The following is a 72,089-nucleotide window of genomic DNA, read 5'->3' as shown; positions in this document are numbered from 1 at the left end:
GTTAACCAGATCATATCTTCCTCCCAGTTAATCCCTTCAAATTTGGTAATCACTTCGGTAGTGTCTTTTAAATAAGCTCTGGTGGATTTTACCAGAGGTTGCAAGAAAAAATCTACATATTTTGAGAGCTTATCTGTGATAGACCCAATCCCGGAAATGATTGGTCTACCGGGAGGTTTTTTTTTATCCTTATGTACTTTCGGAAGATGGTATATGATCGGTATATTTGGTTGTGGAGTATATATATATTTATATTCATCATTGTTTAATATCCCTTCCAATTTTGCTTTATTTAGTAATTTATTTAACTCCTTATTATAATTTTCAGTTGGATCTGTTAATAAAATTTGATAAGTATCTTCGTCCCCTAATAATTTCATAGCCTCTTTTAGATAATCTTCTCTCTTTTGGATTACTATCCCCCCCGCCCTTATCGGCCGGGCGGATAATAATTTCTCTATTGTCACCCAATTTTTTCAGGGATTTCCTTTCCAAAATACTTAGATTATCATTGTGTTTATTAATAAATTTGTTTTCATCTTTGAATTGATCTTCTATCTCTTTGAATATTAATTTATTAAAAGCCGATATATATTCTCCTTGTGCTCCTACTGGGTTAAAAGTGGACTTTGCTTTAAAATTCGAATGCCGAATCGTCGGTTCATTCTCATGGGTGGATAAATTTAATATGTTTAAAAAATCATCGTTAAAATCTTCATTAGGTAAAATATGATCAATGTTTTCAAGATTTTTTAAAATATTTAAAGTCCCTAGATCCCCTGCCTCCATATATTCCTTATTTGGTCTATCTCTATATTCTGGATTTTTTAAAAAATATCTTTTTAAAGTTAATTTTCTGACGTATTTGTGAATATCAACAAACATTTCAAATTTATTTGGTTTTGATTTTGGGGCAAAATTTAGTCCTTTTTGTAGTAGAGATATATCATTGTGATCTAAATCTATTTGTGCTAGATTAAAAATATCTTTTTTAGCCTCCCCTATTCTTTCCTTATTTTTCCTGCTAGCCTGTATGAGTTTTCCTGCTCTATTTCCCTGTCTTCTTTTTCTAAAGACCTTTTTCTTTGTTTTGTTCTGTCTTGTTGTAGTGGATTGTGATTTTTTGCCTGATCTGGGCCTAAAAAATGTTTTTCCTCATATATATTTTTAGGTTTAGCCCCATTTATTTCCCAATTAAACATAGTTGTACTGTTCTCATTGTAAAAGGGGGAATCAGTTTTACTGTGATTCATCCCTAGTCTTGCATCATTCCTTTCCCAGTTTGATGTTGTCCTATAGCTATCTCTATGTGCAAGAGGGGCAAATCTATTAAAATTTGAACCTTGTCTATTGTAGTTATTTGCTGTATTGGCAGTATCTCTATGGCTATTTCTACGACTCCATTGTAAGGGCTGATTATTGTAATTGCTATTATGATTATGATGGTAGCCATAGGAATCATTTGAGCTATCATAATTCTTATTCTGGTAATGAAAACCTTCCTCAGTATTCAATTGTCTATGATGGCATGACTCAAATGGTACTTTCCTTTGTGTGTATTGCCTATTATAATTATTATTATTATATTGGTTTCTATTTATATGTTCCCTAGGATGAAATGTTGTATTTTTATGTTCATCTCTAGGTGGGGCCAATGATGTGGAGGACCTTGATTTAGAATTGTCTGCAGTATTTTCCATAAAGGTGGATGCTATAGTTTGAACCTTGTTTTCTTTCTTATATGTGTATACTTTGTTGTTTTTGAAATCTTCTAAATCTCTTTTGAGATTTTTCTGTTTGTTATTTTGTAGCTCCCTATCTAATTGGCTCACTCTATACTGGATACTTTTATTGCAAGTTATCCACTTGTCTATATTTTTAAATGGTTGAATTTGATTGACTACCTCCTCAATTTCTACCTTTAGTTTATTTAATCTTAATTCTCTATGTTTAATTAAAATGTTAATATACTTGTTGGGACATTCAAAACTTGCTGTCTCCCACTCAGTAGTGAACTCAACTTCATCCAAGTCAAATGCTGGCTGTTTAAAAACTCTTAGACCCCTCGGCACTACTTTATGTTTTATATAATTTTCTAAAAGTATTAGGTCTTGCCAGTCTTTTGCATCTTGACATAATAATTTTTCTAATGTTTGGAATAATTCCTCTGGGTCTTTTTCTATGTGTATAACATCCTCCTCAGTCTCTAGAAGATCAATTGCTCTATTTCTATTTGCCCTATGAGGATTATTTCCAAAGTCTTTAAGTGTAACATTAGACAAATTTTCTGGTCTCATTTCTATTGACATAGTGGCTTAATGGTTCAGACATTTCAGCAGCAAAAAAAGGGGAAATACTTGATTTGAACAAAACACTGGTTGTGATTTTATGCGCTCATGTACTGAAACAAATATTTTTATAAAATATTAAATAATTGTTGCCAACGTTATATTATTTGTTATCTATTGTCACCACTATGATGGTATATGAGTTACTTGTCCGAAAGTTAGAAAGACCTTAAAAGTATTTGAAAGCTATCTAGATAAAAATTAAAATACAATGAATAAAACTGAATGAAACATGAATAAAAGATAATATGTTAAAAAATGCAAATATTCCCTGATTCTAAAATAACTACTCAAATCCCCCTTATTCCTAAAAGAGATATGTGTTTAAACCATCTATGATTTGAATACACGCAAAAAGGTCCATATATATAATAATAGCAGCCAATGGATGTGAGATTTGATACTCTTGGATTGTACTGGGACTTGAGATAATTGGCCTTTTACAGTTCTATGTAACAGTACCTTGGGTGTTAATGGCAGAAGATATTTCTAGATTCCGTGAATATTCCTGAATTTATAGGAGATAATGTTCAATTGAACCGTAGAAGAACAAATGTATTTTGATTGCAGTGCCACTGTAGTGCCGCCTGGTCGCAGCCAGCAATCCCACTGGTCCGGCTCAGATATGGTTACATGAAATGATAGAAAAGACAGGTGCACAAGGCACAATTCAAGTGTAGGGTTTTATTATACTGGTGAAACACACGGTTAAAAACACTTACTAGATAAAAGTTAAAAGTCAGCATTGAGAGCATATGCTCATTAGGATTAACGCAGCTCCTGCAGCACCAGGGAGATAGTTGGTCCTTCTCCTCTCCGTTTACAACAAGACTAAGTGGGTGGCGGTGTTCCGGATCCTGTCACCCCAGTCCTAGTAACGCTAGTGCTGAACAGTACTCTTTAACTGCTTTCCTACAAAGTCTTTTGTTCGGATGCCTGACGCGTTTCCCCCGACTCCGGTCGGGCTTTATCAAAAGCTGAATGAATTAAACTTGGCGCCTGTTTGTTTTAAAGGTATGTCCGCCAATCAGATAAGAGGTGTGCGCTTTCTAGCCAATCATCACTAGAGGGTGTGAGCGCATATGTAAAGTCCCAGATTTAAGTTGGTAGCTTGTATCTATTCCTAAAATAGCGTACAATAACAGTGTTTTTTACACATAATTTCGTGCAGCGAGCACGTAAGGAAAACAAAATATATGTACAAAGATGCTTCTGAAAACAAGTGAAAATAATATGATACATAACGTTCTCTCTTATTACAAACAAAATATATGTAATCAATAGATAATTAACAAAGGATGCCCTGAAAACAAGGTTCTTTGGGGAACATAGTTTTGCCTTAAAAGTGCAATATTTTAAAATGCAATATTTAAAAAAAAACTAATTTAGTTAAATTGATTGGTGTATCTAAAACAGTACGATATATTTTCAAAAGATGCCATATATTTAAAAAAGGGGAGATTGTACACAGTAAAATTTATAACTATTTGGAATTCATTTTTTTTTAACTATTTGGAATTAAAAAATTAAATTGTTAAGACAATAGTTTAAAAATGAGGATTGGAAATGACCTAACTAAAATTTATGCAAGTACTATGGAAGTTCTAACCACACAGAGAAAATAAAAATGAGTATATTAATCTATCTAAATTAGTGTGTGATTTTATAAAAAGGCTGCCACATCTATATCAATGTTTAGTCCTAAGGGCTGTAATGTTTTTAGCTTGTAGATCCACTTTGTTTCTAATTTTCTTAGTTCAAGTAATCTATTGTCCGACATATATTGAGTCACAATTGCTTCTAAAATCTATACTGTAGGTTTCTGTGGATATGCTATTATGGAATGTGGGTGATTTGTTTATGTGTTTGCACATATTGCATCTTGTTTTACCACATTTCATAGTGCCTTTCCCTGAAAAAATTGGGTGACAATAGAGAAATTATTATCCGCCCGGCCGATAAGGGTGGGGGGATAGTAATCCAAAAGAGAGAAGATTATCTAAAAGAGGCTATGAAATTATTAGGGGACGAAGATACTTATCAAATTTTATTAACAGATCCAACTGAAAATTATAATAAGGAGTTAAATAAATTACAGTATAGATTTTAGAAGCAATTGTGACTGAATATATGTTGTATATTTATTAGAATGTGGATGCGGCCTATTATATGTGGGCCGCACGAAAAGAAAGATAAGACGTAGGACAAATGAGCATCTGTACAACATTAAAGAAAAAATGGAGAACCACAGTGTCCCAAAACATTTTTTAGATTGCCGTGGGAGCAATCCAAGTTCTTTAAAGATACAAGTAATTGATCGAGTGCCACACACAAAACCAAATAGATTACTTGAACTAAGAAAATTAGAAACAAAGTGGATCTACAAGCTAAAAACATTACAGCCCTTAGGACTAAACATTGATATAGATGTGGCAGCCTTTTTATAAAATCACACACTAATTTAGATAGATTAATATACTAATTTTTATTTTTTCTCTGTGTGGTTAGAACTTCCATAGTACTTGCATAAATTTTAGTTAGGTCATTTCCAATCCTCATTTTTAAACTATTGTCTTAACAATTTAATTTTTTAATTCCAAATAGTTAAAAAAAAATGAATTCCAAATAGTTATACATTTTACTGTGTACAATCTCCCCTTTTTTAAATATATGGCATCTTTTGAAAATATATCGTACTGTTTTAGATACACCAATCAATTTAACTAAATTAGTTTTTTTAAAATATTGCATTTTAAAATATTGCACTATGAAGGCAAAACTATGTCCCCCAAAGAACCTTGTTTTCAGGGCATCCTTTGTTAATTATCAAGATTATAAGGATACTCTCCCCAATAAAATCGTTATCTTTCAGAATATAAATACATAGCATAGTTCGACATCACAGCATTAATTTAAATTTTAACATATTTACACTATGCCTTTAAATCAAAATCAATAAGGATTGTTTTTAATAATAACGATTTTTTTATATCTTTAGAAAATGTTTTATTTAGTTAATAATTATTTATTTTATTTATTCAAACTATTAAATTTGCACCTTCTGATAAAAGCAAATCAAACAAATCAAATTTATAAACTTAAAAGTGAATATGGACAGAATCCTGTACTGCTATTATATAGCAATGTTTTCCTTAAAAATTTTTTTACAAGTGTTTTGTTTTAACGTAGAAAATTACATTAGGGCTATATTTTAGGTTTATCAATAATTAGAAACATTCAAAATTCTTATAACTATTAATATATAAACAAGGGCAAAACGTTTTTTTTCCAATCAACATGGGTCATATCAGAAATATACAATGTATATCTGCTGTCTATTGATTACATATATTTTGTTTGTAATAAGAGAGAACGTTATGTATCATATTATTTTCACTTGTTTTCAGAAGCATCTTTGTACATATATTTTGTTTTCCTTACGTGCTCGCTGCACGAAATTATGTGTAAAAAACACTGTTATTGTACGCTATTTTAGGAATAGATACAAGCTACCAACTTAAATCTGGGACTTTACATATGCGCTCACACCCTCTAGTGATGATTGGCTAGAAAGCGCACACCTCTTATCTGATTGGCGGACATACCTTTAAAACAAACAGGCGCCAAGTTTAATTCATTCAGCTTTTGATAAAGCCCGACCGGAGTCGGGGGAAACGCGTCAGGCATCCGAACAAAAGACTTTGCAGGAAAGCAGTTAAAGAGTACTGTTCAGCACTAGCGTTACTAGGACTGGGGTGACAGGATCCGGAACACCGCCACCCACTTAGTCTTGTTGTAAACGGAGAGGAGAAGGACCAACTATCTCCCTGGTGCTGCAGGAGCTGCGATAATCCTAATGAGCATATGCTCTCAATGCTGACTTTTAACTTTTATCTAGTAAGTGTTTTTAACCGTGTGTTTCACCAGTATAATAAAACGCTACACTTGAATTGTGCCTTGTGCGCCTGTCTTTTCTATCATTTCATGTAACCATATCTGAGCCGGACCAGTGGGATTGCTGGCTGCGACCAGGCGGCACTACAGTGGCACTGCAATCAAAATACATTTGCTCTTCTACGGTTCAATTGAACATTATCTCCTATAAATTCAGGAATATTCACGGAATCTAGAAATATCTTCTGCCATTAACACCCAAGGTACTGTTACATAGAACTGTAAAAGGCCAATTATCTCAAGTCCCAGTACAATCCAAGAGTATCAAATCTCACATCCATTGGCTGCTATTATTATATATATGGACCTTTTTGCGTGTATTCAAATCATAGATGGTTTAAACACATATCTCTTTTAGGAATAAGGGGGCTTTGAGTAGTTATTTTAGAATCAGGGAATATTTGCATTTTTTAACATATTATCTTTTATTCATGTTTCATTCAGTTTTATTCATTGTATTTTAATTTTTATCTAGATAGCTTTCAAATACTTTTAAGGTCTTTCTAACTTTCGGACAAGTAACTCATATACCATCATAGTGGTGACAATAGATAACAAATAATATAACGTTGGCAACAATTATTTAATTTTTTATAAAAATATTTGTTTCAGTACATGAGCGCATAAAATCACAACCAGTGTTTTGTTCAAACTGTTAGTTTTATTTTATTTGCAATCTTACTAAAGCTTAGTGCGCATACTGTAAAAATTTCGGAAAATTTGAAGCAATTTTAAGCCGTTTTGCAGTTTGTGTATGCCTTTTTTTCTCTTAAAGGCACAGTACCGTTTTTGAAAATTGTGTTTTTTGTTGGTTTTTTTTTATTAAATAAAGTGTTTTCCAAGCTTGCTTGTCTCATTACTAGCCTGTTCAACATGTCTGACATTGAGGAAACTCATTGCTCAATTTGTTTAGAAGCCATTGTGGAACCCCCTCTTAGAATGTGTCCCACTTGTACTGATATGTCTATAAATTGCAAACAGCATATTTTGACTTATAAAAGTTTGGCATTGGATGATTCTCAGACAGAAGGAAATCAGGTTTTGCCATCTAGTTCTCCCCAAGTGTCACAACCAGTAACGCCCGCACAAGCGACGCCAAGTACTTCTAGTGCGTCTAATTCTTTCACCTTGCAAGATATGGCCTCAGTTATGAATACTACCACAGAGGTTTTATCTAAACTGCCAGGGTAGCAAGGGAAGTGCAGTAGCTCTGGGTTAAGAACAAATGCCGAGACTTCGGACGCTTTAGTAGCTGTATCCGATATTCCCTCACAATGTTCTGCGGTAGGGATGAGGGATTTGCCATCTGAGGGAGAGATTTCTGATTCAGGAAGAATGTTCCCTTTAGACAGATTCAGATATGATGGCATTTAAACTTAAGCTAGAACACCTCTGCTTATTGCTCAGGGAGGTTTTAGCGACTCTGGATGATTGTGACCCTATTGTGGTTCCAGAGAAATTGTGTAAAATGGACAAATATTTAGAGGTTCCGGGTTACACTGATGTTTTTCCGGTCCCTAAGAGGATTTCGGACATTGTTACTAAGGAGTGGGATAGACCAGGTATTCCGTTCATTCTCCCTCCTGTTTTTAAGAAAATGTTTCCCATATCTGACACCATGAGGGACTCATGGCAGACGGTCCCTAAGGTGGAGGGAGCTATTTCTACTCTGGCTAAGCGTACAACTATACCTATTGAAGACAGTTGTGCTTTCATTGATCCTATGGATAAAAAATTAGAGGGTCTCCTAAAGAAATTTTTTGTTCATCAAGGTTTTCTTCTTCAACCTATAGCGTGCATTGTTCCTGTAACCACTGCAGCTGCCTTTTGGTTTGAGGCTCTAGAAGAGGCTCTTCAAGTGGAGACCTCACTAGAGGATATTCTGGATATAATTAAGGCTCTTAAGCTAGCTAATTCTTTTATTACAGAGGCCGCTTTTCATCTCGTTAAATTAGTGGCAAAGAATTCAGGTTTTGCCATTTTAGTGCGTAGAGCGTTATGGCTTAAGTCCTTGTCGGCTGATGTGTCATCTAAATCTAAGCTTTTGACCATCCCTTTCAAAGGTAAGACCCTATTCGGGCCTGCACTGAAAGAGATAATTTCAGACATTACTGTGGGGAAGGGTCATGCCCTCCCTCAAGATAAGTCAAATAAGTCAAGGACCAAACAAAATAATTTTCGGGGGAGCTATACCTTTCGAAACGTCAAGGGTGGGCCCGCTTCCTCTTCCCCTGCTGCAAAGCAAGGGGGGAACTTTGCTCAATCCAAGCCAACCTGGAGACCTAACCAGGCTTGGAACAAGGGTAAACAGGCCAAAAAGCCTGCTGCTGCCACTAAGACAGCATGAAGGGGTAGCCCCCGATCCGGGACCGGATCTAGTAGGGGGCAGACTCTCTTTGCTCAGGCCTGGGCAAGAGACGTTCAGGATTCCTGGGCCGTAGAAATTGTAACCCAGGGGTATCTCCTAGATTTCAAAGATTCTCCTCCAAGGGGGAGATTCCATTTTTCTCAATTGTCCATAAACCAGACAAAAAGAGACGCGTTCTTACACTGTGTAGAAGACCTTTTTACCATGGGAGTGATCTGCCCAGTTCGGAAAGCAGAACAGGGACAAGGTTTCTACTCCAATCTGTTTGTGGTTCCCAAGAAAGAGGGAACCTTCAGACCAATTCTAGATCTCAAGATCCTAAACCAATTCCTTAGAGTTCCATCCTTCAAGACGGAGACCATTCAGACTATTTTACCAATGATCCAGGAGGGTCAATATATGACCACCGTTGATTTAAAGGATGCGTATCTACACATTCCTATCCACAAAGATCATCACCAGTTCCTCAGGTTTGCCTTTCTGAACAAGCATTCCCAGTTTGTGGCTCTTCCCTTCGGGTTGGCCACGGCGCCAAGAATCTTCACAAAGGTGCTAGGGTCCCTTCTGGCGGTCCTAAGGCCGCGGGGCATAGCAGTGGCACCTTATCTAGACGACATCCTAATTCAAGCGTCGACTTTCCAACTAGCCAAGTCTCACACGGACTTAGTGTTGGCCTTTCTAAGATCTCATGGGTGGAAGGTGAACGTGAAAAAGAGTTCTCTTATTCCTCTCACAAGAGTTCCATTCCTGGGAACTCTGATGGATTCGGTGGACATGAACATTTTTCTGACGGAGGTCAGAAAATCAAAGATTTCAACCACCTGCCGAGCTCTTCATTCCATTCCTCGGCCGTCAGTGGCTCAGTGTATGGAGGTAATCGGACTTATGGTAGCGGCAATGGACATAGTTCCGTTTGCTCGCTTACATCTCAGACCACTGCAACTATGCATGCTCAAACAGTGGAATGGGGATTATGCAGATTTATCTCCTCAGATAAATCTGGATCAAGAGACCAGAGACTCTCTTCTTTGGTGGCTGTCACAAGATCACCTGTCCCGGGGAATGTGTTTCCGCAGGCCAGCGTGGGTTATAGTGACGACGGACGCCAGTCTACTGGGCTGGGGTGCAGTCTGGAATTCCCTGAAAGCAGAGAGTTTGTGGACTCAGGAGGAGGCCCTCCTTCCAATAAATATTCTGGAATTAAGAGCGATATTCAATGCTCTTCAGGCGTGGCCTCAGCTGGCTTTGGCCGGATTCATCAGATTTCAGTCGGACAACATCACGACTGTAGCTTATATCAATCATCAGGGGGGATCAAGGAGTTCCTTGGTGATGATGGCAGTTTCCAGGATAATCCGATGGGCAGAGACATACTCTTGCCATCTATCAGCAATCTATATCCCAGGGGTAGAGAACTGGGAGGCAGATTTTCTAAGTCGTCAGACTTTTCATCCGGGGGAGTGGGAGCTCCATCCGGAGGTGTTTGCTCAACTGGTTCAGCTATGGGGCACACCAGAATTGGATCTTATGGCGTCTCGTCAGAACGCCAAACTTCCTTGTTACGGATCCAGGTCCAGGGATCCTCAGGCAGTAGTGATAGATGCTCTAGCAGTACCCTGGTCGTTCAACCTGGCTTATGTGTTTCCACCTTTCCCTCTCCTTCCGCGTCTGATTGCTAGAATCAAACAGGAGAGAGCTTTGGTGATTTTGATAGCGCCTGCATGGCCACGCAGGACTTGGTATGCAGACCGGGTGGACATGTCATCTCTGCTACCATGGACTCTGCCACTGCGACAGGACCTTCTGATTCAAGGTCCGTTCAAGCATCCAAATTTAATTTCTCTGCAACTGACTGCTTGGAGATTGAACGCTTGATTTTATCAAAGCGGGGCTTCTCTGAGTCGGTCATAGATACCTTGATTCAGGCTCAAAAGCCTGTCACCAGGAAAATCTGTCATAAGATATGGCGTAAATATCTTTTTTGGTGCGAATCCAAAGGCTGCTCATGGAGTAAGATCAGTATTCTTAGGATTTTGTCCTTTCTTCAAGAAGGATTGGAGAAAGGATTGTCAGCTAGTTCCTTAAAAGGACAGATATCTGCTCTGTCTATTCTATTGCACAAGCGTCTGGCAGATGTCCCAGACGTTCGGGATTTTTGTCAGGCTTTAGTTAGAATCAAGCCTGTGTTTAAACCTGTTGCTCCGCCATGGAGTCTAAATTTAGTTCTTAATGTTCTTCAGGGGGTTCCGTTTGAACCCATGCATTCCATAGATATTAAAATTCTATCTTGGAAAGTTCTGTTTCTAGTTGCTATCTCTTCAGCTCAAAGGGTTTCTGAATTATTTGCATTACAATGTGACTCGCCTTATCTTGTTTTCCATGCTGATAAGGTGGTTTTGCGTACCAAACCTGGGTTCCTCCCTAAGTTGGTTACTAACAGGTATATCAATCAGGACATTGTTGTTCCTTCTCTGTGTCCTAATCCTTCTTCTAAGAAGGAACGTTTGTTGCACAACTTGGACGTGGTTCGTGCTTTGAAGTTCTATTTGCAGGCAACCAAAGATTTTCGTCAATCATCTTCTTTGTTTGTTGTCTATTCTGGAAAATGTAGAGGTCAAAAGGCTACGGCTACCTCTCTCCTTTTGGCTGAAAAGCATCTTCCATTTGGCTTATGAGACTGCTGGACAGCAGCCTCCTGAAAGAATTACTGCTCACTCTACTAGAGCGGTGGCTTCCGCATGGGCCTTTAAAAATGATGCTTCAGTTGAACAGATTTGTAAGGCCGCGACTTGGTCTTCGCTTCATACCTTTTCCAAATTTTCCAAATTTGATACTTTTGCTTCTTCGGAGGCTATTTTTGGGAGAAAGGTTTTGCAAGCAGTGGTGCCTTCCGTTTAGGTTCCTGTCTTGTCCCTCCCTTCATCCGTGTCCTAAAGCTTTGGTATTGGTATCCCACAAGTAAGGATGAATCCGTGGACTCGGTACATCTTGCAAAAGAAAACAAAATGTATGCTTACCTGATAAATTTCTTTCTTTTGCGATGTACCGAGTCCACGGCCCGCCCTGTCTATTCAAGAAAGATAGTATTTTTTTATTGAAAACTTCAGTCACCTCTGCACCTTATAGTTTCTCCTTTTTCTTCCTTGGCCTTCGGTCGAATGACTGGGGGGTGGAGTTAAGGGGGGAGCTATATAGACAGCTCTGCTGTGGTGCTCTCTTTGCCACTTCCTGTTGGGAAGGATAATATCCCACAAGTAAGGATGAATCCGTGGACTCTGTACATCGCAAAAGAAAGAAATTTATCAGGTAAGCATAAATTTTGTTTTTGTTCAGGCTTTGGTCTGTATCAAGCCTGTCATTAAATCAATCTCTCCTCCTTGGAGTCTTAATTTGGTCCTGAGAACTTTACAGGTTCCTCCTTTTGAGCCTATGCATTCTTTGGATATTAAACTACTTTCTTGGAAAGTGTTGTTCCTTTTGGCTATCTCTTCTGCTAGAAGAGTTTGTGAATTATCTGCTCTTTCTTGTGAGTCACCTTTTCTGATTTTTCATCAAGATAAGGCAGTTTTGCGGACTTCATTTAAATTTTTACCTAAAGTTGTGAATTCTAACAACATTAATAGGGAAATTGTTGTCCCCTCTTTGTGTCCTAATCCTAAGAATTCTTTGGAGAGATCCTTACATTCTCTGGATGTTGTAAGAGTTTTGAAATACAATGTTGAAGCTAATAAAGATTTCAGGAAGACTTCTAGTCTATTTGTTGTCTTTTCTGGTTCTAGGAAAGGTCAGAAAGCTTCTGCCATTTCCTTGGCATCTTGGTTAAAGCTTTTGATTCATAAGGCTTATATCCCATACGTCACTAGCTCATGGACTCTTGCCAATATGAAAGAAATTAATTTATCAGGTAAGTTCTTATATAAATTATGTTTTCTCTTGTAAAGGTGTATCCAGTCCATGGATTCATCCATTACTTGTGGGATATTCTCCTTCCCAACAGGAAGTTGAAAGAGGACACCAACAGCAGAGCTGTCTATATAGCTCCTCCCCTAACTGCCACCCCCAGTCATTCTCTTACAACTCTCGACAAGATAGGAAGTGTAAGAGAGATGTGGTGACTTAGTGGAGTTTTTACCTTCAATCAAGAGTTTGTTATTTTTAAACGGTACCGGCGTTGTACTGTTTTACTCTCAGGCAGGAATTGGAAGAAGAATCTGCCTGGAGGTTGATGATCTTAGCGGTTTGTAACTAAGGTCCATTGCTGTTCTCACACATAACTGAAGAGTATGGAAAGAAAACTTCAGTTGGGGGGACGGTTTGCAGAGAACCTGCTTTGAGGTATGTTCACTATATTTATTTCTAGAGAGATGATAAGGTCTAGAAAATGCTGACAGAGCCTTGTATATTTGAGGTAAGACTGATGCAGTGATTTAACGATGACTGGGATCATGCTTACAAAAAAGGGTAATATTCATGTTAATACTCATATTACTTAGTGTCAAAACGTTTGCATGGTTTATAGAAAAAACGTTTTTTCTCTGAGGGTGATAAATCTTTATTTGGGGCCTAGTTTTCCACATGGCTAGTCAGATTACTCCTAGGAGTACTTTTTTAAGGCCCTCTGACATCGAGTGCATGGTGGGAGGGGCCTATTTTCGCACTCTCAATGCGCAGTTGATATTCAGACTGAGACATCCAGCTTCCCTAAAGGAGTCCTCTGGCATCTAAGACCGCTATAGTGGGGTTTTTTCCTGCAAAAATCGTGTTTAAGGGCAGGTAGGAGCCACAGCAGAGCTGTGGCAGTGTGTTTGACTGTTTATTAACAGTTTTAACGTTTTTCAAATCCGGTTTGGGGAATAAGGGGTTAATCATCCATTTGCAAGTGGGTGCTATGCTGCTTTAGTCCCTTATACACACTGTAAAAATTTCGTAGAGTTTACTACTTTTTAACACTGTTTTGCAGTTTATGTGGTAGTTTTTCTCTCTTAAAGGCACAGTACTGTTTTTGTTTAATTGCTGTTTCACATTTATTAAAGTGTTTTCCAAGCTTGCTGGTCTCATTACTAGTCTGTTAAACATGTCTGACATAGAGGAAACTCCTTGTTCATTATGTTTAGAAGCCATTGTGGAACCCCCTCTTAGAATGTGTACCAAATGTACTGATATTTCTATAAGTTATAAAGACCATATTATGACATTTAAAGATTTATCACCAGAGGTTTCTCAGACTGACAAAAGGGAGGTTAAACCACCTAGCTCTCCCCATGTGTCAGAACCTATATCTCCCGCTCAAGTGACGCCAAGTACATCTGGCGCGTCCAATGCGTTTTTCCAGTCCCTAAGAGGTTTTCAGAAATTATTACTAAGGAATGGGATAGACCAGGTGTACCGTTCTCTCCCACTCCTGCTTTTAAAAAGATGTTTCCCATAGATGCCGCAACACGGGACTCGTGGCAGACGGTCCCTAAGGTGGAGGGAGCAGTCTCTACCCTAGCTAAGCGTACAACTATCCCTGTCGAGGACAGTTGTGCTTTCCTAGATCCAATGGATAAAAAATTAGAGGGTTTCCTTAAGAAAATCTTTATAGAACAAGGTTTTATTCCCCAGCCTCTTGCATGCATTGCCCCAGTCACTGCTGCAGCGGCTTTCTGGTTCGAGTCTCTTGAGGAGGCTCTACAGGTGGAGACCCCGTTAGATGATATTCTAGACAGGATTAAAGCTCTTAAGTTAGCTAATTCCTTTATTTCAGACGCAGTTTTTCATTTAACCAAGCTAACGGCTAAGAATTCAGGTTTTGCCATTCAGGCTTGTAGGGCGCTATGGCTTAAATCCTGGTCAGCTGACGTTACTTCAAAGTCTAAGCTTCTCAACATCCCCTTCAAAGGGCAGACCCTATTCGGGCATGGACTGAAGGAGATAATTTCTGATATTACTGGAGGAAAAGGTCAGGCCCTTCCTCAGGATAGGTCCAACAAATTAAGGACCAAACAGACTAATTTTCATTCCTTTCGAAACTTCAAGAGTGGCGCAGCTTCAACTTCCTCTAATGCAAAACAAGAGGGAAATTTTGCCCAGTCCAAACCAGTCTGGAGACCTAACCAGGCTTGGAACAAGGGGAAGCAGGCCAAAAAACCTGCTGCTGCCTCTAAGACAGCATGAAGGAGTAGCCCCGGATCCGGGACCGGATCTAGTTGGGGGCAGACTTTCTCTCTTCGCCCAGGCTTGGGCAAGAGACATCCAGGATCCCTGGGCTCTGGAGATTGTTTCCCAGGGATATCTTCTGGACTTCAAAGCTTCATCTCCAAAGGGGAGATTTCATCTCTCACAATTATCTGCAAACCAGATAAAGAGAGAGGCATTCTTACATTGCGTTCAAGACCTACTGGTTATGGGAGTGATCCACCCAGTTCCAAGGGAGGAACAGGGGCAGGGCTTCTATTCAAATCTGTTTATAGTTCCCAAAAAAGAGGGAACTTTCAGACCAATCTTGGATCTCAAGATCCTAAACAAATTTCTCAGGGTCCCATCCTTCAAGATGGAGACTATTCGAACCATCCTACCTATGATCCAGGAGGGTTCAATATATGACTACCGTGGACTTAAAGGATGCTTATCTCCACATTCTGATACACAGAGATCATCATCAGTTCCTCAGGTTCGCCTTCCTAGACAGGCATTACCAGTTTGTGGCTCTTCCCTTCAGGTTAGCAACAGCACCAAGAATCTTTACGAAGGTTCTAGGGTCCCTACTGGTGGTTCTAAGGCCACAAGGCATAGCGGTGGCTCCTTACCTAGACGACATTCTGATACAGGCGTCGACTTTTCAAATTGCAAAGTCCCATATGGACATTGTTCTGGCATTCCTGAGGTCTCACGGGTGGAAGGTGAACGAAGGAAAGAGTTCTCTCTCCCCTCTCACAAGAGTTTCCTTCCTAGGAACTCTGATAGTTTCAGTAGAAATTAAAATTTTTCTGACAGAGGTCAGGTTGTCAAGACTTCTAACTTCCTGCCGTGCTCTTCATTCCACTTCTCGGCCGTCAGTGGCTCAGTGTATGGAAGTAATCGGCCTAATGGTAGCGGCAATGGACATAGTTCCGTTTGCCCGCCTACATCTCAGACCACTGCAACTTTGCATGCTCAATCAGTGGAATGGGGACTACACAGATTTGTCTCCTCGGATAAATCTGGATCAAGAGACCAGGGATTCTCTTCTCTGGTGGCTATCTCGGGTCCATCTGTCCAGCGGAATGAGTTTCCGCAGGCCAGAATGGACTATAGTGACGATAGATGCCAGCCTTCTGGTCTGGGGTGCAGTCTGGAACTCCCTGAAGGCTCAGGGTTCGTGGACTCAGGAAGAAGCCCTCCTTCCGATAAACATTCTGGAACTAAGAGCGATATTCAATGCTCTTCAGGCTTGGCCTCAGCTAGCTGCGGTCAGGTTCATCAGATTTCAGTCAGACAACATCACGACTGTAGCCTATATCAACCATCAGGGGGGAACAAGGAGCCCCCTGGCAATGTTGGGGGTTTCAAAGATAATTCTATGGGCAGAGGTTCACTCTTGCCATATCTCAGCTATCCATATCCCAGGAATAGAGAACTGGGAGGCGGATTTTCTAAGTCGGCAGACTTTTCATCCGGGGGAGTGGGAGCTCCATCCGGAGGTATTTGCCCAGCTGATTCAACTATGGGGCAAACTAAAACTGGATCTCATGGTGTCTCGTCAGAACGCCAAGCTTCCTTGTTACGGGTCCAGGTCAAGGGATCCCCAGGCAGCGCTGATAGATGCTTTAGCAGCGCCCTGGTCTTTCAGCCTGGCTTATGTGTTTCCACCATTTCCTCTGCTCCCTTGTCTGATGCCAAGATCAAGCAGGAGAGACCGTCAGTGATTTTGATAGCTCCTGCGTGGCCACGCAGGACTTGGTATGCAGATCTGGTGGACATGTCATCCTTTCCACCATGGACTCTGCCGCTGAGGCAGGACCTTCTACTTCAAGGTCCCTTCAAACATCCAAATCTAATTTCTCTGCGTCTGACTGCTTGGAGATTGAACGCTTGATTTTATCAAAGCGTGTTTTTTCCGAGTCGGTCATTGATACCTTAATTTAGGCTCAAAAGCCTGTCACCAGGAAAATCTATCATAAGATATGGTGTAAATATCTTCATTGGTGTGAATCCAAGGGTTACTCATGGAGTAAGGTCGGGATTCCTAGGATATTATCCTTTCTCCAAGAAGGATTGGAGAAGGGTTTGTCAGCTAGTTCCTTAAAGGGACAGATTTCTGCTCTGTCTATTCTTTTGCACAAACGTCTGGCTGAGGTTCCAGATGTTCAGGCGTTTTGTCAGGCTTTGGTCAGAATCAAGCCTGTGTTTAAACCTGTCGCTCCGCCATGGAGTTTAAATTTAGTTCTTAAAGTTCTTCAAGGGGTTCCGTTTGAACCTTTGCATTCCATAGATATTAAACTTTTATCTTGGAAAGTTCTGTTTTTAGTAGCTATCTCCTCGGCTCGAAGAGTTTCGGAGTTATCTGCTTTACAGTGTGATTCCCCTTATCTGATTTTCCATGCAGATAAGGTAGTTTTACGTACCAAACCTGGGTTTCTTCCTAAGGTGGTATCTAATAAGAATATCAATCAGGAGATTGTTGTTCCTTCATTATGTCCTAATCCTTCTTCAAAGAAGGAACGTCTATTACACAATCTTGGTGTGGTTCGTGCTTTAAAGTTTTATTTACAAGCTACGAAGGATTTTCGTCAAACATCTGCTTTGTTTGTTGTCTACTCTGGACAGAGGAGAGGCCAAAAGGCTTCGGAAACTTCTCTTTCTTTTTGGCTAAGAAGCTTAATCCGCTTAGCTTATGAGACTGCTGGCCAGCAGCCTCCTGAAAGAATTACAGCTCATTCTACTAGAGCAGTAGCTTCCACATGGGCTTTTAAACATGAGGCCTCTGTTGAACAGATTTGTAAGGCGGCGACTTGGTCTTCGCTTCATACCTTTTCTAAATTCTACAAATTCGATACTTTTGCTTCCTTGGAGGCTATTTTTGGGAGACAGGCTCTTCAATTAGCTGCATGGTCAGATTCCACTTATACCAAATTGAAGCAGCCTACCACTGAGTTTTAGGAGCTGAAAGCTGAGGCGAGAGAGGATGAACTGTGGGATGGAGGTCCGCTAAAAGACACACAATCTGCTTGGTCTACTCCGATAAATGCAGCCCCAACTGGATCACCAACAGAATTGAAGGGTAATTACTCCGAGATCTCAGGGATAACAGGTGAATCCAAGGCCATCGATAGGAAGCAACGATCTGAAACAGGCAACACCAATTCCTCCATAACTGCTAAGATGTGGTTATCGTACTTTGATTCCCCGTTTGCTGTTGCCCAGTTCCCATCTTCTACAAAGCCAAATGAAAATGTTGGACTGTCTGCCTTGTCAAAAAGTTGGGGTCGGATGATGGCGGTTGCAATTCTGATATTTACATCGATTCACTGGGTATATGTCCTTTTGCTTGACTTTTACATGAAAAATTCTTGTCTGACCCTTTGAAGTTTTGTTATAAATATATATATATATATATATATATATATATATATATAGTGACGTGCAATGTCTGTACAGTAACGTTTTTTCAGATCTCTGAAAGCCAATTAAGTTTGGAGATAGTGTTACCATAGCCATAGTTTAATGTTACCCCATACTACATCCTTAGTTCCCTATACTGGAATTATAGATAGTCAAAACTGGTCTATTCCGTTGAAGTGCTTTATCTTAAAGAACTTCTTATTTGGGGGCACTTGCTTTATATCTACGCCTAGGAATAATGGTTAAAGAGGACTACTTAGTACCAACTTCATATGTAGTGAATAATTTATGCCCTATTTTCCCCAGGGTCTTTTATAAAATTATGCCAGCTGCCTGCAGCCGAGGCAGTTGGTATTTACTTGTTTTAGTTAACCTATGCTTATAAACTAGGTAGTGCAGACTAGACAGCAACTTTTACCACACTATATGGAAACTCTGCCCAGATCTGGGGAGCTTTTGGGTATAGTAATATTGAGATAACTATTCATCCTTACTGACTGGCATAGTAATAGTCTACTAGTAACTAACCAGTTGGCTTACTATTCTTTCAAGCTAATAGTTCTGGGACATCTGAATTACCCATAGCAACATAAACTTTTCGTTGACAATTTTTAGCTGACAGTCCCTTCATCACTAATCCTCCCTCATAACAAACCCTGTTCAGAGATAAGTTTACCTTGCTGTGTTCATTGTACATATACCCGCTTTGCTTGAATAGGATGTATTTAAATTTGACACTTTATCCCATGTTCCCTCACCCTACAGTACTAATAATATCCTCCAGCAACTCTATAGGGGGTACATTTGAAATCACATTTATAGTCTCTAAGCCCATATAGCAGATTTACTCAAATTTCTTGTCCCCCATAACCAGTATAGCTAACAACCTCTTATTGAAAGTGCATGCATAAGATTTTTTACAGACTTCAAATAAATTATGCAAACCTGTGGCGTCTATAGACTATGTAGCTACTAATTCTCATAAACGGTAAGATATGTATTAGATCTACTGTACATTTTCTAATCCCAATTTGATATTACTGAAGTTATTTTACTAGTCACTCTGTTCCTCCTTATAACCACCCCATTCGTTATTTACTAAATACGTCAGTCAGCCCCATAGGGGCGCACACTTACCAATAGGGGTATCCTTATTATCATTTGGCGATTTGTACTCAGGGGATTGCTTAGCTAATCACAATATAAATTCTAAGTTTCCTCCTAAGAGAGCTACATATGGTCTCATTTATTTCAGACTACCCTCTTTTGAAATGTTAGATATAGATCTTTTCGAGATCCAAAAGAGGCCTCCTAAGCTTTAGAGAGGGTTCAAATATTGTTTGGCATATTTACCACATAGAGAAATATTGAAACTACTGTTAATGTCTTCATTGATTTTGCTATTCTTTATGTTTCTTCTCTGTACCAAGCTAGCAGCTCACATACTTTTCTTTTTTACCCTTGTATTGATCCAAATAGCTCTTGTGTTGCTAACAAGACCAGTGTATTGTAACTGAGTTTTTGATGTTTGTATGCCAAAAATGTAAAACTAAAAAAAATAAAAATTATTAAGTTATTATGGAACTCATTGCATGGGCAGTTTTCACTTTTTGGGAAGCTGAAAAAGACATCTCTTCTGAAGCTGTATGGAGTCTCACGCATCTGAATCATTAGAAATTGGATGTGTATGGTTCTGCCATTAAATTAAAGGGATAGGAAAGTCAAAATTAAACTTGTATGATTCAGATAGAGCAGGTCATTTTAAGACTCTTTTAAATTTACTTCTATTTTCAAAAGTGCTTTTTCTCGGCATCCCTTGATGAAAAAGAATACGCACATATCATACACTAGTAGGAGCTAGCTGCTGATTGGTACCTGCCCACATTTGTCTCTTGTGATTGACTAACTAGATATATTCAGCTAGCTGCCCGTATTGCAATGCTGTTCCTTCAGCAAAGAATAACATGAGAATGAAGCAAAGTTGATAATAGAAGTAAATTGGAACGTTGTAATTGCAGGTCTATAGAGCTATAATGTTTCATTAGGTGTGTATAACTGATTAACAGTAGCAGTATTTTATTTTTTACATGGCATTTTACATAGAATTACCTCTAGAGTACAGTTCACTTAAAAGTCATATATATATATATTTTCATTTACTCTATATATGCATACATAAACATAGAGGGGTCAATTTATTAATGTGCGAGCGGACATGATACAATGTAGCGTATCATGTTCACCGCACATCGATAAATGCAGACAGCGAGCAGTTCTTGTGAACTGCTGGTGCAATGCCGCCCCCTGTAGATTCACGCCCAATCAACTGCTAGCAGGGGGTGTCAATCAACCCGATCGTATTCTGTCTGCCTCCTGAGAGCAAGCGAACAGGTTATGGAGCAGTGGTCTTTAGACCGCTACTTCATAACTTCTGCCGGAAACACGGGGCATCAAGCTCCGTACAGAGCTTGATAAATTGACCCCATAGGGGCAGATTACAAGTGGAATGCTAATTAACATTCCTTCTTGAACGTTAACTGTGCTAGAAGTAAGCTTTTTGTGCACACTGGGTTGTGCTTGTATTATAAGTTGAAAGTAAACTGTCTTCGTTCGCGCGCTAACTTGACAAGCGAAGTTAATGTAGCAAAATATGTGGGGGGGAAACTAAAACCCTACTCGCGCGCAAACCTGATCGCATATTCTCAAGTGTGCTAACCCGACATGAAAATATGAATATTTCCTATTCCCATGATAGAAGAATATGTTCTATTTATTCATAAATACACATATATATATATATATATATATATATATATATATATATATAAGAATCCCATATGAATCCAGCACTCTCTTATCTTGTTTCATTCACCGGGGTGCACTTTAAACCAATCATATAAATATCTCAAAAAAGAAAGGCACTCTCCGTTGTTATAAGTAAACTAAATTTACTGTAGTTAACGTTTTCGGGGTTGCCCCCATCCTCAGACTTACACACAAATACAAACAGACAAACTTTATGTGTTACCTGCACCAATGTGTACTCCCGACTGGGTAGCGTCCCCTCTGTGCAACTGCGTATGCGCGAGAGTCTGTACGGAAGTCCTGGAGGCTAAAAATACCAAAAAGCAAAAGTTAAAAGGCACGGCAAAAGCTGTCAATACGTGTATTATCAAACAACAAACATAACTAGTGAGGCGTATGTGTTGTCATAGTATATCGTAACAAGTTAGCCACTGTCAATATTATGTATTATATTGTGCAAAATAGATCTAAATAGATTGTGCAAAATGGCTTCATCACTATTATTCCTAGCCACTGGGACTTCGGTAGAGCCCTTATGAGGTATGGAGGATGGCAGCTCGACCTCGTACCCTGTAGGATGGAGTTCCTCTCAGTAGCTTTTTGGAATAATGTGGTTTGTAATCTCCCATCAGATTTGTAGATTCATAGATCTAGAAAGTCCACCATTTGTGAATCTGCGGTGATCTTGAACTTTAGATTATCATTTGCTGTATTTAGTTAATCAAACCAATGATCTAGCTCTTCCTGTTTGCCGCCTCTCCAGATCAGGAACAAATCATCAATATATCTGCGAAACATCATGCCTGTGCCTGATACTTGGAGGTAGAAGTTGTTTTCGAACCTAAAGTAGTTACATTTTAGGCAATCCTGCAATAGTTGAAGAATAACATCTATTGGTGGTCCAATATATGGGTATAAGAGCAGACTTTCACATATAGCCGCCATCCCCTCCACGTGGGGTATGACGGTATATAAGCTGGTTACATCTAGTGTAACCAACAACTCATCACCCACTAGGTTATCCATGTCTTGCAATAGTTTGACCAGTTCAATGGAATCAAGTAAAAAGGAATCCATTTGTCGAACCAATGGTTGAAGTATGTCACCCAGAAAAGTAGCTAGTGTCTGTAGGATCGAGCCCCGTGCAGACACTATAGGCTGACCAGGTGGCCTTAAGGGGTCCTTAGGTAGGATATAAATGAATGAAGTGATTGGAAACTCAACCATCAGATACTCACAGGTCGCTTTCTTCAAGATTCCGTTATCCAGCATAGCTTCCAAATAATCATCAATGGTTTTTTTGAACTCCATTGTAGGGTCCTTTGGTAGTCTGTGGTATACACTGGGGTTGCTTAGTTGGGATAAAATCTCAACCCTGTAGTTTTCATAGTCCTGAAGGACCAATGCTCCCCCTTTGTCCGCCTCTCTTATGACTAATTTAGGATTACCTTTCAAGCTCTTTAACGCCATCCATTCTTCTTTATTAAGATTGTTCCTTGTTGTGATTTGCCTGGTGTTTATGCCATCAAATTCATTCTTTATCATGCGACAATATGTACTTATACTGGCATTTGTAGTCTTCGGGTCAAACTTGCTCTTTTTCTTAAACTTTTCCACTGTACCTTCATTATTACCAAAATGTTCCTTGAGTCGTAATTTTCTACTGAATTTGTAGAGGTCAACATGTAGTTCAAATTTATCAGGCCTGGCAGTGGGAACAAAGGTTAAACCTCTCTCCAGGACACTTTGTTCTGTAGGTGTTAGCTGGTGTGTACTCGAATTAATTATTATACTCGGTTCCACCCCCTGCGCCATTGCCTCGGTGGTCTTCCCCGTATGTAGCCTCTTGTGTTTGCGGCCACTTCTTCTGGGGTGTGGCCTCCCCTGTTGGAGTTTTTTGACCAAGTCGTCATGGGTTGGGATCCTGTTATGGTACCCCGTTCTTCTGTTCCTGTGTATTCTGGATCAGAGCTATTATCCGAGCTTTCCACCATAGTCAGGGATCTCGGTATATATGCTTTATAGGTCTCCTATTCCTGGACATGAATCTCCTTTCTTCTGGGCCCAGGAGCCATCTATAAATCCTTTTTTCTCGGTAGTCAGTGGTTACTGCTTCCCACTTTTTTCTTTAAAAGAGATCAGATCTTTTTCATAGTCTTTTACCTGTTTCTTAATTTTTTCTAACCAGTTATTTTCACCTTCCCCACTCAATTTGTCTGTATGTGTGGTTTCAAACGTAGTCATCTCAATCCTAAATTAGTCATAAGAGAGGCAAACAAAGGGGGAGCATTGGTCCTTCAGGACTATGAAAACTACAGGGTTGAAATTTTATCCCAACTAAGCGACCCCAGTGTATACCGCAGGCTACCAAAGGAACCTACAATGGAGTTAAAAAAACCCATTGATGATTATTTGGAAGTTATGCTGGATAACGGAATCTTGAAGAAAGCGACCTGTGAGTATCTGATGGTTGAGTTTCCAATCACTCCAATCATTTACACCCTACCTAAGGTGCACAAGGACCCCTTAAGACCACCTGGTCGGCCTATAGTGTCTGCACTGGGCTCGATCCTGCAGACACTAGCTACTTTTCTGGATGACATACTTCAACCATTGGTTCAACAAATGGATTCCTTTCTACTTGATTCCATTGAACTGGTCAAACTATTGCAAGACATGGACGACCTAGTGAGTGATGAGTTGTTGGTTATACTAGATGTAACCAGCTTATATACCATCATACCACACGCGAAGGGGATGGTGGCTATACGTGAAAGTCTGCTCTTATACCCATATATTGGACCACCAATAGATGTTATTCTTCAACTATTGGAGTATTGCCTAAAATGTAACTACTTTAGGTTAGAAAACAACTTCTACCTCCAAGTATCAGGCACAGTGATGGGGTCCAATGTGGCCCCATTTTATGCCAATCTCTATATGGCACAGTTTGAGACCCGGGGTATTACTCTCTTCCAAGACCAGCGAATAGGAATGTTTCGCAAATATATTCATGATTTGTTCCTGATCTGGAGAGGCAAACAGGAAGAGCTAGACCATTGGTTTGATGAACTAAATACAGCAAATGATAATCTAAAGTTCAAGATCACTGCGGATTCACAAATGGTGGACTTTCTAGATCTATGAATCTACAAATCTGATGGGAGATTACAAACCACATTATTCCAAAAAGCTACTGAGATGAACTCCCTCCTACAGGGTACGAGCTGCCATCCTCCATACCTCAAAAGGGCTCTACCGAAGTCCCAGTTTAAGAGAGTGGCTAGGAATAATAGTGATGAAGCCACGAAAAAGGCACAACTTGAAGAAATGAGGAACAAGTTTGTGATACGTGGATAAAGAAGAAGGAATTAACTAATTCCAATAAGGAGAGATTGGTCTTTGCAATGACTTTCACCCCTTAGAAGGTGGACCTACCAAAATCTTTACATGATCATTGGAACATTATTTCCATAGACAATGCCTTACCATGTGAGGGCATGGATTTACCTATGGTTGGTTATAGGAGGGCGGCCTCCTTATGAGATTTCCTGATGCGCCATGACAATAAACCTAGCTATACTCCTAGGACAGGGTTAAACACCACAAAAAATGGGTGCTTCCGGTGTAGTGGATGCACCACATGCAGTGGGATCACCCAGAGCAAATGTTTTACACACCCGTGGTCGAATAGAAAATTTGAAATCAGACATAGGGTCACTTGTATGACCAAGTATGTGGTTTATATGCTCCACTGCCCATGTAGGAAATTTTATGTTGGTAAAACCCAAGATGACGTACGAACCAGAATGGCTAACCATAGGTCAGCTATCAGAACAGCTATAAATTGTGGCAAATCTGACCAGCCTGTTGCCAAGCATTTTGTCTAGGGACGACATACTGTGACTGACCTCAGGTTCATCATTATTGACCATATCCCCCCTCTACTGAGGTGGGGTGACAGAGGTAGGTTGTTGCTACAGAGGGAAAGCCAGTGGATTTTTAGACTGGAGACACTGGTACCAAAAGGGCTCAATGTACACCTTGACATGCAGTGTTTTCTATAATTGGAACTGGTACATATTGTGTTTAGAGCTTATCTTCGCTTGTTCAATCTAATTTATTAATTTTTTAGTATTTTGTTGTTAATCAACAATTTTTTGTTATGACGTAAGTTCATAATCCCTAAAGTGTAGGGGTATAGTCTTTTGAACTAAGAAAGGTCTAGTCTCCTTATACAGACATATGTATTGCCATGTTTATAATATGACAGTGGTGTTCTAGACCAGGACAGAGTGATACTCCTAGTAAGATGGTCAATAGCATTTGAACATAGTGTTCTCCCACTAAACCTGCTTAGTTAGGAGGGACATTTATCCAGTGTTGACATACTTATGTCAGGTTCCAGTTGTTGACGGATGCCTGATTAGTAGCTTATTATTATGGGGTTTCAAGTTCTTGCATTATGACTTGGGTATTGCCTGTAACATATTTGCCCATGAGTTATATCCAGGTAGAGCCTGAAGTGAATATGGGTAGATGGGTTGTTCTAATTGTAATTAAAGCCACTCACTGATACAGAATGAGGTGTACGCAGGAATAGTGCTAAACATTATCGTAGATGATCTTAGTTGATCTTAGTTCTGGTATATAGTTTATTACAGTAGCTTTGAGCAAGGGTGTAAGTTTAGGGGATACTGAGATGTCTCTGATGCAGGCAATAAACACATTATCCGACACATTAACGATTAGCCTGTCACACAGTTCATATATATAGATCTATTTTGCACGATCTATTTAGATCTATTTTGCGCAATTTTTGGTATTTTTAACCTCCAAGGCTGCCGTACGGACTCTCGCACATGCGCAGAGGTGACGCTACCCAGTCGGGAGTACACATTGGTGCAGGTAACACATAAACTTTGTCTGTTTGTATTTGTATGTAAGTCTGAGGATGGGGGCAACCCCAAAAACATTTACTACAGTAAATTTAATTTACTTATAACAACGGAGAGTGTCTTTCTTTTTTGTGATATTTATATGATTGGTTTAAAGTGCACCCCGGTGGATAAAACAAGATAAGAGAGTGCTGGATTCATATGGGATTCTTATATAAGTGGTTTGATTCTTGCACCCTAATTAAGGACTCTGAACTTTCTTGTGTGTTTAACCAGTATTTGCTGATTAAGCCATTGTTTTTAACAATCACATTTCACTATTGGTGTTTGAAGTGACAATATGTCACAGGCACAGGCACAGATAACATTAGACACAGAGAATGTGGAGGGAGCCAATATCTTCCACTTTAGTGAGGAGGATGTCAGCAGAATCCGTTTTGACGAAATGGCAATCAAAACAAAAAGGGAACAACCTGAACAGCTATACAACCACCTTGTTAAATTAAAGAAGAGGGAGGTGGATCTGAAATTGCATGGATGCTATCTTTCGGATTATCATAGGAAGGCATTCATACCTAAGGGGTTTAGAATAAAAAAAATACCCTCAATATAGATTGCAATAATGCCACATTTTGTATAAAATGGTGTGGCATTCTGAACAAGTGCTCGCTTGACTTGATACTGTTAGTAATTGAGGAAGTGGGCACTCTACTCAAGCAGGTGGAAAGTGAGATGATTACGTTTGAAACTACACATACAGACAAATTGAGTGGGAAAGGTGAAAACAACTGGTTAGAGAAAATTAAGAAACAGGTAGAAGACTATGAAAAAGATCTGATCTCTTTTAAAGAAAGAAAGTGGGAAGCAGTAACCACTGACTACCGAGAAAAAAGGATTTATAGATGGCTCCTGGGCCCAGAAGAAAGGAGATTCATGTCCAGGAATAGGAGACCTATAAAGCATATATACCAAGATCCATGACTATGGTGGAAAGCTCGGATAATAGCTCTGATCCAGAATACACAGGAACAGAAGAACGGGGTACCATAACAGGATCCCAACCCATGACGACTTGGTCAAAAAACGCCAACAGGGGAGGCCACACCCCAGAAGAAGTGGCCACAAACACAAGAGGCTACATACGGGGAAGACCACTGAGGCAATGGCGCAGGGGGTGGAACCGAGTATATAATAATTAATTTGAGTACACACCAGCTAACACCTACAGAACAAAGTGTCCTGGAGAGAGGTTTAACCTTTGTTCCCACTGCCAGGCCTGATAAATTTGAACTACATGTTGACCTCTACAAATTCAGTAGAAAATTATGACTCAAGGAACATTTTGGTAATAATGAAGGTACAGTGGAAAAGTTTAAGAAAAAGAGCAAGTTTGACCGAAGACTACGAATGCCAGTATAAGTACATATTGTCCCATGATAAAGAATGAATTTGATGACATAAACACCAGGCAAATCACAACAAGGAACAATCTTAATAAAGAAGAATGGATGGCGTTAAAGAGCTTGAAAAGTAATCCTAAATTAGTCATAAGAGAGGCGGACAAAGGGGGAGTATTGGTCCTTCAGGACTATGAAAACTACAGGGTTGAGATTTTATCCCAACTAAGCGACCCCAGTGTATACCGCAGACTACCAAAGGACCCTACAATGGAGTTAAAAAAAAAACATTGATGATTATTTGGAAGTTATGCTGGATAACGGAATCTTGAAGAAAGCGACCTGTGAGTATCTGATGGTTGAGTTTCCAATCACTCCCATCATTTATACCCTACCTAAGGTGCACAAGAACCCCTTAAGACCACCTGGTTGGCCTATAGTGTCTGCACAGGGCTTGATCCTGCAGACACAATATCTACTTTTCTGGATGACATGCTTCAACAATTGGTTCGACAAATGGATTCCTTTTTACTTGATTCCATTGAACTGGTCAAACTATTGCAAGACATGGATGACCTAGTGGGTGATGAGTTGTTGGTTACACTAGATGTAACCAGCTTATATACCGTCATATCCCACGCAGAGGGGATGGCGGCTATTTGTGAAAGTCTGCTCTTATACCCATATATTGGACGACCAATAGATGTTATTCTTCAACTATTGGAGTATTGCCTAAAATGTAACTACTTTAGGTTCAAAAACAACTTCTACCTCCAAGTATCAGGCACAGCGATGGGGTCCAATGTGGCCCCATCTTATGCCAATCTCTATATGGCACAGTTTGAGACCCGGGTACTACTCTCTTTCAAGACCAGCAAATAGGAATGTTTCGCAGATGTATTGATGATTTGTTCCTGATCTGGAGAGGCAAACAGGAAGAGCTAGACCATTGGTTTGATGAACTAAATACAGCAAATGATAATCTAAATTTCAAGATCACCGCAGATTCACAAATGGTGGACTTTCTAGATCTACGTATCTACAAATCTCATGGGAGATTTCAAACCACATTATTCCAAAAAGCTACTGACAGGAACTCCATCCTACAGGGTATGAGCTGCCATCATCCATATCTCAAAAGGGCTCTACCGAAGTCCCAGTTTAAGAGAGTGTCTAGGAATAAAAGTGATGAAGCCACAAAAAAGGCATAACTTGAAGAAATGAGGAACAAGTTTGTGATACGTGGATATAAAGATCAACAAATGGTGAAGTCATATAGTGTCAGGCACAACTAAGAAAGGAATCTAGAAAATATGAACAGCTTTAACAATCTGGACCTCAACTGCTGGGATAGTACATATAAGTGAAGTTTTATTGCAGGAGTGAAATAAAGGAATAACATATAGGAGCGTAAACAACAATGTTAAACCAGAATCACCCATGCAAGGTATTTATATAAAGGTAGCATTTGAATATAGTCCCTATGGCTGCCACATGTGTCAATAAAGGCACAGAGAAAAATTAGCAGCAGAGATAGATTCAAACAAGCCTGATGTTAGAATTGAGCATTGGAAGCAAATAAATAATCAGAGAAACTAGAAACAACTAGTAATACTAATGGTAAAGATATGTACACAGTAGTAACAGTAAAGACTGCATTAGAATGACCGAAGCTATTGAGGATCAGCGTGGTATCATATATCAGATCCTTTGTAAGCAAGTCAGAATATCAGGCTATGAATATTGAGGCATAAATGAGTAAGGCATAGGTTGAAATGGCTTACCGGAGCAAGAACAGTTCAGGCGTTTGAGGCAGAGAGTGAACAGGAATGGAGGCCTGGAACACAGAGCACAAAGATGCAGCTGGCGGATGATGTCACCGCGTTCCGGTCCGGCGGGGAGACAAGCTGTCAGCAGAGAGGAGTGGAGTAACTACAGAGATCCTGATTTTTAGCGGCACAAGTAAGTCTCTTGTAAACACAATGTAGATGTCACACAGGAACAATAATACTGAGTTGAAGACAGCTTAGGTAAGGATCCAATGCAGGCGAAAAACTTGAGCTGAGTGAAATAGGCAGAAGTGAACAGCGTTCACAACAAGTAGGCTCAGAGTAGGTAACAAAAGAATCTACAATACTAAGCAATGAGAGAAGGCAGGGAGGAGCTTTAAATAGGCAGAGGAGATTAGAAGCTGCAGGACTTAAAGGTACAGTACCAATGTAAAGAGCATAAGAATGAGGATAATTCCTGACAGAATCCCCCCTTCAAGGAGCCACTCCAGGGGCTCAGGGCTTAGGTCGGTCCGGATGCCTCTGGTGGAAGAGAGAAAGTAAACGTGGTGCAGAGATATTGGTAGCTGGTTCCCAAGAATCGTCATCATGAAAGTAACCCTTCCAGTGAACAAGATATTCCAACTGTCCCCTGCGTAGACGGGAGTCCAGAACTGAGTGCACCTCATACTCCAAATTAGGGTCAATAGAAACTGGAGGATGGGAACCAAGAGTAGAGAAGCCTCTAAGGTCTTTATAGGGTTTGAGGAGGGAGACATGGAATGCCGGATGAATCCTGAGAGTATCTGGCAACTTAAGGCGAACAGCGTTAGGGTTGATAACACGTTCAATGGGATATGGACCCACAAAAAGCGGGTAGAGTTTCTTTGAAGGAGTTTTTAGACGTAGGTTTTTTGTGGAGAGCCACACCAAATCTCCTTTAGCATAAACCGGAGGAGGTGTTCTACGATGGTCATAGTATTGTTTCTGTAGTTGTTTTGCAGCGATTATGGTAGATTCAATGGTTTTAAAATTAGATGAGATGCAGTTAGACAACTCAGAGATACTAGGTAAGAAACTGTTGGAGGAAGGGAGAATCTGGAAATTGGGGTGGAATCCATAGTTAGCGAAGAATGGAGTTTGACCAATAGTGGAATGGATGGTGTTGTTGTAACAGAATTCTGCATAAGGAAGAAAGTCGGTCCAAAGGTGTTGTTGAGAAGAGCAGAAAAGTCTTAGGAATTGTTCCAACCATTGATTGCATCTTTCTGTCTGACCATTACATTGTGGGTGGTAAGCACTAGTTAGTTTTCTTTCAACAGCGAATGTTTTACAGAATTGATACCAAAGTTTGCTAGAGAATTGAGTGCCTCGATCACTGAGGACGGAAGTGGGAAGTCTGTGATGTTTGATTACATGTTTAATGAGTAGGTGTACGGTCTCCAAGGCTGTAGGGAGTTTGGGATAAGGAATGAAATGGCACATCTTCGTAAAAAGATCGACCACCACCAGAATAGTAGTATTCTTAGAAGAGGCTGGCAAGTCCACGATGAAGTCCAATCCGATCTCAGTCCATGGTTTCTTTGGAGTAGGCAAGGGCAGAAGCAGGCCATAAGGTGAATGCTTGTCTTTTTTGGAAATGGCGCAGACAGGACAGGAGAAGACATGATCCTTAACGTCAGTTGACATGTGAGGCCACCAGTGATCTCTTTTAACTAATTTGTATGTCTTGTGAAGACTTGGATGGCCCGCTAGAAGAGATTCATGAACAGATCGAAGAGTTGTAACAGTAGAGTCCTTGCGCGTTGAGTTGAAGAAGGTGTAATGGTTTTGTAAGGTCTTTCAACTGTTCCTTTTTAAGAATAGATGCCATATCAAGTGTAAAGGAAATGAAGTTCTGTTTTGGAATGACGGATTGATCAGTAGTTGGAGGCAAATTATGAGTACTAATACGTGAGAGGGCATCGGCCTTTTGTTTTTTTCCTGCTGGATGGTATGTAATTAGAAAATTGAAATGAGAAAAAAAAAGATTCCAACGTACCTGTCTGGCTGTCAATGTTCTAGTGGCCTTCAAATACAGGGAGTGCAGAATTATTAGGCAAATGAGTATTTTGACCACATCATCCTCTTTATGCATGTTGTCTTACTCCAAGCTGTATAGGCTCGAAAGCCTACTACCAATTAAGCATATTAGGTGATGTGCATCTCTGTAATGAGAAGGGGTGTGGTCTAATGACATCAACACCCTATATCAGGTGTGCATAATTATTAGGCAACTTCCTTTCCTTTGGCAAAATGGGTCAAAAGAAGGACTTGACAGGCTCAGAAAAGTCAAAAATAGTGAGATATCTTGCAGAGGGATGCAGCACTCTTAAAATTGCAAAGCTTCTGAAGCGTGATCATCGAACAATCAAGCGTTTCATTCAAAATAGTCAACAGGGTCGCAAGAAGCGTGTGGAAAAACCAAGGCGCAAAATAACTGCCCATGAACTGAGAAAAGTCAAGCGTGCAGCTGCCAAGATGCCACTTGCCACCAGTTTGGCCATATTTCAGAGCTGCAACACTGGAGTGCCCAAAAGCACAAGGTGTGCAATACTCAGAGACATGGCCAAGGTAAGAAAGGCTGAAAGACGACCACCACTGAACAAGACACACAAGCTGAAACGTCAAGACTGGGCCAAGAAATATCTCAAGACTGATTTTTCTAAGGTTTTATGGACTGATGAAATGAGAGTGAGTCTTGATGGGCCAGATGGATGGGCCCGTGGCTGGATTGGTAAAGGGCAGAGAGCTCCAGTCCTACTCAGACGCCAGCAAGGTGGAGGTGGAGTACTGGTTTGGGCTGGTATCATCAAAGATGAGCTTGTGGGGCCTTTTCGGGTTGAGGATGGAGTCAAGTTCAACTCCCAGTCCTACTGCCAGTTTCTGGAAGACACCTTCTTCAAGCAGTGGTACAGGAAGAAGTCTGCATCCTTCAAGAAAAACATGATTTTCATGCAGGACAATGCTCCATCACACGCGTCCAAGTACTCCACAGCGTGGCTGGCAAGAAAGGGTATAAAAGAAGAAAATCTAATGACATGGCCTCCTTGTTCACCTGATCTGAACCCCATTGAGAACCTGTGGTCCATCATCAAATGTGAGATTTACAAGGAGGGAAAACAGTACACCTCTCTGAACAGTGTCTGGGAGGCTGTGGTTGCTGCTGCACGCAATGTTGATGGTGAACAGATCAAAACACTGACAGAATCCATGGATGGCAGGCTTTTGAGTGTCCTTGCAAAGAAATGTGGCTATATTGGTCACTGATTTGTTTTTGTTTTGTTTTTGAATGTCAGAAATGTATATTTGTGAATGTTGAGATGTTATATTGGTTTCACTGGTAAAAATAAATAATTGAAATGGGTATATATTTGTTTTTTGTTAAGTTGCCTAATAATTATGCACAGTAATAGTCGCCTGCACACACAGATATCCCCCTAAAATAGCTATAACTAAAAACAAACTAAAAACTACTTCCAAAACTATTCAGCTTTGATATTAATGAGTTTTTTGGGTTCATTGAGAACATGGTTGTTGTTCAATATTAAAATTAATCCTCAAAAATACAACTTGCCTAATAATTCTGCACTCCCTGTATTGCAGATTCCTATGCTCTGTGTAAATGAGTGTTGGAATAGAAGTACCCTCGAGAAGGTGTCGCCAATGTTCTAGGGAGAGTTTTATGGCTAAGAGTTCTTTGTCACCTATGGGATAATTTTGTTCAGCAGAATTTAAAGTCCTCAAATAAAAGGCCACAGGATGTAAAGGTTTTGTCAAGTTTTCTCTTTGTGAGAGCACGGCACCTATAGCGAAGTTGGATGCGTCCACCTCCAGTACAAACTGTAGATTAGGGTCAGGGAAATGAAGTATTGGTGCAGAAGTGAACTTTTGTTTGAATAATTCAAATGCAGCTTGTGCTTCGTTAGTCCACCTGAATGGTGTATTGGCTTTCGTGAGGGAAGTCAGAGGAAGAGCAATTTTGGAAACGTTTTTATAAATTTGCGGTAAAAATTTGCAAAACCCGGGGGCGGAGCTAGCCTGTGAGGATAACGGTCGCAACTTAGCAGAGCTCCAGCTTGCTTAACTCTACATAAAGTTAAAAAGTAGTTAATCTGCTCATATTTTAGTACTCAAAGACACTTTTGTAGAACAGAAGCTAGGCTGATCTAAAGGATACCAGTTTGGACTTTCCCTGCGGATTCTACCTAAAAGAAGTTACATCAGCTTGTGTGGCTCATTATACCCCGCTTGCCTAATACTTCGCAGAGATAACCTCCGGAGGGTCGGGGCTCCGCTCCGGAGACACAGCAGAGAACGGCTGTTCAAGTGGCACATAAGACTACAGCAATTACCCAGTCGCAGCTACTGCCAGATACTGCCTAAGATAAGGTGAAGCGCCCGGCCTGAGCGAAGTGAAATTCGGCGCGAAAAGCCGCCATATTGCCGCTCCATCATACGGCTCACCTCCGCCCAGCTGCATCAAGGCCGCAGAGCTCCATCACTGCAGGAGTGCTCCTTAGAATTTTCCTTACCTGCTCCCTTAGACCCGGAGAGAAGTGCCGCTACCGGAGCTGTCTGCCACAGCTGAGACACATCGTGACCCGGGGAGATCCTGCAGCAGCCCTCGGTGACACAGCCGGCCACATCGCATCTGCCCGCTACTTTCAAAGATACCAGAAGTGACCGCATAGCACTCCGGAGGGTCGGGGCTCCGCTCCGGAGTGCCATATATCATACCTGCCTCCTTCTGAAGTACTGCACGGCTCGGACCCAAGTCTCCTTCACTGCCCGCGGGACCTGCCGCCTCCAAGGCCCAGGAACAGCACTGCTCACGCCTGAAATAGTTGGCTCATCTCCGGACTCCGACTCCTGTGCTGATCTGGTGAGATACCGGGTGGGCTAGATAAGGGGACTGCCACTCTGAATTGTTTCTTTTTTCTGGGCGCAAAAGGCCTCCACTATACCTGCAGCGTTCTCAGTCAGCTGCGTCACACAGAAACTTACATGCATGGCTAGTTACGGAGGAGTCTGAAACACTCTGCTAGCCCCCTACTGCCCTATAAAAGCTCCTGGCTCGCCTCTAATACCTAAGCACCTCATATAAAAAATCCTAAAAGCTCCAGGGCACTTTGCCTGTGCAAGCAAGGGGGCAAAGGTTCTGCTTGGGGAGATACGGTAGGCAATTACAATAAAACATTCCCTTATAAGTGCAAAAGAGCTACACAAGTTTTGAAGTGAAAAGCAGTTCTGTGGGGTAGCTCTCAAGCACGATAGACACCCTGTGGTTACCTTAGACCTACCCTGATACTGCCTGGGGTCCTGCAAGCAATACTTGACTGTAGGGGTCGTGAGAGACTCCCCAATTTACCACCTGCAAGTGGGGTGTTCTATATATTCATTATGCCCTACTGATAACTCTCAGGGATAATCTGTTTCTGTGACTTGTCTCATTACACCCTAAGGTGCTGCCCTCTTTAAAAGGAAACATACCTGCAGCATAGCTCCAGTAAGACTGAGCAACTTCCACTGTCACAACAATCTATAATACTACTGAGTGAAGTTATAGCTGCTGCGTCAGCCTGTATGTCTTTGGGCTCTCAGCCCAAAGTGGAGTGTAATTTATTTATCATACCTGCCTAACTTTTATCTCTACCAACAGGTCCTACCTAATGCAACTGACTCTATAACGATAGTCCCCAGGTTGGACACCTAAAAGGCTGCATTTGACGGACCTTTATATACTAGGCTTAAAGTGCAGTAATACTCTTATATGAGCTGGACTCACTAATACTCATTTCTCTCCCTCCAGCGTTGGGTCATTGGTTCCTTTCAATTCTGCATTAGTTGTATAGATGAATACTGTTAGGTTGTCTGTGTAAACTAATCTTGGCCTTTCCTCTACAGGTACTTTTGTATAAGGGTCTGTATATGCTTAAACTACAAGTACAACTACGCTGCCCATCTTCTTCTAGAGATTTCATTAAAACACACACTCCTAGATAAGCTGCCATCCAGCAGATACTACAAAAAGCCACACCGCTCAAGACTGGTGCACTAGATCCAATTTAAAGCATCTTAGTATCACTAAAGCATCATAAAGGTGTAATCCCCTGGATAAGCAGCTATTCGGCAGATACTATAGCATAGAGTCCAATCCCCTAGATACTCTCTGACACTCTCTCCATCCATTTCCTGCTGTACTAAGGGACAGCAGGTCATACCCTCAATTCCTTTTCCCGTCCTGGCCAAGTGAGGGCAATCTCCCTGGAGGGAGGGTCTACAGAGCTCTTTATTCCACCCACTTTTGAAAAGGGCTTAATTTGCTCTGAATATACCGTGGATTATCCAGCAGAACCTTACTATGGCTAGCGGAGCACTGCTGGCTATGGCTACCTAAACCAAGATTGACGTCAGGGGGACTTAAGCTTCACCCTATCCACCATTGTTTTACCTAAATATCTCATATCCTGCAGACCTGGTGTCTCAAGAACGGACTTTGGCAGAAGTCATAATCCTGAAACCATGTCCCAAAACTCCAAAAGGAAAACTAAACCGTCTCACACCTCTGGAAAAACTGTCGCAGATCACTTTAAAAACCACCATGCTGGGAAAACTCAAATGTACAGAGACTCCACTCCCGCTTTGGAAGGCAGTGAATCTGAAGGCAGTATTGACTCTCAACCTCCTATGTCAGATACTCTATCTGCAAACATTGTAGATGTACTAACCAGACGAATGAATCTCCTTCAAGAGACACTGACAAAGGAAATTAAGGGATCCACAGCTGAGCTCCGAAGAGAGATTGGAGCTTTAGGAGAACGTACTGAAACTCTGGAGCGTAAACAAGAAGATCTTGCTGTAGACCATGCTCACTTACAAGCCTATTCCCAAAATCTTGCAATTCAAATATCGGACCTGGAATTGAAACTAGCTGATATGGAAGACCGCTCCCGCCGGAATAATCTGAGATTCCGCGGAATCCCTGAAGAGGTTGGCCCCCAAGAACTGGAGTCATATGTTTTAGAATTTTGTAATGTCTTCTTCACCACTCCAGAGAAGCCTGATCTCCTACTAGACAGAGTCCACAGAGTAGCACGACCTAGAAATGTCTCTCGAGAAAAACCTAGAGATGTTCTAGCTAGGATCCATTTTTTTACCCACAAGGAGAAGATAATGAGAGAACTGGCCAATAAACCGCAACTCCCTGAGAAGTTCCAACAAATAGCGGTGTTCCCGGACATTTCCAGCTATACTTTACAAAAGAGAAGGTCCTTTAGGACCATCACCCAAATTCTGAGAACAGAGAATATTAGATACAGATGGGGATACCCGACAAGGCTTATAGTTAGTAAAGATGGTGAGACACACACAATTTTCACCCCTAAAGAAGGTTTTGACCTGCTCCAAGACTGGGGCTTGGCATCCACCAAACCTCGAAAGGACACTGGCTCTCTGCCCCCTAAAGATGGGTCAGCTATTATGGACATGGTCCAACCTTCATCAAGATCTACTGCAAAGGACACTCCTAATGTCACTGACATCCGGGCAGGTGCCCCAGACTTCACCCCTAGGCTACAAAAGCCCACCAAGTGATACAATAAAGAGCTCTAGTGTTAGGCTAGTGCACATGACTATATCGTTAGCTATATTTATCGTTAGACAGGAATAACTAGTAGGAAAAAGGATTGTTACATAGCTCAATGAATGGTAAATTACTAATCCTGACCTTTAGCTGGTAACTATGTATATATTGTTCAATGTTGCTCCCAGGTATGGGTTGCCTGGCACTTGAGGGACATGTGGGGACCCGTGACCTCCCGCAGGATAAAGGACGCTTGTCCAACAACACCTGCTCTACTATCTTACCCTATTCGCTCCGGCGGGGCTTCGGGGGTCTCCCCATCTCCTCTCTCTCCGGTGCCACAGGTGACTTAATCTCTCTCAGACACCCAACTGTTATTGATCGAGACTTTATGGTGAATTAACGGTGTCTACAACTGGCCCATCATGGGCATATATGTAAATATTTCTAAATATAATTTCCGGTATCAGCTGCCTAATGTGCAAAGAACATGGAGAGACCTGTGACTTCCCACAAGCGAACGGGTGCTTACCCAGCAGCTCCTGCGTTACCCATTTCTTGGCCATTTGGTCATGCTGGGACTCATGAGCTCTCCCCATGTGGTTTGTTTTCAGTTCCACAGGTTATGTACTCACTCTCAGACACCTATAAACTTCAGACCTAAGTTATATGACGATATTATAGTATTTACAATGTTATTGGTATCACTAGTTTAACGTGCTACTATGCCTGCAGTGCTATGATGTGTTTATTTAGTTTAATGAACAACCTTTGGTGTATTTCTTATATTCACAATCCCCCAATGACAGTCAATCTTCACATACAAGTTTAATACTTGTACTACCCCCCCCCCCCCACATACGCAAATTTTATTTGTATTATCCCCTTATACGGGGACTGGAGAAGTCAGTTCGGTATTCAGCCACACTTCTCCTTTTGGTGATCCAGCGGTTCACCATATTGAATAATATTGTTAAAACCTCATACTACCAATTTAGATTCGACTGATCCAAAGCCCTGGACACTTACTATATTACTTGAAGTAACTCAGTGCCCCTCATTGTCCACTGTTTGTTATATCTCATTCTTTATCATTCTCTAGGTGAAACTTAGCTCCCTAGGGGAAATAATCCTCGTAATAAAGGAAACGATAAACCATTTTTGAGCCCGGCAAGGGCCACAATCAAGTGCGCAGGTCCAGGCGGGGTAAGTCTATCATCAAAACCCTTCCCTCTACCCTCCCTCTCCCTACCTACCACTCCCTCCCTCCCCCAAGTTCAAGATGGCGTCAACCCCTAATCATATATCCTTTGCAACATTAAATGCCAAAGGATTAAACTCACAAGATAAGAGAAGCATGCTTACCAACACCATGAAATCTCTGAAAGTACAAGTCATGTTTTTACAAGAGACACACTGGATGGAGTCAAACCAGACTCCATACAGGACCCCAGAGTATCCTGTGGTGGTTCTAGCTTCTCACACTGAGAAATCTAGAGGTGTTGCGATAGCTATACACAAATCTATACATTTTGACCACATTCACGCAGAGAGAGATAGCCAGGGACGATTTTTACTGCTCAATTGTAAATTGAACGGTGTACTGTTCACTCTGGTCAACATCTACGCCCCGAATCAAATGCAAACTAAGTTCCTGAAAGATGCCTTGTCTAAAATTGAGAAACACAAAGCTGGGACTATTATACTAGGGGGGGACTTTAATATGATATGGGACCCCCTACTAGATAAGAAAGTTCAAAGCGGGAAAACAATAGACACGTACACTATGACTACTGCTAACAAATTTCGACAACACATTATCCAACATAATCTCTATGATATTTGGAGGGCACTACACCACAATGATAGAGACTACACATACTTTTCTAGACCACATAATTCGTACTCGAGGCTCGACCATTTCTTCACTGACTCATGGACGCTTAATAGAGTCCTAACGTCACACATTAAGGTCTGCTCATGGTCAGATCATGATATTTTGTCATTTACGCTCTCTACTGACTTAACCACAGAGACTAGACCTAGCTGGAAACTCCCAAAACAAATGCTTCAAGATAAAACGTTTAGAATGTCCCTCCAAGCCTCTATCGTTGAGTTTCTAAGAATAAATGAAACCCCGGATATGTCCTCCCAAACTATTTGGGCTGCTCTGAAAGCTTACATCAGAGGGATCTGCATTCGACGGCAGGCGATGCTTCGACGTCAAGCAGGTCTGCCCGTCGGCCTCCTCATGGCTGAACTCCGCGCTGTAGAGCAGGAGAATAAAAACTCCCCAACTACAAGCCTAGCTGATAAAATTAAGGAATTGCGAACGCAATTGGCAGATAGAGACTTGCAAAGAGTTAAAGAATCTTATGCTAGATTCAAGAAGCTGATGTATTGCCAAGGTAATAAGGCCTCAACCCTCCTCGCTCATAAATTAAGATGCAGGACAGCGGCGGGTAGGATCTTATCACTCCAGAGAGGTGACAGCTCGGTCTACTCACCTAAGGACATTGGGGAGACGTTTGCGGAATACTACTCTAACCTGTATCACCTCAAGCCCTCGATGACTGTTAAAGAGTCCTCCTCGTGTGAAATGGTACATTTCTTACAGAGGCTGGGCCTACCATCCCTCGCAGATGAGGACGGAGAGGCACTTAAAGCCCCATTCTCCCTAAATGAGCTTAGTTTAGCCATTAAACACTCCCAAAATAACAAGGCTCCAGGTCCCGATGGGTACCCAACAGCCTTCTATAAACTGTTTAAACCGGAACTCCAGGGGACCCTCCTCAAGGTCTTTTCGGAGGCCCGAGAGGCAGGCTCATTCCATAAAGAATTCCTGCAAGCAGTAATTTTGCCCATACCGAAACCAAATAAAGACCCCTCACAATGTACGAGCTACAGACCAATATCTTTGATCAATGGTGATGTAAAGCTATATGCAAAGCTATGGGCTAACCGCCTTAATAGCCTGCTCCCAAAGGTGATTCATACAGACCAAGTTGGTTTCATGTTCGGCAGAGAAGGCCCAGACAATTCTCGGAAAACACTGAACATACTCACAGAAGCCTCCCGACTGAGGACACCCATGCTGGCCCTGTCGCTAGACGCAGAAAAAGCGTTTGACAGGGTCAGATGGGAATACCTATGGCATACGCTCGCTCAATTTGGCATGCCAGAGATCGTGATTAAAGCAATTCGAGCCCTGTATTCTTGTCCCTCAGCAGTAGTTAAAGGTATGGGGTTTGCCTCCCCGGAAATATGCATCACCAACGGCACCAGACAAGGTTGCCCCTTGTCTCCTCTAATTTTTTCCATGGCCATTGAACCTTTAGCTCAGGCTATTAGACAATCACCTGTAGTAAGAGGGGTCCAGCTTGGAGGCACTACTGCGAAGATCGCACTATACGCGGACGATGTCACGCTCTTCTTAACAAACCCAATAGGCTCCCTGCCAGTACTCTTTGATATTATCTCTGAGTTCGGAGCCCACAGCTACTACAAAGTTAACGTCACCAAAACAGAGGCGTTACCGGTAAACATGCCAGCGTTTGAATTGGAAATTTTACAAACACTGTACTCCTTCCAATGGTCACGAACCTCTATTCGGCATTTGGGGGTACAGCTAGGTCCGGACCCGAAATTGGTTATTTCTATTAACTACACAACCCTCATTAAAGAGGTCACTGAGCTCACATCTTCGTGGAGCCTTAAAGAAATTTCGTGGCTGGGTCGCATTGCGTCCTTCAAAATGACGATCTTACCAAAAATTCTGTACTATTTCCACTGCATCCCTCTTAATGTACCTGCTGCCTTTATAGACAAGCTCCAATCTCTTGGGCAACAATATATCTGGAATAAGACCAGGCCCCGGATAGCGGCAAAGATTCTCCAAAAGAGATATGAATATGGAGGAGTTGCAATGCCTAACGTCCGTGGATACTACGAGGCAGCCAGGCTTTCTCATATCACGGCATGGGCAGATAAGGGAGAACAGCAAGGCTGGAAAAACATAGAAACTTCGAACCTTCCCCTAGGCCTAAGATTGGCAGACTTACCCTGGATCCCTAAGCATTGTGTTGACAGCTTAGGAATACAAAATATCATTATCAGAGACAATCTGAAAGTCTGGTATAGCCTCAGAAACCTTCGCGACATCGCCCCACACCCATCTCCCATTCATTCTATACCGGCCTTACTGGCGGCTCTTCCTGATACACACATACAACAGTGGAGGGACTTAAACCTCAAAGTGGTCTCCTGTGTGTACCCCTCGGACACCTTAATCTCACCTCATAATATCAATGCCATAATCCCAGAGCCCCCCCGTGGGCCTCCTTTGAATATTCGAGGCTCTACACCTTTATGACATCTTGGGGATTCCCCAAAACTCTAAACAGACCCCTGACTAAATGGGAAAAGCTATGGCAACTCCCTATTAAGACCCCTAGGCTCATATCATTTCATTACGATCTTCTACAATTGTCCACTAACAAAGACAGACCATGGCAGATAAGGGCTTGGGAAGGTGATTTGTCCAGACCAATTTCAGATAAAGACCTTTCCATAGCCATGACGTTGACTAAAAAGACAGTACACTGTGCAAATACACTAGAGGCTTACATGAAATTATTCCTAAAATGGTACTATACTCCCACAAGGCTGTCACAGATGTTTCCCACAGCGCCTCCTCTGTGTTGGAGGGAATGCATGCAAAGGGGCTCAGACATGCATACTTGGTGGGATTGCCCAAAGCTGGCACCTCTCTGGACTCAGGTAGAAACCCTCTGTGCTAACCTGGGGCTATCTGTCCCACTAACTCCTGCAATTGCTCTTTTGCACATTTTCCCGAGGAGTGTCCCAACCCACGTCTCTAAATTGGTCATCTTCATCCTAGCGGCCACGAAACTGGCGATAGCAAGAGCCTGGAAACAAACCCAGCCCCCAGACATAACGGCTGTCACATCTATAATGCAGGTGTACGCCACAATGGAACAAAGCTTCTATTCCCATATGGACAAGGAAGAGCTTTACTGGCAGATTTGGGAACCCTGGTTTAACCACCAGGGAACTCTAAGATAAAGAACTGTGTGGACCCAAGGTCCTAGTCACCCCCATCAACATGCCCTTTCCCCTCCCTCTCCCCCCCCCCCCTCCTATTCCCTCCTTCCTCATGCCCCACCCGGACTTCCCCGCCTGGAAATGCGCACTACAATTCCCAGTTGTAGTACACGGAGGGGCACTTCTAAGCTGACTTCACGAAATTCCTAGAAAATTGAGTTACTGGGTAGGACTGAGGTACTACCCGGTCCTTATAACCTAAGTTTGTTCATTCTGTTTGTAAATGATGTTTTCATAATGGATTTATTTCTGAGTTCACATTAATCGAAAATGAGGTTTATATGACAGATATTCTATTTCATTCTAGACATACTTGACCTATATACGCAGTAATGTCATTAATTGCTACGCTTGCTGTGTCATACCAACGGCATAATGTTTATGTATATGTTCACCAATTGGTCATCTGCGTTATGACGTCTGCTGTAATATTTAACCCTCAATAAAAAAACTTTTGGAAAAAAAAATAAAAAAAAATTTGCAAAACCCATAAAGGATTGAACTTGACGTTTGGTTGTAGGAGTGGGCCAATTTAACACTGCTTCAACCTTTTTGTTTACCATACGGATACCTGAAGGTGAGATCTCATATCCCAGAAAGGATATGGACTGTGAGTTAGACATTTTTCAGCCTTGGCATACAGGTGATTACCTCTAAGCCTTGAGAGAACTTGTCTAACATGTGAGATGTGTTCTTGATAGGATTTGGAGTAGATTAAAATATCATCCAAATAGATGACAATGAAGACGTCTAATATGTCCCTGAAGAGGTCATTGATTAGGTGCTGAAAGGTTGCGGGCGCATTACAGAGCCCAAAAGGCATGACGACGTATTCGAACAAGCCATAACGTGTTCGAAACGCCGTCAGCCACTCATCCCCAGATCTAATACGGATGAGGTTGTAGGCACCCCTTAAATCTAACTTGGTAAAGTATTTTGCGCCCTCTAGCCTTTCTATTAATTCTGGAATAAGGGGTAAGGGGTATCGTTTTTTTACTGTAATTTTGTTTAGTTGTCTGTAGTCAACAATAGGCCTGAGTGAACCATCCTTATTCTTAACGAAAAATATTCCAGCTCTAGCTGGGGATGTGGAGGGGTGTATGAATCCTTTCCTTAGGTTTTCGTCTAAGTAGGACTTTAAATGTGAGAGTTCTGGGTTTGAAAGTGGATAGATATGCCCACTTGGGATCTCAGAACCGGGTATGATCTCAATAGGGCAATCATACTTTCTATGGGGTGGCAGGTTTTCAGATTCTGTTTTACTGAAAACATCGGCGTAATCCTTATATACCTCAGGGATCTGAAGAACCTCATTAACTTCAGAAGTATGTAAAACAGTAACTGGAAAACAAGTAGTTGAGCAAAATTTAGAGTTAAAGGTAATTGTTAGAGTAGACCAATTTACTTGGGGATTATGGGACCGGAGCCAGTTTATGCCTAGTACAATAGGTGAAATAGGGGATGAAATAACATCGAATGTGATGTATTCCCTATGGTGGTCAGAAGAGACGACAAGTAGGGGTATTGTTTGGTATTCTACAGGACCAGTTGTAATAGGTTTACCATCTATCCCTCTCAATAAAACAGGAGACTTCTTTTGCACTAGAGGTATTTTATTTGATTGAGTGAATACACTATCGATGTATGAGGCTGTGGCTCCGGAGTCAATTATCGCGGAAGCGCTGACCCAATGAAAGTCCCACTGTAAAAGAAGAGATAAGTTTAAGTAAGGAAGTGCTTGATCCTGAGTGGTACAGCAAAAAGGTTGAGTGTGTGTCTTACCCTTGTTTTGTTTCTGAAGGGAAGGACAGTCTCTCACAGTGTGGTTCTCAGAAGCACAGTATAAACAGAGCTTGTTAGACCTTCTCCTGATCTTCTCCTTAGGGGATAGGGGACCCTTTATGAAGCCTATGTCCATAGGTTCGGGGGTAGTTTTGCTTGTGGAGGGTACATGTTGTTTCTTAGGAGGATAATCATGGTAAGACCTCTCCTGCTGCCTCTCTCTAAGCCTTCTGCCTATAGTGATGCTAAGTGACATTAAATCCTCAAGAGTCTGGGGTAATTCAGATCTGGACAGCTCATCCTTAATTCCCTCTGAAAGGCCCAGTCTAAGCTGATTTCTCAGAGAGAGGTTGTTCCACTGCGTGTCTTTTGCTCATTTCTTAAACTCCGTAATGTAGTCTTCAACTACTCTTTTCTTTTGTTTCAAACCTCTCATTGCATTTTCAGCGGTGAGCTGTTTGTAAGGGTCCTCGTTAAGCTGACCCATAGCATTAAAGAAATTCTCTAGGGAATTTAGTATATCATCATTATTCTCAAAGTATGTATTATCCCAAGTACGGGGCTCACCCCTTAAATAGGAAATAACAGTAAGAACCCTTGCTCTATCAGTAGGGTAGGTATGGGGTTTAAGGGAAAACATAAGTAAACAGGCATTTTTAAAATCTCTATATTGAGATCTATCTCCACTAAATTTTTCTGGGGTACTGACCTGAGGCTCAAGTATGGGCACTCTTTTATCTACAACATCCCTAATGTATGCCTTCATACTGTCATTTTCAATTTTCAAGGCATTTAGAGCTTCTGTTAATAGATCAACCCTCTATGTAAGATTCTGCATATGGGTGTTCATCCCAGCTGGGTCCATGTTTCAGGGCTTAGTATTATGTCAGGCACAACTAAGAAAGGAATCTAGAAAATATGAACAGCTTTAACAATCTGGTCCTCAACTGCTGGGATAGTACATATAAGTGAAGTTTTGTTGCAGGAGTGAAATAAAGGAATAACATATAGGAGCGTAGACAACAATGTTAAACCAGAATCACCCATGCAAGGTATTTATATACAGGTAGCATTTGAATATAGTCCCTATGGCTGCCCCATGTGTCAATAAAGGCACAGAGAAAAATTAGCAGCAGAGATAGATTCAAACAAGCCTGATGTTAGAATTGAGCATTGGAAGCAAATAAATAATTAGAGAAACTAGAAACAACTAGTAATACTAATGGTAAAGATATGTACACAGTAGTAACAGTAAAGACTGCATTAGAATGACCGGAGCTATTGAGGATCAGCGTGGTATCATATATCAGATCCTTTGTAAGCAAGTCAGAATATCAAGCTATGAATATTGAGGCATAAATGAGTAAGGCATAGGTTGAAATGGCTTACCGGAGCAAGAACAGTTCAGGCGTTTGAGGCAGAGAGTGAACAGGAATGGAGGCCTGGAACACAGAGCACACAGATGCAGCTGGCGGATGATGTCACCGCGTTCCGGTCCGGCGGGGAGACAAGCTGTCAGCAGAGAGGAGCGGAGTAACTACAGAGATCCTGATTTTTAGCGGCACAAGTAAGTCTCTTGTAAACCAATGTAGATGTCACACAGGAACAATAATACTGAGTTGAAGACAGCTTAGGTAAGGATCCAATGCAGGCGAAAAACTTGAGCTGAGTGAAATAGGCAGAAGTGAACAGCATTCACAACAAGTAGGCTCAGAGTAGGTAACAAAAGAATCTACAATACTAAGCAATGAGAGAAGGCAGGGGGGAGCTTTAAATAGGCAGAGGAGATTAGAAGCTGCAGGACTTAAAGGTACAGTACCAATGTGAAGAGCATAAGAATGAGGATAATTCCTGACATATAGGGAAGCACTGGATATGACACAGGTTCAAACATTAAAGAAGAAGGAATTAACTAATTCCAATAAGGAGAGATTGGTCTTTACAATGACTTTCACCCCTGAGAAGGTGGACCTACCAAAATCTTTATGTGACCATTGGAACATTATTTCCACAGACAATGCCTTACCATGTGAGGGCATGGATTTACCCATGGTTGGTTATAGGAGGGCGGCCTCCTTACGAGATTTCCTGATGCGCCCTGACAATAAACCAAGCTATACTCCTAGGTGCTTCCGGTGTAGTGGATGCACCACATGCAGTGGGATGACCCAGAGCAAATTTCTTACACACCTGTGGTCGAATAGAAAATTTGAAATCAGACATAGGGTCACTTGTTCGACCAAGTATGTGGTTTATATGCTCCACTGTCCATGTGGGAAATTTTATGTGGGTAAAACCCAAGATGACGTACGAACCAGAATGGCTAACCATAGGTCAGCTATCAGAACAGCTATAAATTGGGGCAAATCTGACCAGCCTGTTGCCAGGCATTTTGTCCAGGGACGACATACTGTGATTGACCTCAGGTTCATCATTATTGACCATATCCCCCCTCTACTGAGGGTGTGTGTGACAGAAGTAGGTTATTGCTACAGAGGCAAAGCCAGTGGAATTTTAGACTGGAGACACTGGTACCAAAAGGGCTTAATGTACACCTTGACATGCAGTGTTTTCTATAATTGGAACTGGTACATATTGTGTTTAGAACTTATCTTCGCTTGTTCAATCTAATTTATAAATATTTTAGTATTTTGTTGTTAATCAACAATTTTTTGTTATGACGTAATGTCATAATCCCTAAAGTGTAGGGGTATAGTCTATCGAACTTAGAAAGGTCTAGTCCCCTTATTCAGAAATATGTATTGCCATGTTTATAATATGACAGTGGTGTTCTAGACCAGGACAGAGTGATACTCCTAGTAAGATGGTCAATAGCATTTGAACATAGTGTTCTCTCACTAAACCTGCTTAGTTAGGAGGGACATTTATCCAGTGTTGACATACTTATGTCAGGTTCCAGTTGTTGACGGATGTCTGGTTAGTAGCTTATTATTGTAGGGTTTCAAGTTCTTGCATTATGACTTGGGTATTGCCTGTAACATATTTGCCCATGAGTTATATCCAGGTAGAGACTGAAGTGATTATGGGTAGATGGGTTGGTCTAATGGTTTCACATATCATACCGGCACATAGTTACCTCTTTTCTTGCGCCCCGTTGTAATTAATGACACTCACTGATACAGAATGAGGTGTATGCAGGAATAGTGCTAAACATTATCGTAGATGATCTTAGTTCTGGTATCTAGTTTATTACAGTAGCTTCGAGCAAGGGTGTAAGTTTAGGGGATACTGAGATATCTCTGATGCAGGCAATAAGCACATTATCCGACACATTAACGATTGGCCTGTCACACAGTTCGTATATATAGATCTATTTTGCACGATCTATTTAGATCTATTTTGCACAATATAATACATAACATTGACAGTGGCTAACTTGTTACGGTATACTATGACAACACATACGCCTCACTAGTTATGTTGTTTGATAATACACGTATTGACAGCTTTTGCCGTGCCTTTTAACTTTTGCTTTTTGGCATTTTTAACCTTCAGGGCTCCCATACGGACTCTCGCACATGCGCAGTTGCGCAGAGGGGACGCTACCCAGTCGGGAGTACACATTGGTGCAGGTAACACATAAAGTTTGTCTGTTTGTATTTGTATGTAAGTCTGAGGACGGGGGCAACTCCGAAAACGTTAACTACAGTAAATTTAATTTACTTATAACAACGGAGAGTGCCTTTCTTTTTTGAGATATTTATATATATTTTTGTACAATATATATTTATACCTATATATATAAATGATTATATATAGGTATAGATATATACATATATATATATATATATATATATATATATATATATAGGAATATCTATTTATAAATACATTTCATACGTTTAAATACGTTTCATAGAACATATTATTCTGCTATGTGCAAAACATAGGAATGTGAAATAGTTACAGTAAATACATAATTAAAACCTATATTAAAAATGAACTAGAACGATAAAACACAAAGCGCATCCACGACTCAAGGTGAATCCAAAACAATTTATTCCGAGCATACAAATTATTGCACTTACAAGAAAGTAAAGCAAATGTGCCTTGATTATAACTAGTCCGTGAAACAGATCCGGGTGACAGTTCCATACGGCTTCGGGTGAATTGCCCTCTGTATCCTCCTCCTGTACACCCTCCGCTCTGATTTATCACTTGGGACTTTTTCAATCTCTTTTTGTGTTTTTTGCTGGATACTAATGGTTATTCTGATGAACCTTCCTATCATCTACGCGTTTCGTCCTGTTCATTCTGACTTTTTCAAGACTCTGAAGGCGGCTGCTATTTTCCGGCGTGATCCTCTCTTTGTTATGCTTGCTAGTCCCTCCTCCACTCTGATGCGTGATGATGCAATATTTATTTACATACACGCCTCTTTGGCCATGTGTATCTAGCATGCAGGTGAGTGAGTTTAACCATCAAGTATCCATATATACTTTACAGCAGTCCTGCAAAGGTTAAATGTTCTTCTAAATCGGTTATAAGCTTACTTCATTATAGATGCATATTTCATTATATATGCAAGCACAGATAAAAACATAACAATATAATTTAAATACATCATAATACATAAAAACCATCGTTTATATACATCATAATACATAAAAACCATTGTTTATATTGCTTCTAAAACACATTATTTAAACAATTCTTTATATAGCTCATAATTTAAATACATTATGATACATAAAAACCATTGTTTATATTGCTTCTAAAACACATTATTTGAACAATTCTTTAAAACAACCTATCGTTAAATATAATGAATGTCAATACATTTTCTATCATATAACCAAATTTATAAATTCTAGTTAATAATAAATATTGATACTTATATCCTATTAAAAACCTCATCAAGCTTTATTATACCCTATCCTTCTATATTCAACTAACCTGAAAAGAACAATTGGATAATGCCCTACCTATATCATAAAGGCCTGTAAGTCCAAATCTATATTCAGACCATTAGGTGTTAAACTCTCTAACTCCTGAATCCATTTGGTTTCCTTTTGTCTTAAGGTTGTTACCCTTTGGTGTGGGCTAGTACCTAATGGAACAATCTCCAGGATGCTGATGCAATGACTGCTAGGATCCTGTCGATGATGTAACCTAAAATGTTCAGACACACTATGTGTCTTCAAACCAGTCTCTATATTATTAATATGCTCGTAACATCTCCTTTTGATTTTTCTCTTCGTTCTCCCAATGTAAATTTTCCCACAACCGCAGGTTAAACCATAGACTACAAATGTAGAGTGGCAATTGCCCCTAGCTTTAATGGGTACACTTTTGGTGTTATTCCAATTCATAATAAAATCCTGATTCTAACTATGGGTACACATACAGCAATTGGCACGTCCACATTTGAAAGTGCCTGGTTTCCCTGTAACCCATTGATCCAACGTCCCTAGACTGTTTGTATTGGTTTTAGGTGATCCCTTTAATTTAGACGGGGCCAATATATTTTTTAAGTTCCTATTTCTTAGTATATTAAAAATGAAGTCTTTATATGTGTACATATGTATTTATATGTGTGTATATGTCTAAATACATATATACACATATAAATACATACGTACACACACACACACACACACATATTTATATATATATATATATATATATATATATACACACACATACATACATATATATCTTTAGACATGCCTTCTTTTTTTTCTAACACCTGAGACCTCATATCTTTAAAGGGATACTGAACCCAAATTGTTTCTTTCATGATTCAGATAGAGCATGCAATTTTAAAGGGACAGTCAACACCAGAATTTCTGTTGTTTTAAAAGATAGATAATCCCTTTATTACCAATTCCCCAGTTTTGCATAACTAACTCAGTTATAATTATACACGCTTTACCTCTGTAATTACCTTGTATCTAAGCCTCAGCAGACTGCCCCCTTATTTCAGTTCTTTTGACAGACTTGCATTTTAGCCAAACAGAGCTGTCTCCATGGTAAATTCACGTGCATGAGCTCAATGTTATCTATATGAAACACGTGAACTAATGCCCTCTAGTGGTGAAAAATGCATTTAGATTAGAGGTGGCCTTCAAGGTCTAAGAAATTAGCATATGAACCTCCTAGGTTTAGTTTTCAACTAAGAATACCAAGAGAACAAAGCAAAATTGGTGATAAAGGTAAATTTGAAAGTTGTTTAAAATTACATGCCCTATTTGAAACATTAAAGTTTTTTTTTTACTTGACTGTCCCTTTAAGCCACTTTTTAATTTACTCCTATTATCAATTTTTCTTCTTTCTAAGCTTACATTCCTGCTTTTTCAAATAAAAATACCAAGAAAAAATTATAATAGGAATAAATTAAAAAAGTTGCCTAAAATTGCATGCTCTATCTTAATCATGAGAGAAAAAAATTGGGTTCACTATCCCTTTAAGCCCTTATAACTTTTATGTGCAGTATTTTTAAAAAATTTTTTTATTGTATTGTGTTATTATGAGTGTAACTGTACTTTGTAATGTATTTTTGTTGTGTTTTGTTTTGTTTCTGAAAAAAAAAACGTTAACCAGAGCTCCGAGGACGCGGTAATCATTCTAGCGTAAAATCACGATTACGCTCAAGAGATACAGTTTACATTCAACTTGTAATACGAGCAGAAAACCCGATGCGTGCAAACACCCGTGATATACCCCTTATCGTTTGCGCATAACAGTGCTCCACTCGTAATCTAGCCCATAATGTTCAACTCTCTTAATTCTGAATGTTGAGATCATACAAAGGAATGCTTAAATCATCAGTAACTTAAACAATGGGATCTAATAAATTAACAAAAACACCACCACTTTTTTGTTTGTGCATTTAGCAGCAACGTGCTTGTATGAATGTTAACTATGAGCTCGTAAAATTCAGCATTTTCTAAGCATGCCAGCAGAGGGCAATAAGAAGAAAAAAAATGCACCAGTATATGAGGGCATGTATTTATTCATCATGTGAATATGTGAATGTGATGCCCTTGCATTTTAATTGGAAAAATGTATATATTATAAATATTTTCAACAGTTCTAAGTAAACCTAAAACGCATAAATACTGTACTTAAAGGGACAGTAAACAATAATTAAAATACATTTCTGTTGTGTTGCTAGACAATAACATACCAGTGAAGTCTAAACATGTTTTAAACAAACTAACATCTTGTTTGCAGATATTGGGCCAGATTAGTGGTGAGCCAAATTATTTATCCACTTGTGTGCTAACTGCGCTCAAAGTAAACAATGATCACGTGCGTATTATTTAAAGTTGAAAGTAAAAAGTTTGCATGGAAACGAAAGACGTGAAACCTTCAGGAGTTCAGATAGACTTCTATGGGGCACGCTGTAAAAAACTAACAGTATGTATATATACAGTATATATATATATATATATATACACACACACACACACACATACATATATTGCTATACGAATATATACAGCTGGAATCTGTGATATATAGATATATATTGTATATATAGATGTGTATATACAGGGAGTGCAGAATTATTAGGCAAGTTGTATTTTTGAGGATTAATTTTATTATTGAACAACAACCATGTTCACAATAAACCCAAAAAACTCATTAATATCAAAGCTGAATAGTTTTGGAAGTAGTTTTTAGTTTGTTTTTAGTTATAGCTATTTTAGGGGGATATCTGTGTGTGCAGGTGACTATTACTGTGCATAATTATTAGGCAACTTAACAAAAAACAAATATATACCCATTTCAATTATTTATTTTTACCAGTGAAACCAATATAACATCTCAACATTCTCAAATATAACAATATTTAACAAAAACAAATCAGTGACCAATATAGCCACCTTTCTTTGCAAGGACACTCAAAAGCCTGCCATCCATGGATTCTGTCAGTGTTTTGATCTGTTCACCATCAACATTGCGTGCAGCAGCAACCACAGCCTCCCAGACACTGTTCAGAGAGGTGTACTGTTTTCCCTCCTTGTAAATCTCACATTTGATGATGGACCACAGGTTCTCAATGGGGTTCAGATCAGGTGAACAAGGAGGCCATGTCATTAGATTGCACAAAAGAGAAGGGGAGAGAAACAGCACAAAGAAGAGGGGGGAGAAACAGCACAAAAGAGAGGGGGAGAAACAGCACACAAGAGAGGTTGGAGAGACAGCACAAAAGAGATGGGGGAGAGAGACAGCACAAAAGAGATGGGGGAGAGAGGCAGCACAAAAGAGAGGGGGAGAGAGGCAGCACAAAAGAGAGGGGGAGAGAGACAGCACAAAAGAGATGGGGGAGAGACAGCACAAAAGAGATGGGGGAGAGAGACAGCACAAAAGAGAGGGGGAGAGAGACAGCACAAAAGAGAGGGGGAGAGACAGCACAAAAGAGATGGGGGAGAGAGACAACACAAAAGAGAGGGGGGAGAGACAGCACAAAAGAGAGGGGGGAGAGACAGCACAAAAGAGAGGGGGGAGAGAGCACAAAAGAGAGGGGGAGAGACAGCACAAAAGTGATGGGGGAGAGGGACAGCACAAAAGAGAGGGGGAGAGAGCACAAAAGAGAGGGGGAGAGAGCACAAAAGAGAGGGGGAGAGAGCACAAAAAAAGATTGGGAGAGAGACAGCACAAAAGAGATGGGGGAGAGACAGCACAAAAGACATGGGCTGAGAGCACAAAAGAGAGGGGGAGAGAGACAGCACAAAAGAGATGGGGGAGAGAGACAGCACAAAAGAGATGGGGGAGAGAGACAGCACAAAAGAGAGGGGGAGAGAGCACAAAAGAGAGGGGGGATAGAGAGAGAGCAAGGGGTGGGACCGCTGTACTTAAAAAAATGGCCCGTGTACACGGGCTTTAGGACTAGAATATATATAAATAAATAAAAAGAAAAACATTTCTAAGTGAAGAACATAGGAATTTCAATTATTTCTATTCAAAACACATTAAAGCAAATTAATATAAATAAAAATGATATTGCATGTTTAAAGGTATTTGACTGGGAAGGGCTCAAAAGTATATATATGTGTGTGTATATAAGTAAATACATGTGTATTTATGTGCATATATTTATGTATGTGTGCACATACATATATACACCTATAAACACATATAGACATGTTTACATACACATATTTTGATATATACAGTACTCTACAAAAGTCTTAAGCCACCATTAGATTTGTTGTTTTAGCAAAGTTTTAATGACCATCCATATTTATTTTTCTGTCTGTTTATTAAGATACAAACAGTAAATACAGGAAATATGTACACAAAATAAAAAAAATACAATTTTCAGAACAAAATGGCTTCTTCAGACAAGTCAGTATTTAGTGTGACTTCTGTTGGCACTAAGCACATCTTGAACTCTTTTGGGGAGACTGTCCTGAAGTTATATTATACCAGGCTTCTTTCAGCACTTCCCAGAGTTCTTCTTTAGATTTAGGCGGCCTTTTAATTCTCTGTCTAGGTGATCCTATACGGCCACTATAATATTCAGGTCTAGACTCTGTGGAGGCCAGTCCAAGACCATGACTGTCAGTGTTTTAACAGCTGTTTTTCTCTCCAAATATGATTTCACTGCATTAGCAGTGGGCTTGGGATCGTTATCATGCTGAAAAATAAAACCATTCCCAATCAGGTACTTTCCAGAAGGAATGGCACAATGAATAAAAACCTGTCTGTACTTTTCAGCATTCATGATCCCATCAATTCGGACAATATCGCCAACACCACTGGCAAAAATGTAGCCCCAAACCAGGACAGACCCTCCACTATGAAAGTAGAAACTGCGCGCGAGGACAAACACACCTGGCCTTCCGACTGATCTGGCGTCAGGGTCAGCGTGTGGTGGAGTGGGCGTGGCCAGAGGGGTGCGTCGTGGGCGTGGCCGGGTGCGGTCGGTGCGGCGTGGGCGTGGCAGGGCACGGCGTGGGCGAGTGGGTGCGGCGTGGGCGTGGCCCGACGGGGTAACTGCAGAGATGGGGGAGAGAGACAGCACAAAAGAGAGGGGGCGAGAGACAGCACAAAAGAGAAGGGGAGAGAAACAGCACAAAAGAGAGGGGGGAGAGACAGCACAAAAGAGATGGGGGAGAGAGACAGCACAAAAGAGAAGGGGAGAGAGACAGCACAAAAGAGAGGGGGGAGAGACAACACAAAAGAGAAGGGGAGAGAAACAGCACAAAAGAGAGGGGGAAGAGACAGCACAAAAGAGAGGGGAGAGAAACAGCACACAAGAGAGGGGGGAGATACAGCACAAAACAGATGGGGGAGAGAGACAGCACAAAAGAGAGGGGGAGAGACAGCACAAAAGAGATGGGGGAGAGAGACAGCACAAAAGAGAGGGGGAGAGAGACAGCACAAAAGAGAGGGGGAGAGACAGCACAAAAGAGATGGGGGAGAGAGACAGCACAAAGAAGAGGGGGGAGAGACAGCACAAAAGAAAGGGGGAGAAACAGCACACAAGAGAGGGAGGAGAGACAGCACAAAAGAGATGGGGGAGAGAGACAGCACAAAAGAGAGGGGGAGAGAGACAGCACAAAAGAGAGGGAGAGAGACAACACAAAAGAGAGGGGGGGAGAGACAGCACAAAAGAGAGGGGGAGAGAGCACAAAAGAGAGGGGGAGAGAGCACAAAAGAGAGGGGGAGAGACAGCACAAAAGTGATGGGGGAGAGAGACAGCACAAAAGAGAGGGGGAGAGAGACAGCACAAAAGAGAGGGGGAGGGACAGCACAAAAGAGGAGGGGGAGAGAGGCAGCACAAAAGAGAGGGGGAGAGAGACAGCACAAAAGAGAGGGGGAGAGACAGCACAAAGGAGATGGGGAGAGACAGCACAAAAGAGATGGGGGAGAGAGACAGCACAAAAGAGAGGGGGAGAGAGACAGCACAAAAGAGAGGGAGAGAGACAACACAAAAGAGAGGGGGGGAGAGACAGCACAAAAGAGAGGGGGAGAGAGCACAAAAGAGAGGGGGAGAGAGCACAAAAGAGAGGGGGAGAGACAGCACAAAAGTGATGGGGGAGAGAGACAGCACAAAAGAGAGGGGGAGAGAGACAGCACAAAAGAGAGGGGGAGGGACAGCACAAAAGAGATGGGGAGAGAGACAGCACAAAAGAGAGGGGGAGAGAGACAGCACAAAAGAGAGGGGGGAGAGACAGCACAAAAGAGAGGGGGAGAGAGCACAAAAGAGAGGGGGAGAGAGCACAAAAGAGAGGGGGAGAGACAGCACAAAAGTGATGGGGGAGAGAGACAGCACAAAAGAGAGGGGGAGAGAGACAGCACAAAAGAGAGGGGGAGGGACAGCACAAAAGAGATGGGGAGAGAGACAGCACAAAAGAGAGGGGGAGAGAGACAGCACAAAAGAGAGGGGGGAGAGACAGCACAAAAGAGAGGGGGAGAGAGCACAAAAGAGAGGGGGAGAGAGCACAAAAAAGATTGGGAGAGAGACAGCACAAAAGAGATGGGGGAGAGACAGCACAAAAGAGATGGGGAGAGAGCACAAAAGAGAGGGGGAGAGAGACAGCACAAAAGAGATGGGGGAGAGAGACAGCACAAAAGAGATGGGGGAGAGAGACAGCACAAAAGAGAGGGGGAGAGAGCACAAAAAAGATTGGGAGAGAGACAGCACAAAAGAGATGGGGGAGAGACAGCACAAAAGAGATGGGGAGAGAGCACAAAAGAGAGGGGGAGAGAGACAGCACAAAAGAGATGGGGGAGAGAGAGCACAAAAGAGAGGGGGGATAGAGAGAGAGCAAGGGGTGGGACCACTGTACTTAAAAAAATGGCCCGTGTACACGGGCTTTAGGACTAGTATATATATAAATAAATAAAAAGAAAATCATTTCTAAGTGAAGAACATAGGAATTTCAATTATTTCTATTCAAAACACATTAAAGCAAATTAATATAAATAAAAATGATATTGCATGTTTAAAGGTATTTGACTGGGAAGGGCTCAAAAGTATATATATGTGTGTGTATATAAGTAAATACATGTGTATTTATGTGCATATATTTATGTATGTGTGCACATACATATATACACCTATAAACACATATAGACATGTTTACATACACATATTTTGATATATACAGTACTCTACAAAAGTCTTAAGCCACCATTAGATTTGTTGTTTTAGCAAAGTTTTAATGACCATCCATATTTATTTTTCTGTCTGTTTATTAAGATACAAACAGAAAATACAGGAAATATGTACACAAAATAAAAAAAATACAATTTTCAGAACAAAATGGCTTCTTCAGACAAGTCAGTATTTAGTGTGACTTCTGTTGGCACTAAGCACATCTTGAACTCTTTTGGGGAGACTGTCCTGAAGTTATATTATACTAGGCTTCTTTCAGCACTTCCCAGAGTTCTTCTTTAGATTTAGGCGGCCTTTTAATTCTCTGTCTAGGTGATCCCATACGGCCACTATAATATTCAGGTCTAGACTCCGTGGAGGCCAGTCCAAGACCATGACTGTCAGTGTTTTAACAGCTGTTTTTCTCTCCAAATATGATTTCACTGCATTAGCAGTGGGCTTGGGATCGTTATCATGCTGAAAAATAAAACCATTCCCAATCAGGTACTTTCCAGAAGGAATGGCACAATGAATAAAAACCTGTCTGTACTTTTCAGCATTCATGATCCCATAAATTCGGACAATATCGCCAACACCACTGGCACAAATGTAGCCCCAAACCAGGACAGACCCTCCACTATGTTTCACTGAAGGCCGCAACCACTTGTTCTTCCATCTCTCTCCAACTCTTCTTCTCACAAATTGTTGACAATTGGACCCAACAATTTCAAACTATTTCAAAATAGTAGGACAAATATAGGTGTTAGCAATAACATTAATTAGGGTTTAATTCCATTTAGGTTTACGAGGGCCAGGTTCCTGCTATTGCTCAAGAGTAAGATGAGATCACACTAAATACTTGCCACTTTAGTCTATAGAAGCCGTTTTTTTCTGTTTTTTAATACTTCATACAAATATCTTGTATTTTCTGGTAGTATTCTAATAAAGAGACTGAAAAATAATTAAAGGGACATTGAACACAATTTTTTTCTTTTGTGATTCAGATAGAGCATGCAATTTTAAACAATTTTCTAATTTACTCCTATTATCAAAATTTGGGTTCAGTGTCCCTTTAAATATATCGTCATTATACCATTGTTAAAACAACAAATCTAATGGTTGCCTAAGACTTTTGCACAGATCTGTATATACAGTCATGGGAAAAAGAAAGTACACCCTCTTTGAATTATATGGTTTTACCTATCAGGACATAATAACAATCATCTGGTACTTAGTAGGTCTTAAAATTAGGTGAATACAATCTCAGATGAACAACAACACAAAATATTACACCGTGTCATGATTTATTTAACAAAAATAAAGCTAAAATGGAGAAGCCATGTGTGAAAAACTAAGTACACCTTATGATTTAATATCTTGTAGAGCCCCTTTTGCAGCAATAACCTGAAGTAATCTTTATCTGTAGGACTTTATCAGTCTCTCACATCTTTATGGAGGAATTTTGTCCCACTCTTCTTTACAACATTGCTTCAGTTCATTGAGGTTTGTAGGCATTCATTTATGCACAGCTCTTTTAAGGTCCCACCACAGCATTTCAATTGGGATGAGGTCTGGACTTTGACTGGGCCATTGTAACACATTGATTCTTTTCTTTTTGAGCCATTCTGTTGTAGATTTGCTGGTGTGATTGGGATCATTGTCCTGTTGCATGACCCAATTTCGGCCAAGCTTTAGCTGTGGGACAGATGGCCTCACATATGACTCTAGAATACTTTGGTATACAGAGGAGTTTATGGTCGACTCAATGACTGCAAGGTGCCCAGGTCCTATGGCTACAAAACAAGTCCAAATCAACACCCTTCCACCACCGTGCTTGACAGTTGGTATGAGGTGTTTTTGCTGATATACTTTGTTTGGTTTTGTGGCACTGTGCATTATGGCCAGAAATCTCCACTTTTGACTCGTCCGTCCAAAGGACATTGTTTCAGATGTTTTGTGGTTTGTTCAGATGCAACTTTGTAAACCTAAGCCTTGCTGCCATTATGTTCTTTTTAGAGAGAAGAGGCTTTTTCTTGGCAAACCTTGTTTAGTCTTTTTCTAATTGTACTGTCTTAAACTTTAAAGGGACAGTCAACAATTTTGCTTTGTTCTCTTGGTATTCTAGTTGAGAGCAAACCTAGAAAGGCTCATATGATAATTTCTAAGCCCTTGAAGTCCGCCGCTAATCACATGCTTTTGTATTTGCTTTTCACAGCAGGGGAGAGTAGTTCAGGTAAACCATATAGATAGCATTGTGATCACGGCTGTGAGTTGTGGCAGACACTGCACTAATTGGCTAAACTGCAAGTCAATAGATAATAACTAAAAGTCATGTGATTAGGGGCGGTCAGGAGATGCTTAGATACAAGATAGTCACAGCAGTAAAAAGTGTATTAATATAACAGTGTTGGTTATGCAAAACTGGGGAATGGGTAATAAAGGGATTATCTATCTTTTTAAACAACAAAAATTCTGGTGTTGACTGTCCCTTTAACATTTAACATACTAACTGAGGCCTGTAGAGCCTAAGATGTAACTCTTGGGTTTTTAGCAATTTATCTGAGCATTGCACGGTCTTGACATGTGGTGAATTTGCTGGGACGTCCACTACTGGGAAGATTGGCAACTGTCTTGAATGGTTCCCACTTGTGAATAATCTTTCTTACTGTAGAATGATGGACTTTAAATTGTTTGGAAATGTCCTTATAACCCTTCCCAGATTGATGGGCAGCAACAATTGCTTCTCTAAGATCACTGATGTCTTTCCTCCTTGGCATTATATTAACACACACCTGAATGCTCCAGACCAGCAAACTGCTAAAACTTTGGCTTTTATAGAGGTGGTCACCGAGGTGGTATCATTAGCATGCCACTTGTAATCTGGCCCATTTTTTTTTAATAGACAAGCTCCATCCACTATTTGCTTTATTTGGAATAGCCAATCCGGGCTTGAGTCTGCAGACAACAAGGCTAGCCACGGACATATATTTCAATTATAGAAGATTAGTCCTAAAGCCCGTTTACACGGGCCATTTTTTTGCAGTACAGCGGTCCCACCCCTTGCTCTCTCTCTCCCCCTCTCTTTTGTGGTCTCTTTGCCTCTATTTTGTGCTCTCTCCCCCTCTCTTTTGTGCTCTCTCTCTCACTCCACCTCTCTTTTGCTCTCTCTCCCCCCTCTCTTTTGCTCTCTCTCTCCCCCTCTCTTTTGCGTTCTCTCCCCCTCTCTTTTGCGCTCTCTCTCGCTCCACCTCTCTTTTGCTCTCTCTCTCCCCCTCCTCTTTTGCTCCCTCTCTCCCCCTCTCTTTTGCTTTCTCTCCCCCCTCTCTTTTGCTCTCTCTCCCCCTCTCTTTTGTGCTCTCTCTCCCCCCTCTCTTTTCCGTTCTCTCTATCCCCCTCTCTTTTGCGCTCTCTCTCCCCTTCTCTTTTACACTCTCTCTCTCCCCCTCTCTTTTACATTCTCTCTATCTTTTGTGCTTTCTCTCTCCCCCTCTCTTTTGCACTCTCTCTCCCCCTCTCTTTTGCGCTCTCTCTCCCCCCTCTTTTGTGCTCTCTCCCCCTCTCTTTTGCTCTGTCTCTCTCCCTTTTTTTTTGCTCTCTCTCTCCATCTTTTTTTGCTCTCTCTCTCCTCTCTTTTGCTCTTTCTCTCCCCCTCTCTTTTGCTCTCTCTCCCCCCTCTCTTTTTCGCTCTCTCTCCCCTCTCTTTTGCTCTCTCTCTCCCCCTCTCTATTGCTCTCTCTCCCCGCTCTCTATTGCTCTCTCTCCCACTCTCTTTTTCTCTCTCTTCCCTCTATTTTGCTCTTTCCCCTCTCTTTTGCTCTCTCTCCCCCTCTCTTTAGCTCTTTTCCCTCTCTTTTGCTCTCTCTCCATACCTTTCTTTTGCTCTCTCTCTTCCCCTCTCTATTGCTCTCTCTCCCCTCTCTTTTGCTCTCTCTCCCCCTCTCTTTTGCACTCTCTCGCTCCACCTCTCTTTTGCTCTCTATCTCCCCCCCTCTCTTTTGCTCTCTCTCCCCTTTCTTTTGCTCCCTCTCTCCCCCCTCTTTTGCTTTCTCTCCCCCCTCTCTTTTGCTCTCCCCCCTCTCTTTTGTGCTCTCTCTCTCCCCCCTCTCTTTTGCACTCTCTCTTTCCCCTCTCTCTTTTGTGCTCTCTCCCCCCCCCTCTCTTTTGGGCTCTCTCTCTCCCCCTCTCTTTTGTGCTCTCTCTCTCCCCCTGTCTTTTGTGCTCTCTCTCTCCCCCTCTCTTTTGCGCTCTCTCTCTCCCCCTCTCTTTTGCACTCTCTCTCCCCCCTCTCTTTTGCGTGCTCTCTCTCTCCCCCTCTCTTTTGAACTCTCTCACTCCACCTCTCTTTTGCTCTCTCCCCCCTCTTTTTTGCTCTTTCCCTTTTCTTTTGCTCTTTCCCCTCTCTTTTGCTCCCTCTCTCCCCCCTCTCTTTTGCTTTCTCTCCCCCTCTCTTTTGATCTCTCTTCCCCATCTCTTTTGCTCTCTCTTCCCCCTCTCTTTTGCGCTCTCTCTCTCCCCCTCTCTTTTTCTCTCTCTCCCCCTCTCTTTTGCTCTCTCTCCTCCCCTCTCTTTTGCTCTCTCTCCTCCTCTCTATTGCTTTCTCTCCCCTCTCTTTTTGCTCTCTCTCCCCCTCTCTCTCCCCATCCCCCCTCTCTCCCCCTCTCTTCTTTTGCTCTCTCTCTTCCCCTCTCTTTTGCTTTCTCTCTTCCCCTCTCTTTTGCTCTCTCTTCCCCCTCTTATTTTCTCTCTCCCCCTCTCTTTTGCTCTCTCTCTTCCCTCTATTTTGCTCTTTCCCCTCTCATTTGCTCTTTCCCCTCTATTTTGCTCTCTCTCCCCCTCTCTTTTACTCTTTCCCCTCTCTTTTGCTCTTTCCCCTTTCTCGTTTGCTCTCTCTTCCCCTCTCTTTAGCTCTTTCCCATCTCTTTTTGTCTTTCCCCCTCTCTTTCTATCTCTCTCCCCTCTCTCTGGCGCTGACCATGCCGACCCCGCCCCCACCACGCCCGGCCACGCACCTACCACATCCGGCCACACTTCCGTCACACCCGGCCATGCCCACTTTCGCTGCACTGTGCCACAAACAGCAGATCAGGTCAGGACAGGTGTGTTTGTCCTCGTGCTGTCTCTACTGCGCATGACAGCTTTGGACAAACACACTTGGCCTTTTATATTATAGGATGAGTGTTCTTACCCAGCAATACAAAGAGCCCCACACAATACAAAAGCATGATACATATAAGAGTGTGTGACTAATAAAAACACATATGGTGGGCAAATGGAGTAGAAGACCAGGTATATATTGTCACAACCAAATCTAGAACATACAACACCTCAGTCAACATCAGGCGCCAACAACCATGGGAGGGTATTCCCTAAGCGGGTAAGTATAGGGATCTATGCTGTTTCAGAGATGTGATGATGCATACTGGTACCACTACAACACATTAAATGGTATAATGTAAGCATAAGCATCAACAGTATATTGTATAAATACAAAAGGGACAATAAAGTGCAATGCATTTGCCCAGCATAAATGAAGATACATAAACCACAAGTAAGTGACTATGCTTGTTCCTTCGACATAAATACTGTATCTTTCAGAAGATTTAATTTCCTTCTTTCACAGTTGATGACACTCAGTCAGGTGTCTTCCTTCTGCATATCTTAGCCATGCCAAATATCTCAAGGCCATAATCTAATGGAGCTCTCACCTCCTTGTAGTTATGGATAAATGTACCTACATAATACTTAGAATAACACTATAGCTATGAGAGGAAAATGGCCACAGGTTAATGGAGGGAAAGGATGGCTAGAATGACCTAAACATGGAAACATTCCTCTCAGAGTACAGGGAATGTCAGAGGGACGTGAAGGGAGTATCACCTATTGAATTCTTTGGTTTTCCTCACGGGAAATCTTTTCATAGGTTCTCTGTTATCAGTCGTAGAGATTCATCTCCTACCTCCCTTTTCAGATCGATGATATACTCTCATATTCTATTATCTCTACTGATAACTGTTTCAGTACTGGTTTGGCTATCTGCTATATGTGGATGGGTGTCTTTCGGTAAGTATGTTTTTATTTCTTAAAGACACTCTCAGCTATGGTTTGGCACTTTATGTATTAATGTAAAGTTCTAAATATATGTATTGTACTTATATTTGCCATGAGTCAGGTTTATGTATATTTCCTTTTGCAGACTATCAGTTTCAAAATTGGGAAAAACATATTTAGGAAGTTATTTTTTCTTACCTGGGGTATAGTCTTTTCTTCAAAATTGACTGTTTTTATTAATTTTCACGGGCAAAATTTAGGCTCGCGAGGCCGCAAAATGCTGATATTTATTGCATTATTCTCAGCGCAAGAAATGTTTATTTTTATTTTTTTTGGCGCGAAGGTACGTTTGGTGATGCAAATTTGTCATTTCCGGCATCTTAGTTGATGCCAGGTTTCTTTGCACAAGGTTGCGTCTGCTATGACGGGAGCATCATTTCCGGATGTTGCTAGCACCAAAAAAAAATCGTTTTGCGTTGCGCATCATACTTGGCACCAAATAATTTTCGGCTAGATTACGAGTTTTGTCGGTAAAGACTTGCGTTGCTAACGAGCCTTTTTTTTCCAGCGCTCACTTTAAACAACGCTAGTATTACAAGTTTTCTGAATGGCTGTGTTAACCTTTGAAAAGTGAGCGTTGAGCAAATTTAGCTCCACGTCTCACTGTAATACCAGCGTTGCTTACGGTAGCGGTAAGTTGGCTAAAACGTGCTCGTGCACGATTTCCCCATAGGAAACAATGGGGCTGAGCCAATTGTATTGAAGTTCAATCCGATTGGCTGATTGGATCAGCCAATAGAATTGACCTCGCATTCTATTGGCTGATCCAATCAGCCAATCGGATTGAACTTCAATCCGATTGGCTGATAGCATCAACCAATCAGATTTTTCCTACCTTAATTCCGATTGGCTGATAGAATCCTATCAGCCAATCGGAATTCGAGGCACGCCATCTTGGATGACGTTATTTAAAGGAACCGTCATTCATAGTTAGTCGTCGGCCTAGAAGGATGTTCCGCGCCAGAGGTCTTCAAGATGGAGCCGTTCCTCGTCGGATGGATGAAGATAGAAGATGCCGCTTGGATAAAGCCTTCTCCCGGTCCGGATGTCCTCTTCTGCCCGGATAGGATGAAGACTTCTGCCGGTCTGGATTTCCTCTTCTGGCCCATCAGATGAAGACTTCTGGATGGATCGGATGACCACTGGTGCCCGGCTGGGTGAAGATGGCTCAAGGTAGGGTGATCTTCAATGGGGAAGTGTTAGGTTTTTTTAAGGGGGTATTGGGTGGGTTTTAGAGTAGGGGTGTGTGGGTGGTGGGTTGTAATGTTGGGGGGGTATTGTATTCTTTTTTTTACAGGTAAAAGAGCTGATTACTTTGGGGCAATGCCCCGCAAAAGGCCCTTTTAAGGGCTATTTGTAATTTAGTATAGGGTAAGGCTTTTTATTATTTTGGGGGGCTTTTTTATTTTATTAGGGGGCTTAGATTAGGTGTAATTAGTTTAAACTTCTTGTATTTTTTTATTTTTTGTAATTTAGTGTTTATTTTTTTGTGTAATTTAGTGTTTGTTTTTTTTCGTAAATTAGTTTATTGTATTTAATTGTAATTAATTGTAGGTAGTTTAGGTAATTTATTTAATGATAGTGTAGTGTTAGGTGTAATTGTAACTTAGGTTAGGATTTATTTTACAGGTAATTTTGTACTTATTTTAGCTAGGTAGTTATTAAATATTGTACCTAGTTAAAATAAATACAAAGTTGAAAGTAAAATAAAAATAAATCATAAGATAGCTACAATGTAATTATTAGTTATATTGTAGCTATCTTATGGTTTATTTTACAGGTAAGTATTTAGTTTTAAATAGGAATAATTTATTTAATTGTAGTTATTTTATTTAGATGTATTTAAATTATATTTAAATTAGGGGGGTGTTAGGGTTAGACTTAGGTTTAGGGGTTCATAACTTTATTATAGTAGCGGCGACGTTGGTGGTGGCAGATTAGGGGTTAATAAATGTAAGTAGGTGTCGGCTATTTAGGGCAGGCAGATTAGGGGTTAATAAAAATTAACTAGTGTTTGCGAGGCGGGAGTGTGACGGTTTAGGGGTTAATACATTTATTAAAGTAGCGGCAATGTCCGGTCGGCAGATTAGGGGTTAATAAGTGTAGTTAGGTTGCGGCGACGTTGGGGGCAGAAGATTAGGGGTTAATAACTATAATGTAGGTTGCGGCGATGTTAGGGGCAGCAGATTAGGGGTTCATAAGTATAATATGGGTGGTGGCGATGTCCGATCAGCAGATTAGGGGTTAAAAATATTTATTATAATGTTTGCGATGTGGGGGGGCCTTGATTTAGGGGTTAATATGTAGTTTATGGGTGTTAGTGTACTTGTTAGCACTTTAGTTAAGAGTTTTATGTTCCGGCGTTAGCCCATAAAACTCTTAACTACTGACTTTTAAATGCGGTAGAAGTCTTGCCAGGAGAGGGTCTACCGCTCACTTCTTCCAAGACTTGTAATACCAGCGTTAGGCAAATCCCATAGAAAAGATAGGATACGCAATTGACGTAAGGTGATTTGCGGTATGGAAAAGTCGCGGAAGAAAAGTGAGCGGTGAGCCTCTACCTGCCAAACTTGTAATACCAGCGTTAGATAAAAAGCAGCTTTAGGTCCCCTTAACGCTGCTTTTTAAGGCTAACGCAAAACTCGTAATCTCGCCATTTATTATTTAAACCCCACTTCCTATATGCCTCTTGCCTTTTTTAATGCTCAGAGGGCTATGTTGTTTGCATTTTGTTCCCATTCCTGAAACTGCCCTATAAGGAAATTGATAATTTTGCTTTATATGTTGTTTTTTTCTCTTACATTTGCAAGATATCTCAATCTGAACATGTCTCAGAAACCACTGTTGGATTCCTGCTGCCTGATAACAGTTCTACCAAAGATAAGTGTATCTGTTGTAAATTAGGAAAGATTATATCTCCAGCTGTAGTATGTAACAGTTGTCATGATAAGCTTTTACATGCAGAGAATGTATCCATCAGTACTAGTACTATGCCTGTTGTTCCTTCAACATCTAATGTACATGATATCCCTGTGAATATAAAAGATTTTATTGCTGATGCGATTCAGAAGGCTTTGTCTGCCATTCCGCCTTCTAATAAACGTAAAAGGTCTTTTAAAACTTCTCATAAAGATGATGAATTTTCAAATGACCGAAAACATACTGAATTATCGGCCTCTTAAGAGGATCTATCTGATAGGGAAATTGTTGTCCCCTCTTTGTGTCCTAATCCTAGGAATTCTTTGGAGAGATCCTTAAATTCTCTGGATATTGTAAGAACTTTGAAATATTATGTTGAAGCTACTAAAGATTTCAGGAAGACTTCTAGTCTATTTGTTATCTTTTCTGGTTCTAGGAAAGGTCAGAAGGCTTCTGCCATTTCCTTGGCATCTTGGTTAAAGCTTTTGATTCATAAGGCTTATTAGGAGTCGGGTCAGGTCCCGCCTCAGAGAATCACAGCTCATTCTACTAGATCAGTCTCCACTTCGTGGGCTTTTAAGAATGAAGCTTCAGTTGATCAGATTTCCAAAGCAGCGACTTGGTCTTCTTTGCATACATTTACAAAATTCTACCATTTTCTTGTATTTGCTTCTTCAGAAGCAGTTTTTGGTAGAAAAGTTCTTCAGGCAGCTGTTTCAGTTTGATTCCTCTGCTTATGTTTTAAGTTTTTTTCTTTTCAATTGTAAGAAAAACTTACGGCTAGATTACGAGTCTTGCGTTAGCCTTAAAAAGCAGCGTTGAGAGGTCCCAACGCTGCTTTTTAATGCCCGCTGGTATTAGGAGTCTGGCGGGTACAGGTGTACCACTCACTTTTCTTCCGTGACTCGAGCTTACTGCAAATCCCCCTACGTCAATTGCGTATTCTATCTTTTTAATGAGATTTGCCTAACGCCGGTATTACGAGTCTTTGAAGAAGTGAGCGGTAGACCCTTTCCTTTCAAGACTCCTACCGCATTTAAAAGTCAGTAGTTAAGAGTTTTATGGGCTAACGCTGTAACATAAAACTCTTAACTAAAGTGCTAAAAAGTACACTAACACCGATAAACTACCTATTAATCCCTAAACCGAGACACCCCCCCCCACATCGGAAACACTTTAATAAAGTTTTTAACCCCTAATCTGCCGACCGGACATCGCCGCCACTTAAATAAATATATTAACCCCTAAACCGCCGCACTCCCGCCTCTTAAACACTAGTTACATTTTATTAACCCCTAATCTGCCATCCCTAATATCGCCAACACCTACCTACAATTATTAACCCCTAATCTGCCGCCCCCATCATCGCCGCTACTATATTAAATTTATTAACCCCTAAACCTAAGTCTAACCCTAACCCTAACACCCCCCTAACTTAAATATAATTTAAATAAAACTAAATAAAATTACTATAATTAAATAAATAATTCCTATTTAAAACTAAATACTTACCTCTAAAATAAACCCTAAGCTAGGTATAATATAACTATAAGTTACATTGTATCTAGCTTAGGGTTTATTTTTATTTTACAGGTAAGATTGTATTTATTTTAACTAGGTAGAATAGTTATTAAATAGTTATTAACTATTTAATAACTACCTAGTTAAAATAAGTACAAATTTACCTGTAAAATAAAACCTAACCTAAGTTACGATTACACCTAACACTACACTATAATTAAATTAATTCCCTAAATTACCTACAATTAAATACAATTAAATAAAATAAACTAAAGTACAAAAAAACCCACTAAATTACAAAAAATAAAAAATAATTACAATTTTTTTAAACTAATTACACCTACTCTAATCCCCCTAACAAAATAAAAAAGCCCCCCAAAATAATAAAATTCCCTACCCTATACTAAATTACAAATAGCCCTTAAAAGGGCTTTTTGTGGGGCATTGCCCCAAAGTAATCAGCTCTTTTACCTGTAAAAAAAAATACAATACCCCCCCAACATTAAAACCCACCACCCACACACCCAACCCTACTCTAAAACCCATCCAATCCCCCCTTAATAAAACCTAACACTACCCCCTTGAAGATCACCCTACCTTGAGCCATCTTCACCCAGCCAGGCACAAGTGGTCCTCCAGAGGGTCCGAAGTCTTCATCCGATCCGGGCAGAAGAGGACCTCCATACGGGCAGAAGGCTTCATCCAGGCGTCATCTTCTATCTTCATCCATCTGGAGCAGAGCGGGTCCATCTTGAAGCCAGCCGACGCGGAGCATCCTCTTCTTCCGACAACTCCCGACGAATGAAGGTTCCTTTAAATGACGTCATCCAAGATGGCGTCCCTTGAATTCCGATTGGCTAATAGGATTCTATCAGCCAATCGGAATTAAGGTAGGAAAAATCCTATTGGCTGATTAAATCAGCCAATAGGATTGAGATTGCATTCTATTGGCTGATTGGAACAGCCAATAGGATTGAACTTCAATCCTATTGGCTGATCTAATCAGCCAATAGGATTTTTCCTACCTTAATTCCGATTGGCTGATAGAATCCTATCAGCCAATCGGAATTCAAGGGACGCCATCTTGGATGATGTCATTTAAAGGAACCTTCATTCGTCGAGAGTCGTCGGAAGAAGAGGATGCTTCGCGTCGGCTGGTTTCAAGATGGACCTGCTCCGCTCCGGATGGATGAAGATAGAAGAGGGTAGGGAATAGGGTAGGGAATTTTATTATTTTGGGGGACTTTTTTATTTTGTTAGGGGGATTAGAGTAGGTGTAATTAGTTTTAAAAAAAAAATATTATTTTTTTATTTTCTGTAATTTAGTGTTTGTTTTTTTTTACTTTAGTTTATTTAATTGAATTGTATTTAATTGTAGGTAAATTAGTAAATTAATTTAATGATAGTGTAGTGTTAGGTGTAATTGTAACTTAGGTTAGGATTTATTTTACAGGTAAATTTGTACTTATTTTAACTAGGAAGTTATTAAATAGTTAATAACTATTTAATAACTATTCTACCTAGTTAAAATAAATACAAACTTGCCTGTAAAATAATTATAAACCCTAAGCTAGCACCAATGTAATTATTAGTTATATTGTAGCTATCTTATGGTTTATTTTACAGGTAAGTATTTAGTTTTAAATAGGATTAATTTATTTAATTGTAGTAATTTAATTTCGTTTTATTTAAATTATATTTATGTTAGGGGGGTGTTAGGGTTAGGGTTAGACTTAGGTTTAGGGGTTATTAAATTTAATATAGTAGCGGCGACGTTGGGGGCGGCAGATTAGGGGTTAATAAATATAATGTAGGTGGTGGTGATGTTGGGGGTGACAGATTAGGGGTTCATAGGGATAATGTAGGTGGCGGCGGTGTCCGGAGCGGCAGATTAGGGGTTAATAATATTATGCAGGTGTCGGCGATGTTGGGGGCGGGAGATTAGGGGTTAATAAGTGTAAGATTAGGGGTGTTTAGACTCGGGGTTCATGTTAGGGTGTTAGGTGTAGACATAACTTTTATTTCCCAATAGGAATCAATGGGGCTGCGTTAGGAGCTGAAAGCCGCTTTTTTGCAGGTGTTAGGTTTTTTTTCAGCCCAATCTGCCCCATTGATTCCTATGGGGAAATCATGCACAAGCACGTTTAGCCAGCTTACCGCTACCATAAGCAACGCTGGTATTGAGGTGAGATGTGGAGCTAAATTTTGCTCTATGCTCACCTTTTTGCGGCTAATGCCGGGTTTAAAAAAAAACGTAATACCAGTGTTACTTTAGGTGAGCGGTGAGGGAAAAGTGTGCGTTAGTCACGCACACCATTCCCGACAAAAACTCGTAATCTAGCTGATATTCTTTTGGTTGTGGATTTAATTTTTCAGCGGAAAATGTCTGTTTTTATTTTATCCCTCCCTCTCTAGTGACTCTTTTGTGAAGTTCCACATCTTGGGTATTACTATCCCATATGTCACTAGTTCATGGACTCTTGCCAGTTACATGAAAGAAAACATAATTTATGTAAGAACTTACCTGATAAATTCATTTCTTTCATATTGACAAGAGTCCATGAGACCCACCCTTTTTATGGTGGTTATGTTTTTTTTGTATAAAGCACAATTATATTTCCAGTTCCTTTTTTGATGCTTTTTACTCCTTTTTCTATCTCCCCACTACTTGGATATTCATTAAACTGAATTGTGGGTGTGGTGAGGGGTGTATTTATAGGCATTTTGAGGTTTGGGAAACTTTGACCCTCCTGGTAGGATTGTATATCCCATACGTCACTAGCTCATGGACTTTTGCCAATATGAAAGAAATGAATTTATCAGGTAAGTTCTTACATAAATTATGTTTTTTTGCCTTTTGTAAAGTCTACTCAAACTCAAATATATATAAAAAGAAACAGAACAGAATAACAATTCAGAATTAGCACTCATTCTTATTCCTAGCTTAATTTAAATGGTTCTGGGATATTCTTCCTTCTATTATCTTTTCCCATAGGATTTTTAATTCTATATACTGATCCCTTCTACTAGTCCTCAAAAAGTAATATTCCTCATTTATGAGATATTCAATAACTTTAACTATCCATTTATCAAATGTGGGTACAAGTCTCCATTTTTTTAAGATAACATTTTGAGCACTATTAAAGATGATCTGAATCAAATATAAACTCCTTTTCCCTATCTTACTATTTAGATTGCTTAAAATAACTGACAGAAAATTATTTAGGTTGTGATTCTCAAATTTTTTATCTATCAAATAGAATATTTCTGACCAAAATCCCTTTATCATTGGGCATGACCAGAGAATGTGGGATAGCGTACCCTTACTTCCACATCCTCTTCAACATAAATCTTTAGTGTGTGGGAACAGTTTTTGAATTCTAACAGGGGTGATGTTCCATCTGGATAGTACTTTAAGATTTTGTTCTATGCATCTTGTTGAAACTGATGATTTTGTCCTTTTAAAAATATTATGCCATATTTTGTCCTCTATAGGGTAACCTAATTCTGTTTGCCATTTATCCACATAACTTGGAAGTTCAACCATGTTATTCTGTAATAACTCATAAGACTTAGATAATAGATGTTTTTTTACCTAATTGCATACAACACATGCTCTCAAATGTGGTCAGCGGTCTTAAGATCTTATTTTTATCTTTATTAACATATATGAAATAATGGATCTGTGAGTAAGTATACCAATCTGCTAGTTAGTCAAGCCCTTTATCTATAAGTTTATCTTGTGTAAGAAGTTTCCCTTTATCTATTATATATATTATCTTAATAGAATCTAGTGATTTATTCTCTTTATGTTTGCCTTTAAAGAAAGTTTATTTCCCTCCAACAGATAATAATGGTGATAGGATAGATGTTAGCTTTAACTTATCTTTTTTATAATTTGATCCCATATCCGAAATGTCTCACGGATTATATTAAATTCTTTGACATTTCTAGATCTCTCTTTTGTGGTTAACCAACATTCACTGCTTATAGGCCTTTCTAATATTAATTCACTCTCTAATTGTACCCATCTTTTCGCCTCTTCATTCAGATGCTAGTCTAAGATTCGTTGAAGCATTATTGCTTGTCTATATTTATTTATGTTAGGTAATCCCAATCCTCCCTTATTTCTTTTTTTATATAATGTGTCTAGATTCTACCCCAAATATAATTTAAATTCCCTTTTGTAAATTAATCAGAAATATTTTTGGGATTGGGAGTGTTTGTAATTGATAAAGTATTCTAGGTCAGTGCTTCTCAACCAAAGTGACCTCAAGGCCCGGTAAATTTTAGCTGGACATGTCCAGAGCCCGGTAGTTATATACCGTTATATACCGTCTGTCTGTCGCCCTCACAGCGACAGACCCCCAGCAGGACCCCCCACACTCCAGGGCCCCCACTAATCCCACTTAACTGCTTAGTTACTGATATGGCAACTGAAAACTCCAGCTTAAGAAATGCACCAGGAGCCATGGAGATGCCATTTATGGGGCCCCTTACTTGTTAGTCCCTTGGCCCAGGTTCTATTTGCCTGGCTGATCAGCCCGCCCCTGTTGCATAATATATATATTCCCTAAATTGATATCCTTTATTTTTGTATTCTGTCTGATATGAGCTGTCATTATTTCCATACACAGAATAAATAATGTTGGAGATAGAGGGCAACCCTGTCTTGTACCATTAGATACTTTGAAAGGATCAGAAATGTTGCCATTTATTTTTATCCGTGCCGTTGGGTTATTTTACAATGACATGACAATTTACTAATTTTGGGCCAAAATCAAAGAAATCTAGAGTTTTTTTTCCATAAAAGACTTTTCCTGCATCTGCAGATATGATCTGCAGATATGATGGAGAAGGGTAGATTCATTTTTTGTGCATATTCAATTAAATGAATGTTTTTTATTGTATTATCTCTAGCTTCTCTTTTTGTTAACCATGGACCAATACTCTAGTAAACTTTTTCTTTTGTGTATTAATTCGGCCAAGATTTTATCATTCACAGGGTTTAACTTATGCGCAATATCTAAGTCTTGAATCTTGTTAATGATGTCCTCCAATTCTCTTTTCCTTTCCTTTTTCTGAATATTTTTTAATTTTATTAATTCCACCTATTCACACATTGGTGTGTATCCCATAATAATGCAGGCAAGATCTCCTCTATGTTATTTAAGAGGAAGAACTCGTCAATTTGTTCCTCTATCTTTTCTTTCACTCCTTGCTTTTCTAATAATGTATCGTCCAATCTCCATTGTGGAATACTTCTATTTTTCTCCCCCCACTTCAATTGATTACACGTTGCAGAGTGCAGAAACCAACAGTAAAGCCCGGTATCACAATAACTCACCAACCAGCGTACAGCAGAATCGGTGCACCAAGAAGGGCCACATCAAAGCAGAACAGCTGTAGCTGTAGTGACAGAGGACACGCTGGGAAGCCCACAGTTAGAGGAGTGGGAACAGATAACCAGCTGGGAGTGTGCAGAGAGTGAGCAACCAACTCGCCGATAGGCGCACAATAGAGACGACGTTCCAAGAGGGAAGCATCAAAGCAGAGCAGCTGCGGAAGCAGTGATGGAAGACGCCGGGTATAACCTAAAGGCAGCAAGTGGAGTGAAAATAGGTGAGCAGCTGGGTACAAGCAGACATAATTGAGAGAGGGGGATTACTCCAGAGAGTAAGAAAAGTGAAGAGTTGCTACAAAGCGGAAAAAAAATAAAAAAGACTAACCCCTTAAAGAGAAAAAGGGTATTAGTTAGAGCAGGGGAGAATTATAAGTGGACATTAACAATCAAGTTTTCACTCACCCCTTAAA

Source organism: Bombina bombina, chromosome 8, assembly GCF_027579735.1.
Source record: "Bombina bombina isolate aBomBom1 chromosome 8, aBomBom1.pri, whole genome shotgun sequence".
NCBI lineage: Eukaryota > Metazoa > Chordata > Amphibia > Anura > Bombinatoridae > Bombina > Bombina bombina.
Note: the sequence above shows the minus strand (reverse complement) of the source record.